We start from the raw sequence: 70,363 nt of genomic DNA on the forward strand, positions 1-70,363 counted from the left end.
GCGGTGCGGGGCTGGGAGTGCGGGAGCCGCGCCGAGGCGCGGGGTGCGGCTGTGAGTGCCGAGGCGGTGCCGGCGGGCGGTGATGTAATGCGAGCTGTGGAGACCGGCCCGGCGGGCGGATCGCGCTGATCCGCGGGCGGCTGCGCCCTCCCTGGGTCCCGCGGTGGGGGCGGTCCCTGAGCGCTCCCCGTGCAGGATGTGTGCGGTGCCGCGGTGTCCCGCAGGTGTGTCCCCGCCGCGGGGCGGTCCCTGAGCAGCTCCCCGTGCAGGATGTGTGCGGTGCCGCGGTGTCCCGCAGGTGTGTCCGTGGTGCGGGGCGGTCCCTGAGCGCTCCCCGTGCGGGATGTGTGCGGTACCGCGGTGTCCCGCAGGTGTGTCCCCGCCGCGGGGCGGTCCCTGAGCGCTCCCCGTGCGGGATGTGTGCGGTGCCGCGGTGTCCCGCAGGTGTGTCCCCGCCGCGGGGCGGTCCCGCGGCGCTGGCGGGCGGCGGGCGGCAGGTGGAGCCCGCGATCCGCCCGTGCCCGCTCCCGCACCGCCCCCCCGCACGTGGCGCGGCCCCGCTGAAAAGCCGCGAGCGGCCCCGCGCCCGGCACTGCCGCCCACAGCGCCCGAGCCGCTCCGATCCCTCCCGCTCCCGCCGCTCTCGCTCCCCCGCCGCCACGGGGCGCGGCATCCGCGCCTCGCCGCCCGCCCCGCCGCCCGCAGCCGCTGAGAACCGGCCCCGCGCATCCCCGCCGCGGGCACCGGCCGCTCGCGGCTGGCGCTGACCTGTTGAAAGAACCGCGCGTGTCTTGGGGATCCTTTGTCTCGAGGCTTCTTTCTATTTTTTTCCCATCTCGACGGGGGAAGTTTGCTCCCCAGACCGTGGCCCGGCTTCCTCCACACCCTTTCCTCCTCGTCTTCCTCCTGTTTTCCAGGATCCGCTGCGCGGGGCCAGAAGCGGTCTCCCCGCGCTGGAGCCGGGGGCACCCGCGGGCTCCGGGCTCGCCCTTTGCCCCGGCGGCGGCGGAGGGGCGGCCCCGGCAGCGCGGGGAGGCTCCGCGGCTGCCCCCGCGCCGCCACCATGGCCAAAGTGGCGGCGGAAAGTTGCGGGTCGGCGCCGGCCGAGGACTTGTCCAAGGTGTCGGACGAGGAGCTGCTCAAGTGGAGCAAGGAGGAGCTGATCCGCAGCCTCCGCCGCGCCGAGGCCGAGAAGATGAGCGCGATGCTGGACCACAGCAACCTCATCCGCGAGGTGAACCGCCGCCTCCAGCTCCACCTCGGCGAGATCCGCGGCTTGAAGGTAGAGCGGGGTGGGCAGGGTGGGACCCCTGAAGTTTGAGCCGTGTCTCTGCGGCCCCCCGCCCGTCCCGCCGGCAGCGGTCTCGTCAGGTGGATGCTCCGGGAGGAGCCGCTCCCGAGAACCGCAGGAAAAGTAGACGAGGGCTGGAGTGAATAGCCTTTGATGCTGCTTAAAAATCGAGTGTCCGGCTAAGAGATGAGCAGCTGTTCGGCAGGATGTGCAGCACAGCTGGGGTGTGCTCTGCCCCAGTGTTCTTTGGTTTGGTACGAGCACTAAAGTCTGGTCACCTCTGTGTTAGACTCCACTGGTTTGGAGTTCAATGATCCTGCCTGAAGTGCACGAGAAATAAGGGTGTGCAGAGCTGTAGATGTTCAAAAGGTTTTTTGTCCCCAGTTTCAGCTGCCTTAGCCTGGCAGGCAGGCAGGCTGCTGGAGGGAGTGGGTCATTTCCAGGATGCAGCGCAGGGGATGGCAGGGGATGGCAAACCCCTGGGCTCCGTTTTGGGGTGATCAGAACCAATCCCTAGTTTGTTGTCTGAAAAAGGCATCTGCTAATGCATCTCTGACTAACCATTTTCAATTGTATCCTTGTGCAGGCTGCACATCACAAGTCAGACCAGGTCTGTAATGGCTTATCCCTTCTAAATTTCACTCCTTGGTTGGGTGAGAAGCTTAGTCCTAATGTCTCCTTCCCACTTCTGAGGATTGGGAAGATAGTGTGACTGCTTACAGAGGATTACCTTGCTTGTGCATTATAGACCTGAAAAGTTACCTTAAAGCTGGCAGGACCACGAACATTTTTCTGTCTTGTTGCTTTTGAGAAAGGACGTTGTTTTTAGGGAATTCTTTCAGTGAGATTGGAGGGAAGGAGAGACAGATGCAGTGTGGGCTTTTGAATTATTACACGGAAGTGCATTAGAAGAGAGTTCTTCACTTGTAGAATGGCTTTAAATGATGGAATTACTGAGAAAGTGTCTTTGATCATAGTGTGGCATAAAATAAACAGCATGTGGGGGAAGACTCTTCCTGTCTCCCAAGTTTTTGTGTTCTGCAGAGTATGGGGGGGTGTGTCTCTTCTCTCTTTTTGACCATCCGTGGTGTCTGGGGGTAAAAAAGACCCATCCCTGATAGTATTTAGTAAGAATAAAGCTTAGGTTTCAAATGTAAGTTCAATTACAACAATAGTGTCTTTCTCCCAGTGCTGTGACATCATATGGATTTCTGCATCCTCCGGATAACTGACCAAACACACCAAGATGTGTAGGAAGTAGTGACACATTCCCCTCTCAATTCTGAACTCCTTAAGTCATGTTTAACTTCCTCCTTTTGTTCAGATGCCCCATCTGGAACTTTTGAACAGAATCTGGGAGAAGGAGGTTGTGAGCCCTGTGCTGGTGTCTGGACATCTCCCTCCTTTGTTGTGTGTGAAATACCAGGTCCCTGAGTCAGAATGCCCAGCTGGAAGGCTGCCTTCTGGCTGAGGAATTCTGCACTTCACAACTTTTTTATTCCACTGTGGGATCACTTCAAATATCTCTCACCAGCAGAGATTTTTAAGGACACCTTGTAGCCTTTTTTTCCATTGTCAAATACGGGTTGAAGTTGGTCAAGTTCAGAGTTATTCTGAGGCAAAGATCAGACAAACCCAGGCATTCCTGCATCCAAATCCAGTGGGGTTACAAAAGCTTCCTTTTCTTTGGAAACAGTGCTAAAATGGTCTTTCCATAAGGCCAAGCCTTTAACAATTGTGGCTAATCTCTCTTTGTGATATCATACATAAGAAGGAATGAATATGGAGCTGGGGGAAAGAGAAATATGGTCACAAGTCCAAACTAGGCGGGTAAAATACTGCAAATGTTTTCTTTGGCATTATTCTGCTACAGTAACACCCTGAACATTTTTCTTCAGAGCATTTGCCTCAGACTGTTCCTCGCTCAGAGAAGGGCATGGAATCATGTACTGCATTTTATTAGGAGGGAAAAATCTATTAAAGCAGATTATTTAATTTCAGAGTGGCTGAAGCAATCCCGATAAAGTGATGTCTGACAAGAGTTTTTAATGCAAATCTGGAACAACATCAAACAACCCCCTTTTTTTTTAAATCTCTAAAATGTTCATCTTTATATGTGACTATGCTTTGGGGAATAGGGAGTCTAGATGCGTAATAATTAATTATTTAAGTGAGAGTACAAGTTCTGATGTACCTTGCAGTTTTATTCAGGTGAATATTTCTCTGGGGAGCGAGATCATCAGGAGAGCACTTACGAGCTTTGCCCGGGTTGGGAGCTAAATTACTCTGATATTTAGCATGAAAATTAATTAAGCACCTGAAACTTTTATGCTGTGTCAGAAGTTAGTCTTTGAACACCTCAGACTAGCTCCAGGTCAGCTTTGGCTGGACAGCAGCTCTGTTTGAAGCACTGTGCTGTTACAATGTGCCAGATCTACACAAGCAATTATTTATGCCTCCCTTGAGTGCCTAAATATGATTTTGTGGCTTGTGTAAGGGTGATTGTATAACACCAACTCCTTTAGACACTTCTCTGCCATGATAATCTTTCTCTTGAAGGATATCAACCAGAAGCTGCAAGAGGATAACCAGGAGCTGAGGGACCTGTGCTGCTTCCTGGACGACGACCGACAGAAGGGCAAGAAGGTGTCCCGGGAGTGGCAGCGGCTGGGCAGGTACAGCGCCAGCGTGATGCACAAAGAGGTGGCCCTGTACCTGCAGAAGCTGAAGGAACTGGAGGTGAGACAGGAAGAAGTGGTCAAGGAGAACCTGGAGCTGAAGGAGCTGTGTGTGCTGCTGGATGAGGAGAAGGGCGGCGGGGCCGGGAGCCGGAGCTCCATCGACAGCCAGCTCAGCCTGTGCCAGCTGACGGCGCCCAGCGCCTACATCCGAGACGTGGGGGACGGCAGCAGCACCTCCAGCACGGGCAGCACAGACAGCCCCGACCACCACAAACACCACCCCAGCACCAGCCCCGAGCACCTGCAGAAGGCTCGGGGGGAAGGCAGCCCCGAGCACCAGAAGCACCGGAGCATCAGCCCCGAGCACCTGCAGAAGCCGCGCGGCTCCGGCAGCCCTGACCACCACCTGAAAGGGCTGAGCCCCGAGCACCACAAAGCCGTGGTCAAAGTCCCCGACCAACAAAAGCACAGCAGCAGCAGCCCAGAAACTATCCCAAAGCACGTGCTGAGTAGTAGCCCCGAACACTTTCCAAAGCAGAGGCCTGGTGGCAGCCCTGAGCACCAAAAGCACAGCGGTGGCAGCCCAGACCACCTCCAGAAGCACACGCCGAGCGGGAGTACAGAACACCTGCACAAGGTGAGGGGCACCAGCCCAGAGCACCTCAAACAGCACTATGGAGGCAGCCCCGAGCACCTCAAACACCTCAGCGGAGGCAGCAGGGAAGGGACCCTCAGGAGACAAGTGACAGAGGACCTGTCCCCTCACCACAGGAGTATTTACAACGGAATGAATGGTGGGTCAATGCTTCTGGTGAAAGCTCTCTTTGAAAATTCCTAAGGTAGTTCCAGTGCTATTTCAGGAGGAGGAGTGATGAAATGTTTCATTTCTTTGATGTGAAAGGAAAGGTAACGAGCCTGGTGTCAGCATTGTTCCTTTAGCAAGTGATTTAATTGGAGTAGCCCTGTTTGTCCATCCAGCACGTGTTGGCTAGATTGAAAAAGTAGGGGAAAAGTGCATTTTGAGTGCTGGTGCAAGACACCGAGGAGCAGCTCCTGGCCCCAGCCCTGCTCTGTGGTTGGTAGATGTAAACTGTTTGTCCCCAGATGGGTTTCTGTTTGCATCAGGGAGGAATTGCATTATGTTCTGTGTCCTGCCTGTATCTGAGTCAGCAGAGTGGAGCTGGATGTCTCCAGTTTCCTTTCCACCTTCCTCTAGCTTTAAAGATTTTAGAATTTCCTGTCTATTGATTGAAGGCTTCTTATATCCTTTTCCATAAGCTTTGGAGAAGACCCCAGGTGAAGAGTAGGGTCAATAGAAATGAATCTGATAGCTCCTAAAGCTTTTCAAAGCCTGGAGTTTGCATATTTTTAACTATAACAAATTAAAAATTAAGGAAGATCTGAAGGGGTTTCTTTGCTGTTGCTATTGCTGCCTTTTAGAAAGTTTTCCAATAAACATGCCAAGCTTTTAAGAGCTGCGTATCCTCACTGATTGGGATTAATTTCTATTCTTAGGATAGTCACAGTGTAAGTATTTTGTTACAAAGTTCACTGCTGTAGAAACAACTCTTTGTAGACTTAGCAGAATTTCTGTAGCCTGCTCCTTTTGTTTCCTCCATATGCTTTGAGCTGTTTCCATGAAGGAAATTAGTGTCCTAGTGGAAAACTCTTCTCCCAGACCCGAAGTGGTAAGTGTAGAGACTTCTCTCTTTGATTTTAAAATGATTAATAAGGTGAGTGCGTGACAAGTATGTGAAGATGTGTAACACAGCAATTGCTGAAGTCGGCCTTACACAACTTCCATTAAATACTGTATTCCTTCTCCATTTTCTGTTTAAAACTGACCTTACTGTAAGCACCAAGTGTGGAACCAGACCTCCTAAAAGCACCACGATGTTCCTCAGTCCATCACTGAGCCAGTAGAAAGGTGATCTAAGGTTTTAAGTGTGTATTTTTCAAACTCACACCCGGGTGAAGATATGGTTTTTCTGTTCCCAGCACGGTGGGTTTTTGGATTTTTCTGTTGTCCAAGTACCTTGTCAAGGCCCATGTTGCCAACAGTGCAGTGAGAGCAGTTGTTACTTTAATCCTGAGCTGACTGGCATCCTTTGTGCAGCATATTTCATCTGTCTACAGTTTGGACTCGGGCCACAAGGTGCTGGAGAGGGCAGCTGCTGCTCTGGGAGGCTGTTTATTGACTTTAATCACAGCTCTGCCTGTCCTACACTTTATATAATCACTTTTACAGCAAGTCCTCTTTGGTTTGACAACTCCTCTCACCAGTACCTTGTCAAACTTCTCTTTTTCCATATTTATACAATCTGATGCAAACTTGAGGTTTAACTCTGGCATTCATCTGACCTTGGTCAGTGGTAAAGCTCTTGACAGCTCTGCTGTGAGGAAGAGGCTTTCAACTTCAGGGAAATACTTGGTCTTCACAGCAAGGCTGAATCCTCCTGGGTGTTTGGGGGTTTGGTTTTGTGGGGAGCAGGTAAAATGGAAATGGACCAAGTGCTGGCCATTAGCACTGGCTATTGCTGTGCAAGTCATGTGTGAATCTTAATTTGCCTGTTCTGTGTCTGCCTGAACCTGCCAGCTGAGTGCAGGGGATGGAAATCCTGATCTTCTGCATCTGTGGTGAGGAGTGGGGAAACTGTGACAACCTGAGTCAGAAAGTGGCCTGGAAACGTGGCCCTCAGCTCTGATGAGAAATACAAAAGGACCATATTTTGGGTTCTTATCCCAAATCACATAGTAAGTATTCAATGTCCCCTTGGACCCTAGTTTGTTTTAAAATGTGGAGTGTATCTAGCCTGGAGATGTTTGACTGCCCATCTGTGTGATGAGTTTGCAGGGCACTTCCAACCTTACTGTGGTAAGGTTGAGGAGTGCTGTGTGAGCAGCAGGAGTGAAGTGTTGGTGACCCTGAGTGACAAACAGCAAACACAAACGCCTTTTGAATAAAAACAACGTATTTTAACTCCGCAACCAGAATTTCCAGACTCGGGACAAGCCTGTCCCACCTCCCTTGGCCTGGGCTGGCTCTCTTGGTGCCCGCAGGGCAGTGCCGGGTTCTGTGGTGCCGTGTCCCCTCTGCCAGGCTCTGCACTGTCCCCAGAGGTGGGGGGGGTGCATTAGGGTGTTGGCAGGTTCCTGACAGCTCCTCAGCTCAGTCCCAGCAGTTGCAGCCCAGCGTTGCAGTGCGTCAGGAACAGGATGTGCAGCTTTGCAGGATGTGCTCATGCATTAATCATTTGGGCCTCATGCATGTTTTAAGCTGTCACGAGGTGTGCGGGAAGTTACCTCAGCTTTTGGTCCACAGGCACAGCTGAAGGAATGAGGGATGAGGTGATAACGTTTCCTTTCATAATTCTGCTCATTTTCCATGCTCAAAGGTTTGATCTTGGGTTTTTTTTCTTGTATGACATGTCAGCTTTCATTTATAAGATTTATAAGGCTTTTAAAAAGTCCTGCTTCATGGTTCTCCTACATATTTTTCTCAGATAGGTGTCCTCAGCCTTTGGAGTGACAGAAAATGGGATGGGAGAGCTAAATTTGATGGCTGTTAATTGAAAACACCTGTATTTAATTTTTAAGGCCTTAACCAAATAAAACACGATAACGATCTTTTGCTGTAATCACACCTAAATGTTCTGGGTAATGAGAGCAGAGATGTTTGGGATAGAAGGATTGCTGAAATTAGAAGGGAAAATGCCAGCAGTAAAAACATTTTGGAGAGAATTTTAATGCGACCTAGAAGACTACATGACAATTTAAGTCTGACAGATATTTGGGGTGTAAGTGCCTCTATGTAAATTGATCTGCTTTCAGCATTTGCAATCCTAGTGCTGTTTTTTCAGCCTAAGCAATTTATTCTCAACTTTCTATTTTAAGAAGTCCTTTGTTTTACTCTGAGCTTTGACTTTTGTGTGAAAGGAAAGTATCCAAAGGGTTTCACATGTGCCTCTTGCTTCCTGCTGAGGCTGTTAATGAAGAGAAGTAAAACTGCTGACTAACACCTCTCATACTGCTGGAGGTGTGAGGGCTCTCACAGAACAAATGCAACATCACCTCTCCTTGAGCAAAGGTGCTTGTAGGCTGAATAGAGACTCAGCCTAAACTTTGGACACTTTCTGTTATAAATGTGCTTCTTAGAAGGAAAACAAAATCAGAAAATGCTGCACTGAGTGAAGAGAGGAAACTGCAGTATGACTTCAGAGAGGAAAACCTCATAACGATGTTACTGAGGCAACTGATATCCTCTGGTGGAAACAGCATTTGCTGCCCAAAGAGGGGGATGATGTCATGTTTCAGTGCAGGTTTGCTCAGTTGTGTTTCTTAAAGTCAAAATGGAGATAATTTCCCTGTCCTTAATAGCAGTGTACAGCAGTTTGTGATCTGCCTTTCCTGGTGGCACCCAGCACTGCACCTCTGGGAGCCTGAGCAGCATTCCTGACTCTTGGGAGCATAAACAAAGGCTGCAGGATCCACTGAGTTCTCCCTTGGCCAGGATGAAGTAACCTACTGTTTATTTCAGATATTTATTTTTTTAAGCGTGGAGCTCTAAACATTTATGTCTCTCAAGTCTTCCCGTTGAATTCCGTAGGTTTTATGCCAAAGTTGTAAATTGGTTTTAGCTCTTCCACACTGTGAGAGAACTGGGGCATGAGATGTGAATACGTGTGGGACTAGAACACTTTGCATTTGTTGCCGAGGAGGAATGTATCGAGTTGTGACCGTTCCTCCACAAACACTGCAAGGCAGAGCTGGTTCCCGTCCTCTGGCTGTAGTGCCACCCCTGGGCTGGAGCCGCTGCACTGATTTTTATTGTGTCTTGTTTATCTCATTGCAAGGCTTTTAAAAAATAATGCCTTTTCTGAGCAGCGAGTGGGCGTTTGTTTTGGTTTGTGCAGGAGACAATAGACGCTCATTTATTTTTCATGGTGGTTGGGTCAAGAGTTGAGCCATTTGCCTTTACCTCAGAGAGCTTATCAGGAGTTTGTGTAGCTACTGTTGTCTTCCTGAAATATGTGGGCAGATGTGGATGTTATTTTATTTTCCTTAGTGCCAGAATGGCGAGTCCTCACATTAAAGCCTTGTCTGAGCCCCTGCTGAGACAGCACCTCCGACCCGAGCTCAGGACCCGGTGTAAGAGTCCTGGTGACTTTGGAGTTACACTGTTATTATTTGGTAATAGTAAATTACGGGTTGGGAAGTATCAGTGATTAAATTGTCAACTTCTCTGAACTCTGGCACCTCTAATGCAGAGTCAGAATACTATAATAACTTTTGGTATGTGCTGCTTGTTGAAGAAATTCAGCCTTGTGCTGTGTATTGTGTGTCAATCAAAGTGTCCTATCCCTTCGGTTCTGTCTGTTAATGGGATCTTTTTTCAGTTTGTGTATTTTGTTATGAAGTTCTCAATGGAGAATTGCTGCAGGCTGTGCAGAGATTGGAGCTGAGCTGGTTGATGGTCAGGGAAGAGCAGCCAGTGTAGTGTGGGGTTCAAATTTGGTGCTGCTCCTCACACACAGAGTTCATGGATGTTGACAGGAGCAAAGGACTGCAGGCATTCCAAATTATAGGGTATTTAGTGAGCTGTAATAAAGCTTTGTGTACACAAGAAAATGACTCTGGCAACGAAAATTCATTGGCTTCTGAGCTAGTAAGTCATGTCTTAATTAGTAAACCAAGGCACAGCTTGTCTTAGGTCATACTGTCGTGTGCACAGATATATAGTTACTGAGAGGGCAGTGAGAATTATCAGCAAGGCAGGATCTGGATATAAATCTTGTCTCTTTGTGCTTCTTGACTGGTTAAAGGGTGGTCTCTGGGAAGGGAATCAGTGGGACTGAAACGCCGAGCCTGGAATTTTGCTTAGTGCAGCAAGCAGGACAATAATGTGTTTCAGAGGAAATGAATTGAGAAGTATAACATGGAGGGCAAAGGACATACAGGAAAGTTTTCTTAAAAGGGTAAACAGCAGTGATACCAGTCTGTGCACGCTGAGTGTTTTTGTAAATGTATTTTTTTAAAGTGCTTTTAATTCTGCAGGCGCAGGGAAGAGTCAGGGCTGTGATGTGAGATGTGTCCCTGAGCATTTGGGACGCAGCAGGGAGGGGTGTGCAAATGTATTGATTGTGAATGGGAAAGCTGCTGTCTGGAGCTGGGCTGTCTCAAAAGATGAACAGTTGTGTGAAGGCTCTGAATAACAAACAGTTCTGCTTGTCAGTTGTGCTAGAAAATTGCTGGCATATTTGCATTGTTTCTGTAACATTCATGGGAGGGGGGGAAGAAACCAGCAGCTTTGGACCCATGTACTTCAGCAAGAACATGTTTCTTCTAGCCTTCAGTTTTTATTTACATGGTTTGTGTGAACTTTAGTGATTTCTAAAAGTCCATACAATAATTTAAGGGGTTATTTAGACTAATCAAACACAGCGTTCAAGCACTGTCAAGAGTAAAAGATGTGTCATAGCTGAAAAAGCCAAGTGAGCCATGTGGCAAACAACACTATTGAATGTCCTCTGAAGGTCTCCATTTCTCCTCAGGGTTACACAAATTATCACAGAGTGTTTATGCCTGTAATATTAAACAGCTCTAATGTGATCAGTAGTGAGATAGCTCCTTCAAATGGTTGACCTCAAAACTCCCTGGCTGTCTCCCACTGCATCTCTAAGTTCCTGTGAGTTGTGAAAACGTCCCTTGATCAGCCCTTGCTGTGGAACACGGACCTGGGACTTGCATTAGGAAAAAAACGCTGTATTTTTTACTAAGGGTACAAGGCTGATTCATCAGACGAGCCTGGAGAAAAGCATTGATTGCTGCCCCACATCCCCTCCTGCTTCCTCAGCCTGCTGCTGTCTTACACTGAACAAACCTTGGGGAGGGCCAGAATCCATCTGGTGGCTTTTGTGGTCTGAAAACATTACTGAGCACATTAAGATGGTCTCTAAAAATAGTGCTGGGTTATGAGAAAGCAAAGGAACACTCCCCTGAAGGTAAATGAACACACCAAACACAAATATAGCAATGCTGGGAGGTAGAACCTGAACGTTCACTCAGATCCCGAGAAGTATTGGAGCTCTTCACCCCTGGTGGCACCGAAACGGGGTGCCCAGACAGAAGCAAGATGCTTGAATATCTGTGCCCCTGCAGTGCTCTGAATGAAGTCACTGTCATTGTTTGAGAATTTTACATAACCTGAAGTTCAATTTTGAATTTTAGGTTTTTTGCGGTGTCACTAAGTCCATAAAGGAAACATGACAACAAAGTATTCCAACAATGTTTTTTTTCCTAACCAGCTCTCCAAGCACCAAGACCAAAGGCTCTTCAGTCTTAACTGAACAGCAGAAGGTGCCAGAATCTATGTCTCCTCTGTAAATGACCTTTTGATTTATTCCTGTTGTTGGATCACCTGGTCTGCGCTCCACTCCGTAATGCTGAATGCTACATTCTCACCACTTACAACCATAGCACGTGCAAATATTTTGGACAACCAGGAGGACAAAAGCATCCTGAACTTTTATTAAAATAAGTGCTACTTCCAGCATGAAGCCACTGGGATTTGTGTTTTTTACCTTCCCCGTGAATGGAATAAACCTGGACGATTTTGTCCCTTTTGAGCGTACTGGAATGTTGTATTCAGCCTGGTAAAAATGAATTGCTGGATTGCCTGGGAGCATGGAAGTGGCTGATCAGACTCTAGGAAGCGTGGATCTCATGGTTTTATCCTGTCAAGTCACTTCATCATCCTGGCTTTGTCCAGAATGGGTTGGACAGCGTTGGCTCCTTGTATTGATCACAGAACTGCAAGTACATCCAGCTGCAGACCCCTGGAATACTGACAAGATGGTTGGGGAAGTCCAGAAAGAGATGTAACACAACAGGGTTTGCTTGTCCCACATTCCTGGTAATTCTACAACAGCCCCAAATCAGCAAAGTGCATTCATTGTACTTAAAGGACAAGTCAAGGCTTATCAACTGGAAACGTGTCCTTCAGGCCCTGAAGCCACGAGTCATTTTCCTGGGCCACATGTCCTACTCCACCTCTCTTGCTCCATGGTGTTTTCACTTGATTTTACTTTTTAACTGACAAACCCAACAGTTGATTCTGGTAGCAGTTTGGAAAATGGAGATTTGAAGGATTAGTGAAGAATGTTTGACTGAGAATTTCTGTTGGTGTTGAGAGCAAAATACCTGTTGAATTTATCTACACGGAAAGTTCTGTAGTTTAAATGTAGCAAACCTTGGCTGTGTCTGCCTTGTGCTTAGTAGGGATGCACTTGGCACATGGATTTTTCAGTCAACTGACGTTAGATATTAGTCCTGCCTGTAGGATTTTTGGATATTCATTGTCCTCATTGCAAGGGAAACGGGATATTGCCTGTGAAGATGCAGTCAGGTGACAGCCTGGGGAGTAAGAGGCTCTGGAAGCTCTTGGGAAAGGATCTATAATGGAAGATGAAGTGACAAGTAGATCTCCACTTCTGGATGAGAAAAATCCAGATAGTGTTTATATTCTGTTTACTAGGAAGTGCTGTTTCCCAGGAAACCAGGAACATTTTAATTGCAAACACTGAGCCTTCCTGGACTGGGTTTTTGCCCCTCAGTGTGGTACTCAGGTGTGAGAGGCTGACAGTGTGGAGGGGTGAGATTTTGGGGGTAGATAAGCCATGGTTTGGTTTCATTGCAGGCAAGTTTGCTAATGCCTGTTCCCATAGGACGGGAGATCTGAGCATCCTCTGCCTCCTCATGGCTCAGGGGGCTCCCTCCCCCTGTGCTGTGGCACCACTGCCGTGGAATCATCTGATCCTGTGTCCTGCATTGTATCAGATCTGGCAGCCAGCACAATAAATGGTCAGTGATACCTGTCTGATGTGTCTGTGGCGTGTTTAAGTTCTGCTGATTTTGTGGACAGAGGGAAAGACTGAAAATCTGTAACATGTTGGTCTTCAGACTAAACCTATTTATGCACCTTCTGGAAACTGCCTTTGCAGCACGGCCCTTCTTTTTGGGCCCAGTCTGTTGGGTCAAAACCTTCGTGCTGCAGAAACTTCTTTCTTTCTGAGTTTCAGTGAGCCCTGTGAGCTTCTGAAAGGTCCAAGGCAAGGCTGTGACCTCAGGGGTGGGGACCGAGGTACCTACAGGAGAGGAGGATGGTGCTGCTTTTCTTTGCTGCCTCGGTTGCCATGGAAAGCAACCAGAAAGTCTTGTCCTTGCTCCAGGTTGTAACGGGGAGGTAACGGAGCCTCCGGGGCTTTGGGATTGGCTGGAGTGACTGTGAGGAGAGAAAGCAGCCCTGACCAGAGGGCCTGGGCTTTTCAGCTGCACGTGGAGTAACTCACAGTGCCTCTGGCCCTGGAGATCTCCCGCGTGTTCCGTGGGATGACATCAACGTGTGGGACATGGACTGACGCGCGTGAACTCTGCCCTGGTGGCCAGGACAAATGTCTTTGTGAAGGCAAGACCTTTGGGGGGTGTGAAGAGCTCTGGATGTGCTGTGGCCCTGAGTAAATGCCTGGGTACTACCTGGAGCTTTTTATCAATAGTTCTGAAAACAGCGTGCCGACAACGCAAATATTGTCATTGTCACCCCGAGTGGGAACAGCTAAACAAATGACAAGACAGGATTCAGCAGCCTCAAATCACTAAACCTTACATGCAGCTTTCCTGAGTGTTTGCTGCTGATTATTCTGTTGCATCATGCCAGTTTTTTAACAGCTTTATTCCTGGGTTAGTCTGTTTTGAGTGTGGTGTAAAAACGGGCTGACGTTACTCACGCCTAGAAAACACCTTTGTGAACAACCAGCTTGATACAAACATTTTCAATGTGTTTCCTTTCAAAATCAACTTTTAAGGCAATGTTTCCTTCCTTCCTGAGTTTCCTGAATTGTGCTAAGCCGACCAGTGGGAAACAAAGCTATTTTTAATTCTCTTTTGTGTGCGTGCTGCAGTCCTATTAGAAGCTGTTAATGTGCCTTTTGCATTTACAGGCGGGCTTGAAAGTGTCCTTGCACAGAAAGCCATGAATCCGCAGCTGAAGTGCTCTGATGGCTTTACTAGAGGAAGCTTTATCTTAATGTCTTGTTTTTACTGTTGCAGAACAGTTGTGTAGCTGGAGCTGTCTTGGGAAATCAGGATGCTGGTAGGACTGAGAGGCATGGGCAGCTATCAGCCGAGGATTCCAGGCTGCCAACTGGTACCATTCAAAGGGGTATTCACCTTTCATCAGAGTAAAATTTAAAACTGAACATTCCAGAGCTTAAAAGCCCGAGAAGGGTGTTTTGGCAGGGTGGTCACTGGCCCTTGGTGTCCATCAGTGGTTGTGAGCACAGTCACTGCAGTTCCAGCAGCTCCTGCCGTGCCAGGCAGCCGGGCTTTAACCAGGCTTTAACCAGGCTTTAACCAGGCTTTAACCAGGCTTTAACCAGGCTTTAACGGCCCTGCTCTGCTCAGATGGGCTCTGAGCACGGCTTAACGGCCCGATCTGAGCCCAGCTTTACAGACACATTAGCACCGGGCCTGCTGTCATTATAAACTAGAGCACACACCAGGTTGTGTGACCTGAGCATGATTTAGCAACCCGTTAGTCTTTTAATTATCTCCTTCCTAATTAGATTGCTGGGATTACTTGGTACTTGAAATAAGTGCATATCTTTAACTTCTCAGGGCAGTAAAGTGGAAAAAATTCATTGCTTTTCATTTTACAGGCATTTTGTCTTTCGGGCTGAAGTGCAGCAACATATGGTGCTACTTCTGAGGTAGCACTTGTCAAAATATCTTTGCTTGTAAAGTTTTCTACAGAGCCATATAATTTTCTCCTGTAAAAGCATTCCTAATGTATTTCACTGATTTTTATAGCTACAGCACAGGACTTGTCACGCTTCTGTCATTGCAAATTTTTAGTGGATGGAGGTCAAGAAATTAAATTGAACCCCAAATAAGAACAATGGGCAACAAGTAGTTAGAAATCTGAAGAAGTAAAGTAAGAGTGATAATTGTGTAAAAAAATAAAAACAGTTTATCAAAACACTTCCCAGGTATTTTGAAAGGGTCAAAGCAGTAGTTTTATTTCAAAGCTGAACTCTTGGGATATCACTGACAGTCAGTGGACATGGAATCCTCTAATGCAGTGTCCAGAACCCTCACGTGGTGGTTGGTCACATCTCTGTTTGTGTGCAGTCTGGTGCTCACAATTCCCAGGTGATGCTGTTCCTCCTGCCCGAGCCATGGGAAGCTGGAGCCATGAGCAGGCACTGAAAATGTAAACCAGCAGCACATTCATCTATATACAATGAGGGGAAACTGGAAACGTGTCTGAGTCTGAAGAGCTGGAAAAGGGAGAGGAGGAGAATAACTGGAATATTCTGTATATTTTTGTCTCCATTGCTGGACTGGTACCCAGTGTGAGAGATGATTAGTGAGAGGCTAATTGGCCTGTTAAATACACTTCTCCAGAAGTGTGGTCCCCTGAAGTGCAGGAGGTTGCCAGGGCAGGGCATGTGCTGGGCATCACCCCCAGGACCTGTCACTGCTCTGAGAAATGCCCTTTCTCAGAAGGGGGATGTTCTTCAGGACTTGCATGTTCCCACCGAGTTCAGGGGCTTCAAGAAGCAGGGTGGGTTTAAGTGGTGTCTTAAAACAGGAGCTGGGGCTTGGAGATGTATTTCAGGGGAGGAGCAAGGAGCTGCCCTGGCAGAGCTCCCTCCCTGGGAGGGACAGAGGGAGCAGCCAGTGCACAATTGCTGGAAGTGGAAGGGAAGGAGAAGGACGGACTGAACAGGATCTGCTTTCTCCTCTCTCCTGCCGTGGGTTCAGAAGCTGACTGGCACCTCTAGGGAAACATCCCTGGGATGTGGAGATGGCTCTCGTGGCTGTGTTTGAGGCTGAGGGACTGGGGTCACACCCAGTGAGCACAGGCAGTAGAGCTGGGCAGAAAAGAGCTTCTGAGGGCCTTGGAGGGAAAGAAAGTAGCTGTGGTTTGACAGTCAGGGTTAATCAAGGAATGAACAGGCTGTAAAGTGAAGGGCTTGGAAAAAAAGTCTGAGGAAGGGAAAATGTCATAATCCAGTTACTCAAAGTTGGATTGTGTTGAATTTGCCCTGCTTTTGAGGAGTATCCCTGCTTCCAGAAGATGGAGGAGTGGGAGAGCAGGATCAGATTGCAGGGCAACCACAGCTCCAGCATCCAAATGTGCAATGGCAGGAAATGCTGTAGGTAGTGACTGCTTGCATGTCACCTCTGTGAGGGTGCAGGGGCTCGAGGGGTTTGTGCCTGACTCTGTAGCTGTTCAGTCAGTGCAGGTATCAGTTGGTGTCCTGCCCACCTCTCTCTGCTCTCAGGTGAAACCAGGACATTTGTCACAGTGTCACCCTTGTGTGGTGCTGATCCTGCCCAGCTCCCAGTGGCTGCTCAGCGTTTTTACTTCTGTAGCACCTCTGAGCTCCCCATGGCTTTTGGTGTCTTGAGCCCTGGAGGGACCTGCTGCCAGTCTTCCCTTGTGATTGGGAATGGAGGTCTGGCAATCCTGAGAGTGGATGGTGTAGAAATCCGAATTTCTCTTTGTATGCCCTCCCCTCCCCTGCAGAGTTTTCTCTAAAGCAGGAGTCTTCCTCTCTGTACTGGAAGGCAGAAGTCTTTTGTTATGAAATATTTAATGTTTCAAACAACTGCTGCCACGACATTGTTCAATAGTCTGTGTTAGTTGTACTCTGCTGCTAAGTCTGAGCTTTCCTATTTAAAAAGGGGAAAGCAAAACATGTTTTCTATGCACTTTATACTAAATTAGTCTTAATGATTTCTGAAAATCGTTACTGCGAGTCCTTTGATTATTGTTGCTGGTGAAAAAGAAATTACATTAAAAACCAGCTAAAACTCTAATGTGAGATTAAAATCCACAGTGCTGGTACTGTTGACCAGAATCCTCGAAAAGGGATCTGGGAGTTCCTCCTGGTTCCTGCTCTTAGTCCCTGTTGGAATGCCAGAGAGCCACCAGGTGAGTGTGGCACAGGAAGTTCCTGGCACGAGGAAGTTCCTACAGGTGCCTGAGCTTCTCAAGCTTAAGAGCTTGAAAAAAAGATCTCAGCTAGGCTGGATGGGGAAAGAGTCTGCTGGCTCACTGTATGTGTGACCATACCTGGCAGCAGTTAATTTAGGGGCCACCTGTCTCGTTTAATTCCAATAGGCACTGTTCACTCAGCTGCACAAATAGGGCTGTCCATCTGCACACCCATTATCAGACCAGATTAATCAAAGGCACTGCATTCACTGCAGTTACAGAGGCTGCCATGCACTGCTTGATAATCATTTAATTATATGTTACATAGACAGAAAGCACCGTATAACTTGCATGTTAACCTGCAATTTTTGCATCAAACATGAGTTTTTGTTTTGTTTTGTTTTTTGTTTCATCATTATCAAGTCATTTGGCTAAATAGCCTTACAAAGGTAGGAGGTTTGAAAGATGTATTGAGGAATTTGTAATGCTTAGTTTTAACCTTAGGACCGTTCCTAACTATAACCTTAAGTGTCTTTAATCTCTCCATTTGTCTAAATGATAATTGTGATAAATTTACCATGAATCAAAGGTACTGTGAGATATTTCATGGTAAGGTGCACCCCCTTCCTTCCATGCTTTTCTACAGAACCCCAGGTTGGATGTGCAGCTGCTTTGGGGAAATTCCAGACCTGTTTCAGAGGGATAGGGCAGTGCAAGGAGGTGCTCAGTGTGGTGATGTAGAGCTTATATTGCAGCTGTACCAACAAGCTCCATCCTCAGATCCACAGGCTGTCTGAGATTCAACAGTAAGAGGGAAAATTGAATTATGACAAGTGTTGCCAATCCATTACTGTACCCAGGGCAGGGAATTAGACCTGCTCTCTGCAATAAATGAGTATCCTGGAAGTCTGAGAGCCGTCCTTGCCATGCTCCAGGCTCTGCCTGCTGCTACAACAGGGTGTGAGCAGCACTTGAGCTGTTCTGTCACAATCCGTGATTCCATTTCTGGAGACTGGAATCATTCTTTGTTTCCTTCTGCCATGGCTTGGGTGACAGTGCAGGGCCAGCAGTGTTTGCCTGCTAAAGAGACACACTGCTCACTGTTCTCCTTGAAAATGCAGATTTTAGCCACTGACACGTTAAAAATCACGATTACTGTGTGATCTTGGCTGCGGTTTGGAGCTTTTTTTTCTCTAAAGGAATTGCATTTCACTGATTTGTAGCAAGACAGAACTAGATGGAGAAGTGGGATGGTTGAAGTTGTGGGGAGGGAGAAGTCCAGGATTGTGCAGCCCTTGGCTGAGGTTCTGCTGTTTTGCATTTATTCCTCTGTTCATCCCAGGAACAGACCTGTTGGAATGGTGAGCCCAGAATCCCGAGGGTAAATCAGCAACACTCTCTGGATTCATTAAGGTACCTTAGCACTGTTCTGGGCCGTAAAGGTCTGACTGAAAAGAGCAGAGACAACTCTTCCCTTAAACCTTTGCTTCCCACCCCAGCTGAAGTGTGAAGGATCAGTGTGTGCAAAGTGAGGGAAGCAGGCGTGGTTGGGACAAAACCTTGGCACAGCTGGCCACAGGTGGAACATCCTTTAGAACATTAACAGGGGAGAAAAGCACTGGCTGGTAAAGAAGGGACAGAGGGACTTGGCAAATGCTTAAATGTCTTTAATTTCTTTTTTGGTGGGGAGGAGAAATGGGTTTGAATGAGGAATTGATCCCACACAGTTTGATCCTCTTGCAGGAGTATTGCCATTGATTTCTGGAGGAGCAGGATGTGGCCACCGTGCTGTGACTGTGCTTTGCTCTTGGTACAGAATAATTCGCTGCCACTCCAAGAGAGCCCCAACCCAAACAAAACCACTCTCTGCAGATGAACAAACCAAACCCACTTGGCTGCACGGTGACTGAATGAAGGTTTTTAATCTCTAATAAGATTGTTCTGGAGCCAGGGAGGCTGAGGGAAGGTTTTCCCTGAAATCCTGCTCCTCAGACTAACTGTGCGCTTGCTGAGCCGCTCCGTAGTCACAACGGTTAATTCATTTTCTAAAGATCACAGACACATGAAACTGAGACTTTTTGATTTATTTTGAGCTCTGAGGAATATAATGTGAAAAGCTATTCAGGTTTTACTGGCTGGCCAGAGCCTGCAGTCAGTTTAATGAGACACAGCTAAATTTACCATGATGAAGTGCTGCTTCGTGCATGAAATAGATGCTGCGGTCCCGTGCTGCTGATTGATGATTTATTACCTTTACAACTCTGGCACCAACGTGCAGGATTAATTTCCAGTGGATTATTCATTGTTTGCACCCCCTGGAATCTTACATGATTGATAAACATAATTTAAAATAAACACGAAAACAAACTAGGAGAGATTTTGAAAGTTGTGCATTTTACAACGCTCCGCTTTACCCCAGGAGATGTTTTAGAAACCTGACGTAGCATCAGTTTGTGCTGGGAAAGATGTTTGTGGCTCCCTTAGTTCTGGTTCCTTGTGAAATTACTGGTTTTATTCTGTAGAGCTCTCAGGGGGTGGATTTGAGCTCGTCCCTCTGTGCCCGGTCCGTGGGTGCCCAGGGCAGTCCCTGGGCTGATCCCAGCTGACAGGCCTCTGTTGGCACCCCGGGCACTGGGAGCCCAGTCATGGAGAAATGCCCACGTCAGGACTTGCACAGCCAGCAGGATTTTCAGCTCTGAGACTTGTGTCTGCTTTTACCCTTTAACTTCTGGGGAGAAAAACCTGTTGGGGCACGGGATTAGCACTGGGAAACGGGGAGGAGGATCCAGCCAGCAGAACATGGAGAGGGGTGATAGAGGCAGAGCAAACCAGCAGGGGTGGGGTGTGGTGTTCTCTGGAGCACAAACACCCCCTGGCACAGTGTTTTGGGGCTTCTTCTGCTGCAATCAAAACTTGGGTGCTGTGTTTCAGGCCCTCAGTTGGCTGTGGCCTCACAGAGATGAGGTGCCTTTGCTTTGTGAGAGGTTGGTTGATAACCCTCCTTTCCCAGGTCCTGGGCAGGGCTCGGCGGTGTCCCAGCTGACACAGGCAGAGACCCGGTCTTTGCTTTAATCTGGATTTATTTAAAAGAAAAGAAGCTGTGCTTTTGCAAGCAAGGGTCTGCTCAGCCTTTGGCCACTGGGCAGGTCAGTCTGGGCCCTCACCTGGGTTTTTAACCCCTGCAAAGAACACGGGTGTGTGAGTGCTGGGAAAACCATCAGCTCTGGAGTCAGGCAGAAACACCGGGGGGAAAGGTTCAAACACTGAGCTGAGATTCTTTCTACTTGTTCTTTGTGGTCCCCAAGACCAAGAGCTTTAAAGTTCTCTGCAGACATTGGTGGTGGGATGTGTTGTCAGTCACTCCTTGTCAGGAGCTACTGTGTGGTGCTGCCGTGTGCTCCAAGCAAACACAGCCCTGTATCCCTGTCTCCTTCCAGTCCTGACCATGATTCCTGTTCTCTCATCACAGCATTTATTACTATTATCATTATTAGTAATTACATTATTATTATTATTATTACTACTACTACATTTATTCTCTTTATCACAACCATCTCTGTGCCCCTTGTCCCTGCCACTCTTCAGTGTTATATTTTCGGAAGATAAAATAGATTTAATTATAAGCAAAAATGCCTGTGGGGGATGGAAACGGTCCAGGACTATGTCAAGAAGAGATCATTCCCATTCTGGGGAAAAACTCCCTTCTCTGACCTCTTTTCTCTCTTGGAAAAGCTGTTTCCCTTATGTTCCTCTGCCCGTCCTCAGAAACTTCAGTGCTAGAGAATTTTAAAATATATAAACCTTTTTTTTTTGCCTTTCATGGGTGGTGAAGTAAATAAGTATCTGCAATCCTGCACACTGAGCAGCAGTGGTGCCTTGGAGCTGCTCAGAACTCATATCTGTGGTACAGAACCAAGCCCTGCAGTGCAACAACCCAGGGACTATTTGCTCGGCTAAAAATCAATCGTGGTGTTTCTTTCTACATCTCCTGTTTTGTTGTCTGTCATCTTGGATTTATCAGAGCGGTCCGTGTCTGGGCTCTCATCCTGATGTGTGGCTGGACTGTCAGATGAACAAGTGTGGATGTGAAGGAGACAGTTTCCTTAAAGGGCTGTTGGCATCTCAGTCTTCCCCCTTGGAAAAATTGTAAGCAGTGGATGCTGTTGATGTTGTGGGAGACAAGGGTTTGTTTTCAAGGACTGTGCTCAGGGTACTCATAGAACAGTGAGTTCAGATTATTGACTTCTGGAATGTGAAGTCATCAAACTCCTGCTGTGGAAAAATCTTTTTGTATTACAGAAATGTATCTTAGGTCAAAAATAGTTTTATTTGCCTTCCCCAGCAGCCAGACCTCTGGGGGCTCTTTGTGTCTCTCCAAAAGGGTCCTCAGGTGGCCGTGCTGGTGCTTGTGGTCCTGTCTGGGCGTCGCAGACAAACCTGGGCAGGGCTGAGACCTGTTTGTTGTTCCTCTGGAACAGCCTTCCCACATCTCCTAGAGCTGTTCTGCCTCATCATTCCATGAACTCTGTGCTCTGCTCAGCCTTGGCTTTGCTCTCAGCAGCAGAATGTGTTTTACTGCTTTATTTTGCAAATACTGCTCCAGTTTCTTCTGTCTCCATGGTGTACTCCTTGCTTTCCTACAACAGAAATAATAAACCCTTTCATTATTATTATTGCTAATTATTGTTATGAATAGCAGGGGGAAAATAGTGTAATCTGGAATCTCATTGCAAATTTAAATATAACAGAGGAGACACTAAAGTTCCTCTCATCCCAAGGCAGAGTTTGGATTCGACGCCTCCCTGGGGATGTGCTGCACTTTGTGTCATGTGCCCATCCTGCACCCTGTGCTTCAGTCCAGCTTCCCCTGGTTGAATGACAAAGGAATGGCCACGACACAGTAAAGCAGGAATGAGTGTCTGTTTTGTACTGGAAATCCCAAACAAACTTGGGCCAACTCCCTGCGTGTGAAGTCGTGTTCCCTGTGCAGCCGCTGAGCTGGCACACGGCGAGGTGGGACTCCTGGTTTGAATGCAGAAGAACAGAAATAAAGCTCTTGTACATGAGGAACCCCCCAGTATTTGCTGAAGGAGTAAGGCAATTGGTTTGATTTTTTGTTGGTTTTTTTTTCCTTGCATATTCTTTCCTTAGAGAAACCAAACCGGGATCCTGTCCCAGAGCTGAGGTTCCGTGGTGGGCAGTGTCAGCAGGAGGGGGAAAAGTCTCTGCAGGGCAGAGGGACAGTGAAAAAGGGCAAGGTACATTTTCTAGGCAGTGTTCCTTACACTTAATGCAGTGAGTGCTGGAAACAATGAGCAGGTTTGGTGTCAGGTTTTGAAGGTGTTGTACCAGAGCCAAGAAAGGGGCAGGAAGCCAGGAAGCACCGGGGTGTGCTGAGGGTGGGTTTTGCTGGTGGAAGACGAACAGGAGCTGTTGGGAAGGTAAAAGAGAGGTTGCAGGACAGTGGAACTCTGAGTTCCTGTCAGGGCTGCTGTGAGCTGTGCTGAGTGTGCAGGAGCTGGGAACATGATGGGTGTCCCAGTGGAGATCAGAGCTCCAGAGTCACTCCCCTGCAGAGCACCAGGCCCAGGGGTCACTCCAGGAGAGATGTTCCATCCCAGAACTCGGGGATGCTGCAGTGTCAGATGCTGAGTGCCACAGCCTGCTCCTGAGCCCTGGAGATGCTCTGGATCTCCTGTCACAAGGCATAGATCAGGAGGGAAGTGTCCAGGAATATGTTGCAGTGCAAGTAAGTCCTGGTGCTGACACTATTTTTGGAATCTTTTCCCTTGCCTCGGCAGTATCTTGATGAAATCAAGAGAGACTGAATAGGTTTAAGGTTTTGGAGAGGGAATAATGATGATGATTTTCTTGAGGCCAGTTCTTCTCCCACAGCCCTTTCTTCACTGCTTTCTCCCATAAGAGGAGGGTCTGACTCAGGAGCTGGCTTAATCTGATTTAGGAACAGCTGGAGAACAGAGATTTTGGGTTTAGTTATTTATACATCTTAATACATCTTGCTGCTTTCACTTTGTCTTTTTTCTTCCTAAAAGAGTTTTCCCAAATGCGAAGACACTGTAATGAGGAGGGAAGAAGGTGATCCCTGGCTCCTTTCTTTTTCCTTTTCTCCTCCTAGAGAAGGACTTTGTGAATGTGAGTCCATGTACCCAGCTCCCTGCAGCCCTGGGGAATGGGAAACAGTTTGTGTGGGTGATCCAAGTCACCAGATAGAAGTGTAAGATTTGAAGGGACAAGATTCCAACCCCAGAGCTAATTAAGGGTGGCACAATGCAAAGGACTTCTGCCTGATGGGGAATTTGGCTTCCATTTTCAGATCTTCAGGGCATTTCAAACATGACATCAAATAATGTCAGCTCTCCTGAAAGCTGCAAAGATTTGGACAGTGGCCACCCCAGTGATGCATAAGTTTTCCTTTTACATCTTCCTTCCATCCCCTGGCTTTACTGCTTAATAAAATAGTCCATTTTACCTGGTGAGCTGAGCCAATATATTTTCTATAATTCATGATACAGACTTGGCTAAAGCTGTGCTGTGGATCTGCTCTCCAGGTGCAGCAGAGCTTTACAAGTAAGATGGATGAAGCCGTGGATGGAGGTTTCTGGGTCCCACCATGCAGCTTCGGGGTTCCAAGCTGAGGGAATCCAGCTCCAGACCACACTTCAGAGGTTCTCTTGTTTAGGAACAAGCAGCTCAGCCGGGATCTTTTTATCCCAGCTTGGAATTCTAGGTGGTTTTCTGGTAAACAGTGTGTCTGCTGGCCTTTGCTGGAGCTGCAGGAGGAGGTGCAGCCTGCAGGCAGAGCTGCAAGGGCAATAAGCTGTGTCTCGCTTTGAGGGGGATCTTCATCAGCTGGTATTTTTTATTGTGCTTTACATTAACACCATTCATTTCCACTTTTGTTACGTGAGGGCTTCGATCTGAAGCTTAGTAGAAGGTGGCAGATTTTCCAGTATTTCCTGGGAGTGAGGAAGGCAAAGGTGATGAGGAGGCCCCAGCAGTGGGTTAAGTGCTGCTCCTCACCTGGAGCCATCCGGAGGGGGCCAAGCAGGTATTTCCTTGGTGCTGCTGGTGTATTTGGGACACTGCAGCTCTATATTTAACTCTGTTCCCTCTGGTGGAAAGCCTCCCATTCTGCCTGCTCGTTTTCCTCAGCCTGCTCCGAGCTCGTGCCCCACGTCCCTGCTCTGTGCCTCGGGACAGCTCCTGCCGTATGTCCGCAGGTTCCCGAGCAAGAAGAACAAAAGGACTTTGAGGCGAGTGATGAGATCAGGCTGACACGGTGCAGGGCTGGAGCTGGAGCTGTGACACTGCTGCTGTGCCTTCCAGTGCCCTTTTACCAGCCAAGAACAACTGCCTTTAAACACAGGGCTGGGACACGAAGGGACAGGGACATTCAGGAGGGAACAGAGGGAGCAGCTGCACGGTCACAGCCGAGCTGGGAGAGAGAGCAGGAGGAAAGCCCCAGGTAAAGGAGGGAGCCAACAAAGGTTTTCCCCAGGGCAGCTCTCAAATATTTGTCCTTCTGTCACTTTTTTAGCAAAAGATTCAAATGTCTTTGGGAGCAAAAACACACTGTGGATGGTGTTTGCTTAGTAAGTGAGTCATGCCTGGGAAAACAAACTCACTCAAGGTGCATTCCATGGTAAAACAAACTTATTCGAGACCAGCTTACTTGAGTATCACAAATTAGACCAATTCCACTAGAATTTGATACCAAGTGATTGTATTGAATCAACCTAAATATGTATGAGTGTGTTTTGTATAAGCTTCATTATTAATAGCATGTGAAGCTCTGGTCATCTCTTTCTTGGGGACAAGAAAAAGAATTAATTGGTGAGGGACAACTGGAAAAGACTTTTTAATCTCTGAGGAGAAGAGGCAGGGGAAAAAGTGCAAATATATAACTGGTAACTGCAGAAGTGGAGTTGTGCACTTAAGGCTGTCTTTACCCTTTTATACTGAAACTTCATTTCATAACCAAGTCCTACTCCATCAATTGTTTGTATTGCTTAGTTTTTAATGGATGGCTTCAAGGCACAGAGATGTGATTTTTTGGAGGGGATCCCTCTGTGAAGAGCCTGCCTGCATTTGCATTGCAGCTGCAGCTCCTGTGCATGGCTTGCCTTAAACTCTGGCAGCGAGCCCACCCTGAGGGTGCTGGGATTTGGAGTCTGTGAGCACTGAACACTTATTTTAGTGCCAGTGGATGGTTGGAATGAGGGAATTTGGAAGTAGGAACTTTGTTTAGGCTGCACATGCAGAGATAACACCACCACAGTTCTCTGTACGTTCTGCATGCACAGCTAAAAAAAATTATTCCCCCTTCCTTTCCTCATGAACTCACCCACTCCTCTTTCCCTCCCCTGGCTACTTAGCAGCTCTGGTTTATTTTATTTACCTTAAAGTGAATAGATTGAAATGAAAAATCAGATTGGAAGGGACTAAGTGAATGCTTTTGCCTTGCAGTTTGCTGCAGGACACAGGTTGGGTCACGTGGAGGAATTTGAATTCTGGAGTAGAAGCGAGTGAAGGTCGGTGGGGGCTGCCATTTGTCATTGAGCTGCAGGTGTAATAAAGCCCAGACAATGGGTGAGGACGTTATCACTCTCAGGGTGATAAAGTCTGCCTGGAAAGAGCTGCTCCAGCCTTTGAAATCACAGAACTGCCCAATTGCAAACAAACCCCACGGAACACTGGGAGTTCTTATGATTTTTATCTCTTTTGTTTTGTGGTGCTCAATATCCTGCCCTTTATTGAACCACCCGAGGGATGGACAGTGAGGATCCAGGACTCCTCTCTGGGGGGGTTTCTCTGGGTGTAGCACAAGCAACTGTCCCCTGTTTGGTGCCCATTAGCTCAGGGGTGTGGGATAAATCTGATTTATCGGAGCACCAGGAGACCCTGCGGAGAGATGAGCGGCGCTTTGGAGTGGATTCTAGGTCACAGGGGGGGTTTTTTGATTTCATTTTATTTTATTTTACTTCTTAAGGTACAAATTTAGAAACTCATTAAAGCTTTGTCCTCGTGGATTAGACATACTTAAAACAACTGCAGGATTTTCTCTGAAGGATATGATAGAATTTGTTGACAAGATTAAGGACAGGCGAGCGGTGTCATCAAAGTCAGTGAGGAGCTTCACTGGTAAAGGGCTTTGGGTCTGGCCTTGAGAACTTCGCAAAAAAAGGAAAAACCAGGTTATTTTACTTCTTTCCTAGGCAATAATTCATTGCTACTTCCTAATAGCAACCATGGGCATTGATGTCCCATGGATTTCTGTGTGGTGGTTTAGAAGACTAATTTTACAAATGGCTGTACAACTACCATCAGGCAAACAGTTGTTATGAGCAGGTACTTTTTGCAGCTTAATTTTGTTTAAGCTTTTTTTTTTTTTTAAATCCAAATATCTGTAAGATTGCAAAATGGAAAAAAAAAATCCATATCTAGCTCAGATTGCTGAGAAATCTTTGGGAAAATTGGTTTAGAAAGCATTTTAAAAAGATGGACACAGCTCTGCAGTGTTGACTGTGTAATTCTAAATATAATTCCAAATCCTATTAGTTCTAAATACAGTTTCATGAAAAGAGAAGGAAGCTCAGGGAGAAATATAACTGCATGGGATAAATGGGTCTCTTAACTACATTCTGCATGGAGCTTCCCTGCCCTGAATTTTTAATCTTCCCTCAAGTGCTAGATCTCTCTTCAGCAGTTTCTTTTTAGAGTAACACCTCAGCCAGGGGAACGTGGGAGTGATAATCTCCAAGTCCCATTTCTGGAGGTTCCCAACTCAAACACTGCTGGGGGAGGTCTCTGCTGTCCTGCTGGGAAGTTTGGCTCTTCCATCACCTGCACTCGGGGCTGTGGCATTTGCACCCAAATTACTGCATCAGCAGCTGCTGCTCTGCGTTTGCAGTGCCCTCGTTTCCCCCATCCCTCTGTAGAAGTTATTTTAGTGGCAGTTATTTGTTAGGGTCATGTAACTGTTACCTTTCCTTGGGGACAAGGAGGTCCCCTGGGTTCTGGGTGAGTTGAAGCTGCTGGTTTCAGACACTGCTGTAAACTCACTACAGACTCTTCTGTGAGAGGAAAAATTGCTGTTTACTACACTGCCAGTTCAGGGCTTTAAAACATGTGTTTGAGGCTATTTTCAGGGAACTCATTGTTTATTTAAGGTACCTGTTAATATCTCCTGAATTATTCAGCTCGTTTAAATTTGCCACAGGACACAGATCCCTTTTCCATGAGAAACCTGGTACTGCAGGGCAAGGGCAAGGCTCAGTCACTTCCTGGCAGGTCTGGATTTAAGGAGCAGAGTCAGGGATTTGAGACACAGGGGAGTCATGGATCTCAGATAACTCTCTCTTCTTGCTCCTTTTGGCTTTTACAACTTGTTGTGGCTTTGATGTGAAATGCCTGCAAACTGCCAAATTTAGTTTTTCCTTGTGGCTTGAGCAGGAGCAGGTTGGCTCTGGGGGCAGAAAAAGGGAGCAGTGGAGAGGTCCTGTGATTTTCTGACACAGAAGCCAGAGAGAAAGTAAGGAACACAAAGCTTTTCCTGCAATTTTAGGGAAAATTGCTTCTCTCCACACCAGCTTGCACTGATGAATTCCAGTACAGAAATCAGGACCAAATTTTCCCTCCAAATCAGGACCAAATGAATGCCCCCGTGCATTAATTATGTTATCCATGCAGCTTCCCATCGTGGCTCTGTAGGATGGGGCTGGGTCATTACAGAAAAGAAATGTCATGGTCATTCCTCCCACAGTGGTCACTGCCTTTGTGACACTGCCAGAAAGAGAAGCCTTTAAAAGGAAATGCCACCAGGGAGGGAAAATGCCAATCAGGGAGTGACTAATCTTTGAAATGAACTCAGTAACCAGGCGTTTTCTCTCTGGAGGTGGGAAGAGGCTCCAGGAGGAATTATGGGCAGTTCCCGTTTCGGAAGGAGCTCTTGGAAGGGTTATGAGTTACTCCTTTAACACAACAGGCCTGGTAGGGGCAGGCTGTGGGGGACAATCACTGAGGTAGGGGCAAGCTGTGGGGGACAATCACTGAAAACACCCCTGGAAAGCCTCTGGACATCAGAGTTTGAAGTTATGGCCAAGTCCAGCCTCATCTTGTGCTGGATTATCCTGGAAAAACAGCACCAAAATGAAACCTTCAGAGTGAAAAGGCATGAAAAGGAGGTCTTGAAAATGGACTTTTGCTACGCTTCTGAAACTTGTCCTCTGACTTTTCCTTGCAACAGGATCTGACTTCACAGGAATGTTATTTTTGTGGTTTTTTTTTTTATTATTTTAAAAAAAATTGTTTTGCTTAAAGAAATCATAATCTTTACTCTTCCTTCACACGGCCCTGACCTGGCTGCCTTTTTCAAAGCATATTTCCCTTCTGTGGGTCCTCCAGCTGCAAAAATAGACCATGTGAATGTCTGCCCCAGGGGCAAAGTGATGCTTCTGGGTGTGAGGTTGAACAATGTGCATATTTATGCAGCTGATAAACATGTCACAGAAAGGAGATGTGTTTGACAAGGAGAGAGGAGCAACGTTTCAAGGCCGTGGAGGCAAATGTCCACTCTCACTGCTTTCCATGGGCTTCCAGGGATTTCTGTTGGCACATCTCTAAGTGCTCACGTTAGTAGTTGTGCTGATGGATGAGATGAAGATCTAAGGGAGTTGCAGTGTAAGGAAAGTGCTTATTTATTAATTCTCAGCCTCAGAAATCATCAGGCAATGAGAGCAGTGAGGCTGGGATAAAATCTGTTGTGAGCCTTAGTGAGAATTTCTTCAAGTGAACCCAGAGTAAAAGCTGAGAGAGGACTGAGGAGTTGTTAATTGCTTGTCTTCATGAAGAGAGAAATCACGTTTAAAATTGTCCATGCATCATTTGTTCTGATGCAGTAAGCAAAAACGATATAAAAGTAATTTTATTGGGGAGAAAAAGTAATTAACCTGTCCTGTTCCCATGAACCAGAGGGAGTTGTGCTGGGGCCAGCAATCCCCCCTCTGCTGATGTGCTGTGGCATTATGGAAACTGCACTCCAGTCACACATTTTCAGTTGAATGTGGCCCGAGCTCGCTGAGGGTGTGAGGATTGTTAAGGGTGACATTTCAAATAAACATGACTTTTGTGCACTCCTGCCACAGAGGAGCTTTAACAAATGAGTGACAGATGGGAAACAACCTCACAGTTAGGAAAGACGGCTTGTAAAATCTGGGTGTTCGAGTGACAACATCCCTAATTTCTCTTAGGCTTGGTTAACTTTTCCATTGTGGTTCATGGGGCCAGGAGGACTTAATTGCAGTGTGAAGTGTGCTCTGTTGGGCTGGGCTTCAGTGGGAAGTGTGCAAGGTCTCTGCAAGTCTGGAGCAGCAAGAGCAGCAGGTGAAAGCCAATTAGTGGTGGAAAGTGTGAGCTGCACAATTAGCAGGTGAAGGCTGGTGCCTGGGAAGTGACTTGGAGCACGATGGGCTGATAACAGTGATATCGAACCCCAGGCTGCGGGAGAAGGGAAGGAGCCCTGCCCTGTGTTTACAGCTGGCTGGGGCACGAGGGGGAGCCCAAATTATCCTTATTTCTGGTCCCATCTTCAGGGGTTTCAATGGGCTGATATGTCAGTTCTGGAAAGGAGGAATCCGGCGCCCCTGGGGTTCCTGTGACCCACCAAGGTCCAGCAGCATCCCCACAGGGAGCAGGGAGTGTGCGGCCTGACCTCTGCTCAGCATGGGGATCACCAGCCCCCAGGAACTTCTGTGTCCATCCCCCCGAACCAGACACACCAGCAGTGCAGACACACGGTGGCTGTCCCTCTCTCTGTGCCCAGCAGCACAGCGAGCCTGCAGTTTGCTGCCCTGGTGCTGCTGTGCCCGGGGCTCCTTCCCCGTGCCCTGGGAGCAGCAGCCTTGCCTTGGCCGGGCTGTGTCCGAGCTCCCGGTGCTCCCGTATCCGTCACCTCCCAAATTCCATGGCCCGTTCTGTGCCCCGTGCAGGGGAAGTGCTCCGGTGGCACTGACCCGGCAGGGGTGGCACTGACCCAGCGGGGGTGGCACTGACCCAGCGGGGGTGGCACTGACCCGGCAGGGGTGGCACTGACCCAGCGGGGGTGGCACTGACCCAGCGGGGGTGGCACTGACCCAGCGGGGGTGGCACGGCAGCCGCTGGCACAGATACGCATCAGCAACGGGAAGTGCAGCTCAAAGTGCCTTTTCTGTTGTGCCAGGCGTTCCCTGGGAATGATGGACCGGCTGCTTATGGAATACAGGGTCTCTAACAGGCTGGGGGGGCAAACAGGGGGTGTGTCTGATGGGGTTAGTGGCACGTTTAACCCAGTGTGAGACACTGCTGAGTCAATAGTCTGGTTTTTTCGGATCAAAGTGACTTTGGCTCGACATGTGATCCGTTCAATGCACTAAATGAACTGTAGGTTGTGTGGGTTTGATCCACTGTTTCAGCAGGGAAAGGAATCTAATTTGGGAAGAGTTGCAATGTGCAGTATAGGACATGATTTTTTACAGCATGTGACGTGAAGTTTCCTCAGATACGATCCCCAAGCAGTAAATAATAACTCGCAAAGACATTTCCCCAGAATATCACCACTTACTACAGAAGCTGAGAAAACTTTGAGTTTCCATCTTATTTTCCAAACCTGAATCCAAAGGACAAACATCTTTTTCCTGTAAAGACATTAATGTGACTCAGCAGGTTTGATTGAATGTTCTTACCACACAAAGATAAAAGACTATGGAAAGAGGTTAAGGGGAGGGCTGAATCTTAGTGGGAAAAGCATCTTGTGACTTCAGGAGCATTTTTAAGGTTGATACTCAAATCCCAAATGTCCTGCATTAGTCCTAGGTCAGTGTGTTACCCTTTGAGCAGTGCTGTGTCTCTGGTTGAGGACTAGGAAAAGTGGTTGGGATGGTAAAGCAGTTGGTGACTGTGGTGAGGTGCACTGTTCCTGGGAAATCCCTGATCACCTGGGAATTATGCACTGAGACAGCTGTTGTTGCAGTACGGCACTTAACAAGGGTGGGGTCGGAAGAGCTTTCAACAAAAACCACTTTTAATGTCTTTATTTTATGGTTCTGAAACATCCTTTGTTGCCAGCTGAGGAAAGAAATGGCTTTGGTGGCCCAGGCAGTGGGTATTTTTTGGGCTCTGACAAGAGCAAAGCAGGAGTTGACACTGAATGGTGAGAACTGCTGAAACAAAATTGGCTCTTGCCAACATTTAACATCTTGATGCTCAAGGGGTTGTAGACTTTCTTTGGAGGTAATGGATGGCAAGGAAAAACCCACCTTCTTTTGCAGGGAATTCTTTGCCACCACATAAGAAACACCGTGTTTGTGTCAAGAACAGGGCAGTAAAGATAAGGTGCTTTTCTGGAAATAAGGTTGTTGATGGTTACTCACTTCCTGTGATTGGACTTTCCCAAAGAAGGTCTGCATTCCTTGGACTTCCACAGTAAGGGATTTGTCTCACTTGTTAGTTCAAACTGGGGTCAAGCTTCCTTTCCCTGACTCTGCCTCCCTCTCCTTCTCTTTTCCCTTCTGAAGGCTTCAGATCCAGGTGTGAGTCTCTCCCATGGTTTGTAACCAGAAGATCTAATCCTTTTGAGACCTGACCCTTGAATCTCAGAGTCTGGGACAGAGCAGTAGTTTGTGCTTAACACCAGTGTCAGGATTTTTACCAGACCATCAAATGTCCTTGGTGAGGGCAGCAATCAGCCAGCAAACCTGGAAGTTAACACGACTTCCCAGCTTCCTTGGATCATCGGCTAAAGGAAGGGCTTGATTAAGAGCAGGAAAAGCCCGTGGCTTTCTCTGGAGCTGCCACAGCAGCACTTTCCTTGCTGCCCTGCCAGTGTAAATTGTCCCTGCTGCTGACTGTGGAGCCAGGCCCTGGGTCAGCACACAACAAATGCTCTCAGCAGAACTCAGCCAGCCGTGGCAGCTGCCTCTGCAAGCATTCCCTTAACACGGGAAACCTGGGAATGTCGGGAGTCTTTGGACAAGCAGGTGGAGACCGAGATGGAAAAACTCACTGCTGCTTCCCAGCCTTGGATGTGGGTTAGAGATGTGTTAAAAGCCTTTGTCTCTTCTGCCTTTTTGTAAGAGTGGGACAAAAAAAAAGGTACAAACAAACCAAACCAGCACTGGGTGGTGAGTGCTGAAGGAAAGGTTGTTCCACCTGCCCAAGAAAGAGCAGGATGGCCGTGCCCTGCCAGCGGCTGGCACGGAGGTGTGGAGCACTCAGGGGCTGCCCTGCCCCACAGTCCTGCTGGAAATGTGTTTATGCTGCAGGAAAGGAAAGCTTATAATTTTCCTGAGCTCCTGGCACGTTCCCAGGAAGACGTTGTTTTGTGTGTCAGCTCCTCCTGGAGTCGGTGTGTCGTAATCCCTGTGCTGGAAGAATGGCAGGAAAGGACATTCCTGTCAGTCTCCACTCCCCTGCTCTGGGATTTTTCTGTGAGTCTGCCTTGGGACTGGGAGTTTGTGTGGAGTTTGTGAGCAGCAGGAGCTGAGGGCAGGTCTCTGGCACACTCGGGTGAGACCAGGAATGGTTGTTTCCATCTGGGAAATACCAAACAGAAAATCCTGAGCTGGAAAGGACTCGCTTTGTGTCAGATTCAGGGACTGCTCACACCTGTGTCACGACAAATCCTGGTGCCACAGTGGCAGTTCCATCCCTGTGCAGAGCAGGTGGATGCAGGAAGTGTCAGGGGATGTTCTCCAGGGGAGGTTTTCCAGCTGGGGCCGATGGGTTTCCTTCTGCTGCGGTGTCAGTAACGCAGGTCTGCTCCTGCTGCTTCCTCAGGGAAAGCAGGGCTGTCCTGAGGAATGGCAGGCAGGAAGGCAGAGGGATTGGGGCTGGTTGTCAGGCTTCACAAAGCACACAAAATATGTAACCCTCCTGCAATAAGTTATTCCTACGGATCATGTGCAAAGTCACACGAAAAATCTCGTTCATAAACTTAATTTTGGCCCAGTTGTGTTTTTTGCCAAATTTTTCTGCAGAGGAAAAAGCCCACAGACTTCTTTTGACCGTATCCACTTCCAGCGGCGAGGAGGAAACCAGGCATTCCTGGAATTATTATCAGAATTCCTTTGTCTCAGCGGGGCAGGAAGCCAGGCTGCATTGTTTCAATAGCATTTTTCTAGCCTTAAACCTGCCAGGCTGTCTATATGTCTCAATTTTCTCCCGAAATTTGGGGAAGCTGTGTGCATTTTGTTACAGCAGCTGCCCTGGCAGCTCATTTATACACTGATTTTACCTTCCTTGCCCTCAGCACTGGAGTGTGTGAGCTCATCCCTGTGTAATGAAATAGCAGGTAGGCTGCTTTGGGTTGTCTGTTTAACGTGACTTGCTGTGGTCATACATATATAATATAATCTGATTTGTAATCCTCCCTGACTGTGTAACTTGCAGTTTTCCCTCAGTTTGGAGTTACAGTCACGTCTGTCTTTTATTGCCTAGAACTCTGGGAATAATTAGGGCTTTTTATCCTCATTCTAGAAAGTCTCGGGAGATCCAGCCCTACTGCAGCTGCTGGGAGAGCGAAGTGTCAGTGTTTGCTCTTTTTCTAGAATTTATTCTGTTTCAGATTCATTGTTGGTGTTAATCAGCCCTGAGAGCTGTGCCTGTGCTGCTCAGGGAGTGCCTGGATCTGCCTGCTGAGGGGGCACGGGTGTTTGTCCCTGTAATCCCATACAGGAGCTTCCCAGTGGCCAGACCGAAATCCTGGGAACAGGAGGGCAGGGAGTGAGTGGAAAGCTCTCCCCTCACATGCACATGTCCACACAAACGTGAGTTTTGGGTCTGACTCATTTCTCTGCGTGTGCTGGGTGACCCAAGAGGGACCTGATGCTGGAGGGGCAATCAGTGCCCCTCGGGAGGTGTCAGCCCCTCTCCCTGTGCCCAGGGCAGGGTCAGTCCTGGACTGCTCTGTGCAAACCTCAGTGAAGGGCAGCACAGCTGCCAACAGCCTGTGTGCCCCAAGCCCTCAGCTGTTTGTGTGTTTAGGGAGAGGACATGCAGGAATTGCTTTGCCATCAGCGAGGGAGCAGGAGGTGAACAGAGACCGTGGTGGAAGGGTCTGTTTGGTTCTCGGGTGCACATCAGCAGCTGGGACAGCTCTGGCTTGGGCTGCTCCCTGTGTCTGCTGAGCTCTGTCTGCCTGTCAAAGGCCCTGGAACACAGCAGTGTATCCCTGAAAACGGGCACAGGGGACTGGAAAACTTGAGGAATTGTTGCAACTGCCTATTTACCATTTGCAGGTTCTGGAGCACTCCCTGCTTTTGGCTGATTCCGTCCCCGGGGGGTTAAATGGTGCCTCAAACATAACAAGGAGATGCAAATGATGCAGGGGCATCATTCCCTGTGTTTGAGACAGAGGGAGACCTGTGGATTCAGGAATGGCTGTGCTGGGTCGTGTTGGCCACAGGGATGTGGAAACCATTCCACATTGAAGTCCTTGAGTTAGGGCTGCTTAGAGAGAGAGCTGTGTCTTTCTCCTAAATGTTTGGGAAGGTTAGTACAGCAAAGACACTCCATTAACCTCTTCAATTAGGAATGTGTTCCCATCACATTAAATCCTAAGGGAGCTGCCACATCTGCTGTCCCAGCATCTGCTCAACCTCTGTGGGCTCACTGGAGGAATCTTTGGTGCTGACCAGGAAATGGGCAGTTGGGTGTTGAATGTGCTGACCTGGGAAATCTCAGCTGGTTTTGGTTCCAAAGGCATTGCAGATCCGTGATCAGCAGACAGGGAAAGGGAACACAAGAGGCTCAGCCACCATTGGCCATGTCTGGGAGGTAAATGGTTATAAATCATTAATTCTGTACATTTATGGCAGGTAAATACATCTAGTGCAGCCCATATACATGTGCTGGGGTTTGTTATCTGTGTTCGAGGTCACTTTTAAGTTATTAGTGTCTTAATCAGCATCATGTTAATGTATCACTGCAATAACTGTGCAAAGGGACTCAGACACTGTCTGTGTGGTGCATTTGGCTTCCTCTGAAGCCCCGACAAAACACAGGTTCCCATGTTTTGTGCCTCTCCCAAGTGTTGTTCTGAGTCAGTCAATGATGAGGGTTTGTGTCTGTGTGTTTTCCCAAAATCAGCCCCAGCCTCGGGTTGGTTGTAAGGCCCAGCAGTGTAGGATGCAGCCGTAGGAATCTCAGGGAAAAATGCGGGTTTAGGGTGGAGTGAGTGTCTCACTGTGTGAACAGGGAAACGTGTCCCCTTTGGAGCCGTGAGGGAGCAGCCCAGCTCTCCTGCTGGCACACAGGCTGTGTCAGTACCTGCACGGTGACAGCCTTACACTGGTGCACTTTTGGCTCAAACACCGTGTTGTTTGAACACTTCTTTTCATTCTCCCTTCCCCAGTCAGCCCAAAAAGCCCTTGCAGAGGGGTTGGGGGCTGTTCCCACAGCCTTTCCCTGTGCTGTTGTGCAGCTGCCAGCTGAAATGGAGAGCTCATTTCTCCTCGGAACGAGGTTCTGTGCTGAGGCTGCTGGTGCAGGAGTTTTACCAAATGCTCGTGTCTCCTGCCCTAATTGCGAGCAGGCTCAGCAGGGAGAGGCGGGGGCTGTCACACGGGGGCTCTTTAATGGGCTGTGGGAAGCAAGAGGGTGGTTTCAGTCTCCAGGACGTGTTTAATCTTGTAACATCTCTTACTGCGTTTAATAGCCTGGCCTAATCTTAATCACTCTGTGTAGAGAAATTAATCCAGACCCCTCTTTTGTCCTGATAATGTTAAATCTGCACTGCCTTTGCCCAGGTTGGCCTGTCTTCCTCTGGCACTTGCCCAGCCTCTGCTCCTGCCTGGTCCTGGGAATGCTCCCATGGCTCCTCACAGAGAGGGATAATGGGATAAATCTCTCCCTCAGAGACCTACTGGTTTTAGTAGTTTTCCCTGCTGTGTTTCCCTGTAATATCCATCCTCTAATAAGACACTCAGGATTTTGGGGAGGATATTCTCCCACCTCTTTCCAGGGTTTAAGAGTGAGTGTGACAGACTCCTGACCCCCTCAGCAGCTTTTCCTGCACCCTGAGGCAGCAGAGTGTCACAGATAATGGCTGAATTAACCCCTGCTGTCTCCTTGGGCTGTTGTTATGGGATGCTGTTCCCCTGGAGGCTGGGTGTGCTGGCATTGCTCTGCACATGGGAGGTGCTGTGGCCACGGGGCCACAGCTCCGGGTCCTTCCCAGCCCTTGCCTTGCCATCCAAACTTCCCCCCCATCAAACCAGCACAGGAACTGTTGGTTTCACTCCCAGGAGGAGGAGGGAGAGGCTGGGTTGGCTGTTCCTCGCCGTACTCCTGTGGTTATTGATCTCTGGGGGAGTTCCGGCATTTGTTTTGCAGGTGGAGCAAAGAGAAGTTGTTCAGTGGTTCGATGGTTGGGTGCTGTGAGAGCTGCTATTTCTGTGCTCTCGGGAGCACCCTCTGGGTGTGGGACTGAGTCACACAAACAGCAGCCCATGAAAGGGGAGTTGCAGGTTGGGCAGCTGCCTCCCAGAGAGGCAGGAGATGAGCATTGCAGTGATCCATGAGTTTGGAGCAGTTCTGAGTTGCTGGAGGTGAACTACAGTTCCATGTGAAAGAAGGGTCGCTGTGAGCATCTGTGGGGAGTCGTGAGGTTCAGGAGGGACCTTTAGTGCACATATTTGGCACCTCAGTCAGTTTGAGCCTCTGCTTTTTGCACAAATATTGCTGTTGCTGGGAAGCTTTATATTTTCATTTATAGGTGGGTTTTTGTCCAATTTCTACTGCAAATGGTTGTTTAAAAGGGGTACAGCACTACTGGGAGAAGCTGGAGGGAGCTCTGTAGTGTCACAGTGCAGGAGGGCACAGAACACCCCTCTCCCCTTGTGCTGTGTTTCCAGTCCAGGGGGCTGTTCCTGCCCTGGGGACACTCCTAATGAGCAAAGGACAGTGTGGTGGCACGGGGACAAACCCCAGCAGTTGAGTAAATGGAGCCCACAGAGATTTTCCCAATCATAAACCACGTGAATCAATACCAGACCAAGCTGGCAGCCAGTGGGAAAGGCTTCAGCAAGAGCATAATGGGTTTGATTTTCTCTGTTTCCATCAATACCGTGGCAAATGCATTTAGCAGGGGCTGAAGGGGAGCTAATGGGACATCAAACAGCCCAGCAAGGAGAGCTTTGTCACCTCCAGCACCACAACAGCCCAACAACCCAGGGTGAGGGTTAGAGCAGAGCATCAGTGTGGCAGTGCCAGCCAGCTGTTTGCAGGACTGTGACCTCAGCTGACACCAGCAGCCTTTGGAGGTGCCCCTCTATCAAACCCTTTCTGCTCTATGAGACTTCTTTAAACCTTTTTTCTAAAAGTTTTTTATTTTTTCCAAATGAATTCAACTGGAAAGTTTGTTGCACCCTAAAGCTAAATGTGCAACAAACCCTCCAGCCTAAATCAGTGCTGTTCTGAAGTGGACTCCACACTGTGTTTGTAGTAGGCTGTGTCACAGGCAGCACTGGGGTGCCCTCAGGTGTGCCCTGGGTAGCTCAGGAGCAGTGAGAGCCCTTTGCCTTCCCTTTGCCTGCATTCAGTTCTGACACACTCACTGAACAAGCTCAGCTTAGTTCATTATATTTTTAATTAAAGTCAGGAAGTGCTGGATCTGTAATCCCAAGGAATCTCAGTTTGGGATTGGAGGATTTCAAACAACAGCACTGTTGAGGATTGCAACCACTGTGGTGTTTGCTGCCCCAAAACTTCCTGAGAATATGTGCCTTGGTCGTAAGCAGCTCCTAAATATTCTGGTGAGCTTAATAAAACCTCGCCTTGGGCAAACCTCTCTCTTTCTACATGATAGCACTAATCCTAATGTGGCTGCACTTTAATAAGGAGTTCTCCAGCACTTCTTCAGCAGGGCTGTTATGTAAGATGTGCAACCCTAACGGGAAATTACAGAAGACAGGGCTAAAAATGACCTTTGGAGGTCGCCTGATCCTGCCAAGGGGAGCTGGGACGCTGCCAGAGCCAAGGCTGGTTGGTGCAGGGGGTGGCAATGGGTGTCCACACAAACCCAGCAGGGCCAGGTTGGGTTGTTCATGTTCAAACAAGGCAGCTGGAAGGGCATGGATGGCTGGGATAACATGTTCCAGCCATGAATGCTAATACTGAGGTAATTAAATCAGCTGCCTGGGAATGACAGGGCAGGGAGATGGTTTGTGTGGCACTGGATCTGCTAGTTAGCATGGAGAGCCTTTCCTGAACATATGGAGCTGTCAGGGAATTCTGGGAGGCTTTAAAACAGCCCTTGCACAGCCTTGGTTTTCATCTGCCATTCATGGAAGGTTTATTTGGTTTTCATTGTGGGGTGCTGGGTGTGGATTTGAATGACCAAAATCTGATGTAATCTATATTAAATTTAATAATAATAATACAATTATTAAATTCCTGCCAACACAGTGCAGAAAGAGCAGCATGACCAATGGCTCTCTCTGCTGGAGCTGATATACCTGAACCAAACCTTCATTGCCACACATCAAAGTATCCCTACACACAACACCCTCAATTTTTTGCTGAGGTGAATCGTTGGCAGTTCCCCTCCTTTACAGCCTCAGTGTTTAAAATGTGCAGCTTGGGCTGTGCCAGCTCTCCAGATCCTGGAGACCTCCCTCAGGAACACGAACACCCAACAGAGCTGAGCTGGTGGCAGCAGAAAGTGCTGCTGTTCATGAAATCCAGGTGAATTTTGCATTATCCTGGCATCCTGTTTTCCCATTTTCTGGCCTTGAGATGCAAGGACTGGCTGGTGCTGCTTCTGGCCAGGTGTTGGATCTCCTGCTCTTTCTTTCCCCCAAATACTACTCTGGGCATTAGGTAAAATCCCTTCCTCCTTTCACACTGGGCTCGGTATCGAGCTCATCTGAACAGGCAGAAGGGGAGGTTGAACCCTGAAGTTTTTTCTTTCTGTGGAGTTCTCTTCCAGGTGCTTTGCAGGGATCTCCCAGGTGGGCAGAGAACCTCAGAGTTTAGGTTCTTCAATGCAACTCCCAATGCAGGGAGTTGCAACCCTCCAAAGAAAGTATTAAACCATCAGAATGTAACATGACATCCTCGAGCATTCTGAAACAGCAGAGGATAATCTGGCTTAAAGGACATGATGAATTCCTTGGTAGACTGGGATCAGGCTCAGGCTCAGTCACACAAAACCGGGTAAAGCCAATGCACAAATGTGCCTTTGGCAGCAACACAAGTGTCTGATAACGTCTGACATAACCCCAAAATATCTGCAAGCTTCAAGAGCGGGGATGTCAAAGGGAACAGAGATCAGCTACGTAAATATTGATGTTCCCTTACGACATGTTGGAGTGATGGATGTGGAGACGGGGGATTGTCACTGCATTTCCCTAAAAGCAAGATATTTGATATTTCTGTGTCTCCAATACTTTCTCTCCCTGTCTCCAGGCTGATTAAGAATAGATGGATCATATAGGTCTTCTCATAAATACTTTTAGATGCAACTTTTGGTTTGGTTGGGTTTTTTAAGGTTTGGTGCCAGTGTTTCACTTTGTGTGTTTTCAATTCCTCCATCTCTTATGTCCTTGGCTGACTTCTCTGCTCATTTTCCCCTCTAAGCTTGTGGCATCACAGCATAAATATATTAACAGATCCTGAAATATATATATGTGTCTAGTCTATGCGTCAGGAAGACTCACATAAGTTAGGATTTGCTTGCTCAACCCTTTGGTAGATGGCCTAATTTCCCCTTTTAATCAGATTACAGGAGGAGCTTTAAAGAACTGTTTCACACTTCAGGAGGGTTAACCAAAGGCTCAGCTGGTGGGAGCTGGCACTGGGAGGTTGGGGAATGAGGCAGAGCTGGGTGGTTTGGAGCAACAGAGAGCCCAGCTCTGGGCTCCCAGTGCAGAAATAAAAGTAAGAGACAGATTTTGCCAAGAGGTGCCTCATCTGAGGAGCTGAGAAATGGGAAACCAGAAAACTAGAAAAGATAAAGAGTTGAAGAGAGTCTAGGAGGGAGTTTTCATGGAGTGGGCTCAGTGGGAACTGGGCTGGAGCATGAAGTCTGAGCCCGAGCTCACCTGGCTGTGCACTGGTGACCACGGAATTTAGAGCTGGCAGTGCCAGCCGAAGTGCTGGGCCAGCCCCTCGGAAAAGATGGGTCCTCAGGAACCATGCCGTGTGGGAACCAGCAGGGAGGAGAGGAGGATGTGCTGGGAGCTGCTGCTCCTGCTAACCAGCGAGCTGAGAGGGAGCTCCTGCCCGGAGTGCCTGTGCTGGGAAGGCGCTGATGTGCTGGGAGGGGCCCTGTCGTGTGCAGTTAATTGAATAAGCTGTTCCTCTCCCAAGTGCTCATCCGAGCCGGGCTCAGGGCTCTCCAGAGATGCCCCATCACCAGCTAGGAAAGGCCTGATGCAGCAGAGCGAGCAGAACCTCACTTCACCTCCTTCCCTCTAATTGCACAGGCTATTTTTGATCCAGGGCCGGGCTGGGCTTTAATCAGCTCTGACAAATGACTGTGTGTTATCTCCATGTTGTGTAAATTCCCATGCATATTTTACCTTCTGCAGTCTCTAAGAGCAGTAAGTGACACCTTGATCCCCATCTCCTTTGTTTTACGGGCAGGCTGGAGTAGTGATGAGATAGCACAGGAAACTCGTGCCCAAATTCATCTGCCAGTCTAAACCAGTGAGCAGCTCTGGTGTCAGTGCAGCTTTGCAGGGCTGTATCAGCTGGCACTGCTGCCCCCATACCCATGGATTCCAGACCAGTAATTATAACTGTGCTAATTATGTGGCAGGATGAGCTCAAATGTGTGACAGGAACTGACATCTCCGAGAAAGTTGAGTGGATCACTGAGTCAGGAGTGAGAGCATGGTGGGATTCCACACACGAGCGAGAGGCACAGCACTTTTCCTGCACTGAGAAAGTACCTTTTTTCCTTAGAAGATATGTTTTTTCTTACCCCTGAGTGCTGTGTTCCCAGACACTCATCTCTCTCAGACACAGGACTTTAACAGCAGAATTTCTGAGTGACCTCAGAAATGTGTGATGGTGAAGCTCTCGGGTGCTTTCAGGGGTGGATCAGGGATCTCTTCTTACAGCAAGTTCTTGGGAGCAGCCTGGGAGTGACTCCTGTTGTTCACGGCCAAGCAAAGGCTGGCCCTGTGTGGGTCCAGGAGCTGCTGGTGAACAGAGCTGGGCTTTGCTCTGTGTCCAAGCTCCCAGATCACAGCAGGGCAGAGGGAGCATGTCCCTGCCTGTGTGGGGACAGCAGGACAGCAGGTGTGCCCTGAGGAGGGCGTGCTGTGCCCCAGGGTGTCAGCGTGGTGACTGTCAGCCACGCTCCTGGCCCCCGGGCCCTGGGGACACACAGCTGGCTGCCAGCCCCCAGGGACACACAGCTGGCTGCCAGCCCTGGGGACACACACAGCTGGCTGCCAGCCCCCAGGGACACACAGCTGGCTGCCAGCCCCCAGGGACACACAGCTGGCTGCCAGCCCCCAGGGACACACAGCTGGCTGCCAGCCCCCAGGGACACACAGCTGGCTGCCAGCCCCGCTCTGGCTGTGCCAGCCTGTCGTGGCAGAGCTGGGGTGCAGCCTGTGTGCTGCCCAGCTGCCCTGCAGGGCTGTGTGTGCCCCCAGGCGCTGTGTGAGGGGCCCTCTGGCTGTGACCCCTCCAGAAGGACAGCTTTCAGGGTGACTTGGGATAATGCATTATCCTTGGGGAGCGTTGCCAACATGCAGTCCAAGCTCGCAGAGCTCAGGGGGTGGGTTGGAAGGACTCAGGGCTGTGTTGCTTTGTCCAAGTGCAGCAGTTCAGAATGACAAGCAGCGAGGAGCTCACTAATTCCAGCATCAGCACTGTTTGTGCTGCCCTGAGAGGAGCAGAGCAGGGTGTTCCCTGGACACTGGAGAGGGGCAGTCTGCTGTGAGTGCAGTCAGGATGTGGCCCAGGCTGTGGCACCAGTGAACACAAGCAGATCTCTGTGGATAATACGAGTCTTTTTTTCTGTTTTGATTTTTTAGAATCAACCTTGTCCTATGTTAGGCAGCTGGAGGCCAGAGTAAGACAGCTGGAGGAGGAAAATCGCATGCTGCCCCAGGTGGGTGACTTCTGCTGTGGGATCAGGAGCTGGCAGGGAGAGAGCCCTGCTCCAGTCCCTGTGCCGGGGAGAGGATCAGGATTCCTTGGCATCCCCACCTCTAAACTCTCAGATAACAAGGCCCCTCGTTCATTTTGCTCCTGTGTGAGTGGGGGATTGATTTAAGGCCATGACAATGCTTTCTGTAATTTTTTTTCCTTTGCAGGAGTTATTACCTTGCTAGAAAAACTCCCTGGAGGCCCCTGCTTATAATTAATTAACTGGCAGGTTGAAAATCACACTGAACTGACCCTTTGCACTCTGGTTTTACCCCAAGAGCTTCTTGTTAAAATATCAGCTACTTTGGATAGTTAACCAAAATATTTGGCTCTAAAAATGCAAATGCTATAAGTAATAATAGCTGTGTTATATTATTTTTAATCCTTTGAGGGATATATTAGAAACGTAAATGCAAGACTGAAATTAAATTAAATAAATAAGCAAATATGAAGTTAAAGGGTTTTTCAAATATGGTTTTAAAAAAAAAATTAGTAGTTCATTAAAAATGAGTGGAAGACACTTGTAACTTTTCAGATCTGCACATACTTACTAGAACATATTTCTCTTATATTTCATTAAATAAGCCTTAGAAAAATCCATAACTCCATAAAATCCATGACAGTTGGAAGGGCCTCTGCAGCTCTTTGCTGGGTGACCTTGAGCAGTTCACTTCTCTCTACCCTAATTTTTGGATCTGGAAAAGAGGGACAGCAAGAAATGTCTGTCCATTAACATGTGAACAGTCTTCAGTAGGAAAGACAAAGGTTGATCCTCGGTGACAAAGAATATTCTTTTCTCTTCAAGAATGTTTTTCAAGGCAAATGTTTTGTCTTGGGCCTGGAATGACACCAGGGGATAAATTGTGCAGAACATTCCTGGTGTGCAAACCCCTTGGAAGTGGCTGTGTGTTCTGTGTTTGTTTGTCTGGGTCGGAGGTGCTCAGGTGGAACCCCACAAAATGCATTCCCAGATCCTACTGAAGGCTGGAACACCCACACTGTGGGCACGGAGTTCAGTGAAAATGCCTTGGCTGGGGAGCCAAAACCAGAAAGTAGTGCTTGGGAGAAGTCATTGGAACAAAAATGTGCTGCTGGTGAGGTTTGAAAGGCAGAGTCAGGTGGGCAAAGTGCTCCTGGGTTTGAAGGACCCAGCTCGGAGCTGGGCTCGTGAGGGGTTTGGCTGCACAGGAATCTGGGGCAGAGCCCTGAAAAATCTCCTGGTGTCTCTGGATACTTCATTCTAAGAAATAAGGAGTGATGAGGGTTCACATTTCCTGGCATAGCTTACCTTTCCTCCGAAGAAAGGGATGGCTCTGGGGAGAGGAAGGAAATGCAGCTTATTCCGACTTCGCATCCGATCCCCTGGACGTTCCCTTTGCCCGAGTTAGTTCTGGGGGTTGTTGTTCCTGTGAGTACCACCCTGAACGTGCTCTCAGTGCTGATCAGGCCCTGCCCCAAAGACAAGGATGCACGATGGGAATGCATCAGCTCCTGGCACTGGTTCCATTCCATACAATGGGAGAAATGGGAATTTGTTGGGCGTGAAGCCAAACCAAGTGCTCCTGACAAATGAACTGCAAAGCTACAATGAGCTCCACAAGTGGGGAAGGTTTCTGGTGCAGCCCTTGCTCAGTTCCAGTGCTGTGCCTTCCAATGTCAGCAGGGCCTCAGTGATTGAGGCCTTTGGCCTTTTGCCTTTTGCACAGCCCCTCTTTGGCGGGGGCTGGAGCACTGGGAGGGGTTGGGAATTGCAGGATTGCCCTTGGTAGGAGAGAGGTGACGACTCACTCCTGTGACACCTCTGCTCAGTCTGCACTGAAGAGCCCTGGCCTTGGCCCAGGCTTTTTCCTCTCCTCCTGCCACACTTTCCTTCTTTTCCCTCTCTGCTTTCAATATCCTTTCTTTTCCTCCTCTTCTGCTTTCTGTCTCTCATGAAAATGCACTGACACATTTGCTGACACCTCTTCAGGCAGATCTCTCCCTTCCTCTGTCACTTAGGAGTGGTCCTTTCCCAATTTCTTTTGCTGTGCTTATCTCTCTCCATATGTATTAATTCGGGTTTTTTTTCTTTCCAAAACCCCACAGACCTCTAATGTAAAGGTTTTATTAATATTTAGTGGCAAGAACATTTCCAGAGAAAATGGTTTCACGTGCTGCCCTCCCTGTTCCAGTGGAATCTGAGTTGTAGCTCACTCTGCTGTACCCAAGGGCTGCTTTGTCAGGGGAATTGCAGAACCACCACTGAGTCAATATTTTAGTTTGATCAGGTAATAGGAAAGGCATAAAAACGGGACTATCCACTGGAGCCTGTTACTGTCTCCCTGTGCTGCACAGCTGTGGCTCAGGGCAGAGGGGTGGCTCTAAGGAGGAGCCATGGACGGGGTGTGGGTTTACCGTGTTCCTGAGAGCTGCTCTTTTGTTGTTGTGGATTGAGTTTTGCAGCTAACATTCAACAAATATGTGGTGTGAGCAATGCTCCAGCCAGGGATGGGCTGTGGGCTCTGGCTGACCCTCAAAGCCTCCCTGCTGCTGCACCTTGTCCCAGCAGAACCCAGAGCCCATGTGTGCCATGATGAGCACACTCAGCAATAACTCAGCAAACAGGCAGGGACCCAGCCATGGATTTGGATCCCATTGACACTCCCTGGGCTGTGACAGACCTGCTGTGTCAGGGAGTGACCTCAGCTGGTGAGCACAGGGCTGTCCTCCCAGCCCTGCCGGGGGTGTGACTGCTGGCCCTGGTGGGGCCGGGGAAGCCAGCTCAGGGACTGGCAGCCACACCTCAGCTGGAGATAACCTGGAATTTTTGTAGGAGCAGTGTTTCAGGGCTATGGAAATGTGGACATCTGTCATACAGCGACAGTGAATGCATTTGCAAAGAGAAACTTGGCAAGTCACCCAATTCAAATTGCTTCGCTTGGTATTTGTTTCAGGGGAGGAGGGAGCAGGAGGCAGGGATGGAGAACTGACAGACATTCCCCCTTCCAACTCTTTGTCCTTGTAATTCAGCTTCCCCCCTCAGTGATGGGAAGGGAAGGGAAGCACTGCCAGGGTGCTGCAGACAAGCTGCCAGTGGAGGCTGGAATCAGGGAGCTGAGCTCCTGCTCCCACAGCCCAGGCCCAAAGCCATGAGGCTGAACCAGAGCCCTTTGCTCCCTCTCTGCTGCCTTTGTTCCCTGTTCTTTCCTTTCCACGTCTTTTGGTCCTTTTCCATCTGCTTTTGTCGTCCCTCTTTCATTTGCACTGTTGCTTCAGGCACTCTTTTGGCGTTTTGCATCCTTGCTCTCAGTTTCCAGGCCTGGAATGTTTACCTGGGAAATGGCAGGTGTAACACTTAGGCACACACTGCTTTATTTCTAAGCTGTTCCAACCCTTTCCATTTCCTTCTTTCTTCCCCCTTCATTGGATTATCATGTTTTTTTTCAACCCATTCCCAAATATTTCAAAAACCTTTTGCTGAGATCTGTGTTTTTTATTTTCCCTCTGTATGACGTGGTTTTAATTATAAATCTAATTAGAAGATGGGAACTGTTTGGTTAGTGGGGTTTTTTTTGTAAAATCTGTGTCACTCACAGCCCAACACTGCTTGTCTCCTCCCTTCCGCAGAATAGGGAATCCTCCAACCAAAATGTAATTAAAACACATTGAACAAACTCATGTTTCCTAATCATGTCATCAAATATTTGCTGAAAGAGAGTAAAGTAAGAGCATCCACCCACCCAGTTCTCTCATGTGCTCTCATCCTCAGTTTGAATTAAAAGGTCATTAACAGAGGACTTCAGTTCCCAGCAGCCGAGGCTCTCACAGTCTTTGTTCCAGGGTGTCCATCGTAGTTGGCAAAAGCTCATGGGTTTGATGTTACCAAGGTACAAATTCAAGCAAAACCTGGTGTACAGAGAGTTGCAGTGCAGGGAGTACAGATATTTTTTGTTCCAAAAGTCTGGAGTTGCTTTGCACTCCTGATTTTCTAGCAGACTCCACCAGATCTGACAGATTTAAAATGCTGGTGGTCTTTGTGTGGCCTCCACAGTTCGGAGCTGTCACAGCCCAGGACCTTTTTCTCTTCCATATTTGTTATCAAAGGAGGTTTCTGGAGGGAATTCCCTGCTGGCACTGGCTGTCTCTGAGGGTGTGCAGCCACCAATGGCTTTGGCCACTCAGCAATCTGAGCGTGCCTCAAACCCGCTCTGAGGGCGTGTGGATTTTGGCAGCAGTGTCCTAGAGGGGTTTCTCCTGAGCTCTTTGAGAACAGGTGAAAAGCTACAGCATTTGAAAATTGTGTATTTTAATTGACAGGAGCATTCCCTAAGAGAATTGTTGCTGTTCTTTAAGTGCATTATTAATCCAGCAGAGCAGTTACCGCTTTCTGCTTTTCCTCTCTCCTGCCGGTTGGAAACAAGCTGACAAACACAGCCTGTGTTTGCTTGGAGCTTTACAGGGAAATTGAGGGCTGAGGAAATCAGAAAAACGCTTTGAAAATCAGGTAGTGATTGAGCTGGCGTGGCAGTTACCCAGCAGGAAGGATGTACTTCCCAGGAAACCACTTGCCTGTGGGATAAGAGACTGCTGGAGAACGAGGTCCTGTGTGTTTGCTGAGGGTGAGTGAACAGAGGAAAACCCTGTTCTCTTGGAAGCTTTGGTGGGGTGACTGAGTGTCCTCAGGGCAGGCATGGGCTGTGTTTTCCCCTCCTTGGCTCTCCCCCATTTCCTCCGGAGGGGCTGGAAGACACAATCCCCCTGGCTTGGGTTGGCACTACAGTGGTTTTCATTCAGGACTGTCCTTACCAACAATGCAGATGGAAAAAATGAAGTTTTCTACTGGCTTAAGTAGCAAAGCTCCTGGTTAATTCTTTCCCTGTTCCACACAGGAGTCTTTATTCTACCCGTGCCCAGGACACAGTGCAGGGTTTGCCTCTGGCACTGGGGCAAAATGGCCTGAGCAGCCTCAACATTTTGCACTCAGTGTGAGTGGGATGGTGAATTCCCATTCCTCTGGGCTTTTCGGGAGGTGAGATTACAGGGTCGAGTCAGGTGTCCTGTGCTTTCCATTCCCTGGAGTCTGTATTAGTGTTAGATTTGGTGTAGATTTACTCCTGACAGAAAATGATGTGCACAGCCAGTGATCTCACTCTTATCCCGCTGGGAAGCCATGCCCAGGGTGTGCTGTGGGTTTTACCTGCTCCCTGCAGAGGTGTGATCTGCACAGAGGACACATCAGACAACACCAAACTGTGCTGGACCTCGGGCACCAGGGCTGGGCAGGGCAGCAGGGAAGGGTGGCTGCAGAGGAGAAGCAAAAAGGTCAGTTATTTCTCAGGTGCAGGTGTCGTGCAGTGCTGTTTGTTCCCAGTTCCTCAGGATGGTTACAGCTCACACAGATTCCAGCAGTGTGGAGCCCTGTCTGGTTTGGTTCCACTTCCACAGCTTTGTTCCTGGATATTAAAGGAAAAGCTCTGTCACAGGGGACACCTCCCTCCAGTGGCTGAGTGCAGGGGCTGTGTGTGGAGCCAGGGAAGAGGAGGGAGGGAGCAGCATCTCTCATCCCCCAAGGCCCCTTGGGCAAAGTGCCTTTTCCTCCTGTTTGGCTTCCCTGCCTCAGGAGCTCATCAGGAGTGCTGGGCTGTCTCCAGCCCCACAGGGCCCACCTCCAGGCTGGTTCCATCCCCATCATCTGCTGCAATAATCTTCCCCCAAAGAAGCAGAAGCTGTGCTGCCTCAGTGGAGCAGCCTCACCTGAGATGAGAAGCCCCTGAGCCTGAGATGGGCCTTCAGGGCTGCAAAATCTGCCTTATTTTTAAAGAAAAGCTCGTGTCCCTTATCGAGGACAGAAGGAGAAGGATGTCCACGGGGGAAATACTAATTTTCAATCTCCTCCCAACATGTGCTGAGAACACTGACTGCTTGAAGCAGTGTGTTCACAAGTGTTTCATTCTCATGAAGGGAGGCAGAAATGTGCTGCATATGGCACAGAGGAGCTGTGGAGGACACACAGTGCCTGGAGCAGGGCTTGAACTCCGGGAACAGCGCCATTCGCAGGAGGTTTGGAGTTCCTTGTGTTCAGGAGGCTTTACATGTACACTCTGTGCTCATTTTCTCAGCCTCTTAATGGCAATATTTCTGTTTTACTGTTCCAAACTGACCAAAACCTTTGCTGGTGCTGCAGTTAGTAAAGAAACAGGATCCTCTGACTTATAAACCCCCAAAGCTGACTGAGTGAATTTATCCTAACCCAGCACTGCTCCAATCTGCTTTATTGCCCCTTCTCCTTCCTCCTTCATTTCCTTTCCCAAAGTACAGCATTAAGTCTGGCCAGTCTCTAACAGATCTATAAATCCTTCCCCAAGTAAAATAAGTCCTAAACCCCCTTCCATACATCACAACAAATTGATCATAGTCACTGCTGGGGAGAGTTGCAGGATAATGCAGTGAGATCCATTAGTGCCCACCAGTGTGGATTCCATGGATCCATTGCTTGGCAGGAGGCCGGTGCTGGACGACCGGTCTGTGTGTGAAATGAGCTTTCAGATTCAGGCATAAAGTCCCTTTTCTGTGGGTTTGGCATATGCAGCATTCTGTTTATTTGTTATTGATTGACTGGTTGGTTTGGGGGGTTTGTTTGAATGTACGAGGCTCAGTCCTGCGGGGGATTGTGGGGGTCGAGTGGGTGTGCTGGGTGACTGGGAGGGTTCTCTCTGCCCTTTGGCACTGCTGGGAGCCTTGCAAAGGCCTGGGCATATCCCCACAGCACTGGAAGTTTGCTTTGGGCTGTGTTATTGCCCGTTCCTTTGCAGGCAGCCTGGGTCTGTGAAGCTCAGCCTCGTGTTGTCGCCCTGTGCCCTTTCTCTCCCACACCCACCTTCATCTCTCCTATTGTTTAGATTAGAGACACCCCCAAAACCACTGCAATGTTCTGTGTGCTTGCTCAGTGGGACAAAGGAGTGCACATCAGGGCACTGACTCTGAGCAGAGGCTGTTCCACTGTCGTTATTTCTCCTTCAGAAATGCATTTCCCACTCATCTCAGCAGGGATTACCGCTGTGTTACTTCTTAATGTCTCCTATGGTGTTTCTTACTCTCTAAGAAAGGAACTTCCCATCTCTCAGTCTTTGAAGTGTTTTACTTCTTTATATTTCTCATTTGTTTTTAAGCAAAATTCTGCCTGAAGGCTGAGGGTGAGGAGCAGGGCAGGCTGGCAGCACCTGGGGAGCATCCACAGGGATCCCATGGCTACCCATGGGAGTGCAGCAGGGGTATTTTTAGCACTCTCTGAAGCTTTCTCAGGTTACCTCAGCACTGCAGTTGCTCCGGGAGATGCTTCACACCCTGCAAAGCTTGAGGAGACTGAGCTGGAACAGTTCAGGTAGCTCACATTTGTCTGGCAGTGTCCTGAAAAACCCTTCCAGGTTGTCACTGAGGTTGTCACTGCTGGGGACAAATGGGCATCTGGTGCTGTGGGGAAATGGTCTGAGCAGCCTTAACGTTCTGCAGTCAGTGTGAGGTGCTAAACTTCCTCTCCCCTGGGCAAAGGCAAAGGGGGGCGTGCCCTGGCACCCGGAGCTGTTTCCTTCCCTGGCCAGCTGTGGCTGAGCTGGGCTTGCAAACCTTGCAGCAATGTTCAAAAATGAGAGTTTTGCTGAAGGAACAACCGCCAGAATTATTGGGATAAAATTAGACATCCTCCAAACCTTCCTCTGGGGTTGAAATCATCTCTCTAAACTTTGCAGCGCTTTTCGTGAGAGATTTTGATTTTGAGATGAGAAATTTTGTTGCCACGTGCTGACCTTCCAGGGGGACACCCCGGAGGGCCAGAGTGACGCTCACGTGGACCTTGGTTGCCGTGGCACAGACAGAGGGGGACTCGGGAGCACCACACGCCCTCAGTGCTGCTCAGCCCTTGAGAAGAGAGCAGTGAATAAGTGGCGTGTTTGACTCAGCGACGAGCGTGCTGTGTATTAAAGAGTGTTTGCTCTCTTGCCAAGGAGCCCGGTAGGATGCCCGGCGGGGCGGAGGGGCGGCCCTGCCCTGCCCAGCCAGCCAGCGTGGGGGGACACGGCCCGGCCTCTGCGCAGCCTGACTCAGTGGTAAATGCTCTGAAGGTAACGCTGCTCCGCTGCCGGCCCTGCCGCGCATCCTGTCTGTCCCTCAGCTCCTGTCCTGTCGTCCTGCCGACATCCCCGTGGGACCACCGGGATGTTCCTGTCATCAGTGGGCTTGTTTCTGTCTGTCACCCATCGTATCTGTGGCCTGTGTGTGTCCTGGGCAGGGGTCTGGCCCTGGCGGGGGTGATGCTGCTCACCGCGTTACTCACGCCCGTAGTGTTCATTTGGAGCTGAACGTGGTGTGTTGCTGAACAAGGAGGTGTTTCTGCTTCCTGGAGGATCCATGTTTGTGCTCAGGTGGGATACAGTGGATTCCTGCAGAGGGAAATACTCTAATGCAAAGATAAAGCTGAGGCACACGGTATGTTCATGTTAAAAATAGCAGGGCCTTGGGCTGAAGACCACGGTCCCAAGGTCAGTGCTGACGCTGCTTTGGGAGCAGATGTGCTGTACCCTGGAGCCAGGGCTGGACTGCAGAGGCCTGTGTGACACTGATACACAGCCAGTGACACGAGGAATCGAAGGGGTAGAGTTGCAAGTTCTCCCTTCTGTCAGCAGCGAAACTGTTGCAATTAAAGAAACTTAGAAGGTGTTACAAGATTGAAAGGTTGTGGGGCCATGGGAGTCAGCAGGTGGCTGAGCTCGCTGCTCGGGCATCAGGGGTGTCCGTGTTCCTCTGGAGGGGATAAAAACTGAGGGAGAGCTGAGCAGGGACTGCATATTCCTCTCTCCTGTTGTGGCTCAGACGTGGTGGATTTGGTGCTTTGTGCCCCTCTTCTCTCCTGTGCTTCACTCGTCAGCTGAACTGCCTCAGTATCCAGCTGGATAAGCAGGTGTTCCTCCCCACATGTACAGGTGTTACAGGGACACTTGGAGGGGGCAGGTTTGCCCTCCTCCAGGGGAGGATTGGAAGGGACTTGTGTAGGTATTTGCTGTGGTTTTGAGCTTTGTGGAGATGCACAGTAAGAGCTCAGTAGTGCTGTGGGTTTGCCTGGACCCCCAAGCTTCTGTGACATTGCCTTCTCCTCCGTGAAGCTCCAAGACATGGGTTTGTTCAAGTGAACTGTGCACAAATCCCAGCCACCACATCCTTCCTGTGACACAAACCCGGGCACAGCACTGCAGCACAGCCTGTGTTCCTGGCATCCAAAGGGGAGAGGCATCCAGGAGAGCTCCAGCCCCTCTTCCCACAGTGGCAGGTCCCCTCTGGGGTGGCCTCCCCAGCCCTGTCCCTGTCAGGAGCACTGGCCATGAGAGCTCTGGTCTTGTCCTCCTGCGACATTCCCAGCTCCAGGAGTGCCTGGCTCAGCAGTGCTCTGAGCCCTCTGTGCATCTTCCATACATCCCACCTGCTGCTGCCCAGAAAATAAAGCTATGCCAGGTAATTTTGTCAAGAGATCGTGGGTAATTTTGGAAAAAAGCCTTTTGTAGTTCTCTTAAAATACCCCCTGGCAAAGGGACAACCTCCTTGTTGGTGCAACCCACTCCCCCCAGCAGGAAATCTCGAGAGCAGGAGTGTGTTTGAAAGGGGCAGATCCATTAGGGAACAGAGGGAGGGAATTGCTAAAAATGCTGCTGTTGTTTTCCTAAGTGATGAGGAGACTTTAAAAAAACATTATGAAATTTAAAAAGATTGGCTGGGAATCTCCCACTGTTGGAGAAAGTGGGAACAGGAGCAGAGCTTTGCCATGCAGTGGGTCTGATAAGGCTCTCCCAGGACCTGCTCCCTCAGGCAGGGTGGCTGGAAGGAGAACTTGCCGGGTCCTTGGCAATCCTCCCCGCCCTGCCAGTGGCTGTGGGATTATTCCTGGAGTGCAGGTGGCATCCCTGGGGACCTGTAAGTGGTTATTTCACACGGCAGGATGTGTTTGATTCCTTTTGGAAGTTGTATCTGGCCAAACTTCCTGCTTGTGACGTTCCAGACCAGGGTTTGTATGAGTGGAACAGCGATTGTTACCTGGTCTGTAGGTCTGTAAGTCTGACTACTTATATACTGTACTCACACTACTGGTCTTATTGTGGCTGCCAAAAAAAATGTAAATGAAATTCCCTTCTTTTTAAACGTCCCCATGGCTTGGAAGCTCAGGAAAACATCAATCACCGGGCTGTTAAAGGCTCTCTTACCACCATCTTAGTGAGACAGAGAAAGCTGAGGCTGGAGAAATGTGCAGTAAGAGTTTAAGGTGTTTATATTCCATATTGAGCCTGGAAACACCTGAAGATGCAAAGTATTTTTTGTTCAAATGCCGACAATGTGCCCTTGAAGATTTTCTATGGAAATTAAGGCAATTACTGTTTCTGTAATGCAATTACTGTTTTATTAGGAGCACTATAACGTTAACATGTTGGTTAGTATTGATCAGAAAAATCTATGTGGGATAATATATTGGGGGTAAAGTACTGTGTGACCTGAATTTATCCTTCCTAAGAATAAAATCTGACAAGAGTGATGAAGCCTGGCAGCCTCAGTTTCCCCAGCTGAGCAATGGCTCTGATGACTTCTCCTGCCTCAGGTATTCCTTTGCCATTTATGGCTAAAAAAGCAGTTTCTAGCTCATACATATTTCATGGTAATCCGTAGAAGTCCTTGTGGTGTAAGTAATGCCACTTCTAAATGCTAAATTTGACATTATCACTTCATTTTTGTAACTCTCAAATACGTACTCGTGTCCTGCCTCGTCCCTTTGTTCCCAGCCATTCAAAGCTCTGCTGCTGCCACTGAAACGCTCCCTGTCCCTCTGACTTTTACAATCTCTGTCTGATTTCACTGTTGAGACATTATTATACTTTTAAAGCAGTTGGGTATTTCCTTTCTGGTTTTGCTTTCCCTTTTACCCGTCTAGTCCAGGTTAAAAGCACAGTGGATTTGGGATAAACCGATTACAATGTTTATTATAATCTTGTCTTTTGCATTCTCACTGCAGTTCCTGCCAGGCTGTAACTCACTGTTTGTCTGCAGCCTCGTGCACTGTGGGTGTTTCACGGGAAACATTTGCCATGGCATCATTTTCCCTGTGAAAACAGGGGAATGATGACAGTTTAGGGCTCCCTAATTTCGGTGCACAGTTTGGATTGGTGCCAAGATGCAATTTGGTACCCAAATAATGACATAATGCAAACTGCCAAGGTGGATGTGTAACTCACCTTGTAGGAACTTTGTGGTGTTCTGTGACCATGTTGGTGTTTTACTGAGATAACAGAGGCAGGAATTCTCTCCTCAGGACGTGCATGTGCAGTTGGTATTGTATTTGGGAATGGTGTTATTTGGGAACATTCTTGCTCTGTATTTATATACTTGCATTGTCTTAGGAGGATGTAGCAACACGTGGCAGCAAGTTTAGAGGTAGTTTGTCGTGTATTAGTGAGCATGGAGGTAATTCCACAGCACAGGAATGTCTCCATTAAGTCTGGAGGGGTGTTCTTCATAATTGGGAATGTCTGGATTAAGTCTGGAGGGGTGTTCTTCATGATTTTCCTCAGGCTACTGGTAAGTTTAGTTTGCAGCACCCTCACTTGGGCTGGGAGCTGCAGGGAGGGTGGGATATTCCAGTTGGGATCGGGGGTGTAGCTGGGCAGGAGGGCTGAAATTCCTGCTGAAATTCTGAGTGAAATTTTGTACCCCCCCTTGTCACTCGTCACCTCTCTGGGGCCCTTGCATGTGTCTGTCCCTTGCTGCCACTCAGGGGTCACTTGTTCAGCTGGAAAGAAAGGAAGTGTCACCTTCCAGTTTATTCCTGGGTCAGCAATAGCTGCTTGGTAAATATTGTCTCAATATTTATTGCCCAGGGAAGTTGTTGAAGGGCACGTGTAGGCACAGTGTGCCTTCCCACAGGAGCTCTTGTGTTTGGTACCAGCTGTTGGACAGAATTGCCAGATCCAGCCCTGGCTGTGCCCAGACACCCAGTGTGGGAGGTGTCACGGAGCCCCCACTTCCCAGGCTTTGCCCTCTGCAGTGTCTCACACACAGCAAACACACCCAAAACACACACGTGGATTTCTGGGATGTGACTTGGGATTCCAGGCTGCAGGATCCTGCTCTGTGGAAAGCTTGCAGGCTTTGGGTTATGCCCATCCATTGGAATTAAAGACAGTTCCCTTTAAAGGACCATTATTTGTGGCCTTGTACAGTAGGACTGTAGCCCTGTTCCTTCCAATCTGGGAGTATTTCTGGTTTTCATGCCTATGCTCAGGTTTTCTGCAGCAAAGGCTCACAGGAACTGGGTTGTTTTCCCACCAATTGCACAGAATCACAGCAGGACCTTGAGGTTGTTCTACCTTTGCTCATCAGCTGGAGGAACCACCTTTTCAGGATGTCAGCTTCCCAGGATCCAGCTGCTTTGGCTTTGTTCATCTCCAGCTAATGCAGCGTCTGTTCACTGCTGGACTTTAGGCACAGGTAAAACAGTAAATGATGACAATGGAAACCAGTTTTACCTTTCCTGACAGTCACATTGCTGTTGGCCCAGAGGGTGATGGGTGGTTTAGTAGCAGTTACACTTTAGCTGGTTGGGAGTTGATTATTATTAACCAGAAATACTCTGAAATTGCAGTACACAGTTTGGATGGTGGAATCACCATTCTTGTCTCTCGAGAGTCCTGGTGACACACCACCAGCTACTGCTCTCCCACTTACAGTGCATCAGTCTTCCTATAAATCATTATAAAACACTTCCTTACATTTTTGGGAGTGTCACTTCTCTGCCTTTTTAATTCCAGTGTTGTAACAGATGATGTTAAGCACAGTATAGCACAGTGACTACATGCACAATTCCTCGGACCTCACGGAAGAACTAGGGAAATAAACACTTCTGGTGCCTTGCTTGGTTGTAAGAGAACAAGTAAATCCCTTGACAAAGAGGAGAACTGCTCTGTGCTTGTTAAACTGGAAATGTTTAGACACCTCTGGACTGATCTTTGTGCAGGAGATGTGGTTGGGGAAATAGCTGAGTTTCAGCTGAGGCCTTCAAACACCCTCAGTCTTGTGTCTGAAGCACGTGCTGGCCCATCTGTGTCCGTTTTTAATCATTTCTACCCAGCAGCATGTGCTTTCTGTGTTCAGAAGGAATGCTGTACCCCCTGAGGAACATCCTGTGCTCCTGTCGTGTGTCCCTCCCCTGTGCTGCATGTCCCGGAGCTGTGGCATTCCAGCTGCATGTCCGTGTGAACACCGGCGCACCTCGACCGGGGATAACGATCTCTTTCCATCCCTCCCTTTAGGTTGTGTGGAGGAAACTTGGAGATGCTGCAGGGTCGTGCCCTGGAATTAGGCAACACTTGTCAGGAAATCAGTATAAAGGACCCATGTAATGGCCTCTCTGAAGAGCGAGAGTTCGACGTGCCCACGAGAGGGAAGGAACTGGCTGTCCCCCCATCCCCGCTGACGGCGGGGGGTCTGGATGCGCTGCACGAGCCTCGGCTGGACACCAGAGCTGCTGCCCGGGGGGCTGTCCGTGCCGGCAGCGTCCCCTCCTGCTGTTCCAATCGCCTGCCTAGTGACACGCTGCACCCTCACTGCAACACACCACCCTTAGGAGCACTGAGGTATCGCCATCCCAACTCCACAGATACTTGGGATTCTGCAGGAGCTGCGCGAAATAAGTTTTCTTTTGGTTAGTTACAGCGAGTCTCTAATAGGCCTGAACGAGTTTCCTGCTGGATTTGAGAGGGGTTTTTCCACCAGACTGGAGAGACGTGGATAAACTGTGCCTTTGGTCTCCGCAGTTCTGAGAAAGTCGCTTCTTAGTAACTCCCCCTTCAGTCTGTAAAGGACCCGTTAATGGTGCTTAGGCAATTCCCAGGTGATTTCTTTGCTTTGGTAGAATAACCTGCCTTTGGAGGTGCTAAAAGACCATAAAGTCCTAACCAGCCAGTAGTGTAGCATAACTACAGTCCTTGTAGTGATCCACAATTTCTTTCTAAAGGAAAGTCAAGGTAGCTTTCTCTTGATGCACATCTTCTGAAGAGGTGTAGGGTGTTGGCAGCCCTTTAGTGAACAGAATACTTAGGCATCACTATCACAGGTCTCAGATCAGAATCTCCATCAGAATTTCTTTTGGAAAGTATTTTCCAATTGTCAGGATGCTAATTTCTAACTGTTTAATTTAGAGACATGCTGGTTTATTTAACAAGAGCCTATAAGGATCTAAAAGATTGCACTGCATTATTAAAAAAAGCTTTCCTTGCCACCGTAGAGTTCTTTCAAAGAAAAAGGGTTTTATTATCCTCAGAGCATGTCTTTCATTATTAGGAGGCAGAAAGCTCTTGTTCAGATTGCCTGAGATGTGACCAGACGGCGCCCTAGATGTGCTTAGTTTATTTTTATCTCTGTGTATGACACTAGTCGTGTGTATTGAATTACAACATAGGTATTTTGTGTATATCTAAGAGCAATGATAGTTTCATGTATGAATGTGCAACAGGCTTGTGACTGAATGGCTGTTGCTTAACTTTTTACCATAGCTGAGCGTCAAAAAGAGACTAATAAAAAATAATAATAATAAAAAAAAGGAAAAAAAATAGGAATGCAACAATTCCTGGGTTTCTGGTTTGTTCTCGGTTGCGAAGATTTGAGCCGAAGCGAGAAGCTCTGTTTTCTCTGGGCTTGGACATCCTGTACCCGTGGGCTGTTTGCTGTGAATGTAGCTCGGTTGCTGTACAATCTTTTGTCATATAGCTGATGTAAATCTGCTACCTGTCTTCAGCCAAACTGTGTTAATTTGCAGCAGTAATTCTGTTGGGTTTTGTTGTTATTTCCACTTGGTACCATTGGATGTAAGGCCTCTGATCCAGCGTTGCTTTCTCGGGCAAAGCTCCCATTCACTCCTTCTCCTTGAGTTGGGAATGCAGAATCCAGCCTTCTGTTTGAGACATGGCACTCCTGCGTGATTTCTGACATAGAACCCAGCCCAGGCAGCTCTGGGTTCTCTTCCCACGTTGTTTTCTCCCACTGCACAGTTCGGTTGCAATTGTTGTATTCCTATCTCTGTGTGTATGAACAGCTGTGACACCTGTACTTGTGCCTGCAGGGGCTACTCGAGGGACACTGGTCTTTTGACACTTCACTTGTGTAAATTTTGATACTGTATTAAAACTATTTTTTTACAGTTCTGCATACGATGGGGTATCAAGTATCTGTGTTCATCTTAGCAATGGTAATAAATTATAGAATCCCACCCTTGTTTGCTCTCCTTTCCTGACCAAAGCTGCGAGGGGCAGTTTGCCTTGAAGGAGCTGTTGGAAGTGTTTCCTGCCTGGATGAGAAATTAGCTGGATGTCTTGCATTTTTCTTCCTTTTCTTGCCAGGTGTCTTAAAAAAAAAATAAATCCCAGAGCTATGAACTTGGTTCTTTGTTTTATGCTAACGAGGAGCTGCTGTGGGCTGTGCCATGGGGCAGTGACCAGGTGCAGGCTGTTGAGCCCAAGTGGAAGTTGGTAAGTTGTGATGGAGTTGCAGACTCAGGACACCTGTGCTGGCTCCTCCTTCCTCCCAGAGCAGCTTTGAGGTGAGGACAGAGCAACATGGAGCTCCTGGAGTCCTTCTGCTCAGGTAAGAGCTGCTGGTGTGTTGGTGGGACAGGGGGAGGCTGGTTGTGTCCCACTGTCCCCACTACATCTCTGCTCCCTCCTCCCTCCATGGGCTGTGTGGGTCAGAAGTTTTCTGCAGAGCAGAAATTTTCTAACAAAAAAAAAGAAAAAAGATCTTTAGTATCTTGAAGCTGATAAATCCTGTGGTGGCCCCTAAAAATGCAGCCTACTAAGAGCAGAGGGCAGGCAGTGTGTGGAGAAGGGGGTCAGTGCTCTGAGGGATCCTGGAACCTGCTGGAATGTCTCTGAGCTAATGAATAAAAATCTCTGTAGCAGTTAGAGACCTTCATCCCATCTGCCTTGTTCCCTGCACACATGGTTAAGCCTTTTTCAGTGAAATGTGATTGCACCAGACCTCGTGGGCTCCTTGTGCAGTTGTTTTAGCATAATTCTGCTTCAGCTGAAAATGTGCACGTGTTCCAGGGCCATTCCCGAGCTCTGAGCTGAGCCTGAATGAGCTGTAAAATTCACTATGGAGTGAATTTTAAATAGCACTGGTGTAGTGGATGTGGGGAGTGGATTTTATGTTCTGCACTGCAGAGAAGCTGCTTTGCTGAAGGGTTAGAAGGTAAAGAATGGCACTTTGTTTTCAGCAAGTGACTGGTCTCAGTGGAGCCTGTTCCCCAAAGGCTGCAGTTGATGGACATGTTTATGAATGTGGCACGAAGCCAGTGTGCCCTTTCTAATGTTCTGAGCACCCAACCCTGCTCTCCTTTGTGCTGCCCCAACCTCTCCATCACCAAATGCCCCTCAGGGTCTCTGTGCTGCCTCCCCAACAAATACCACCCTTGCCAGGGCACTGGTTTGTTTAAGTCTTTAAATGTCTTTGAAATAAGTCCCATGGTGGTGTGAATTCTTTCTACTGATCTCACCAGTTTGAAGCAGAAGTGGCTCAGCCATTTTTTCCCTCACTTTTGGGTGGAAAAAAGTCTTGATGTGATGACTCTTTTTTTTTTTTTTTTTTTTTTTTTTTTTTTTTTTTTTGAGTTCCTACAGAGTGTCCCAGGAAATGCAGCTACTGGGGGTATAAATGCCAAACCCTCCTTATATCTCCACACTTGTGTTTTCCAGGCTCAGGTGAACCACGTGCCCAGGGACCTCACCCCAAGGCAGCACCCACGGCAGCTCTGCTCGTCCAAAATCCTGCAGGTAAGAACAGCTGACTCAGTGGCAGCTCTGCCTGGATTGAGTAAAGAGAGGTTCTGCATTCATTAATCAACCAGCAAACAGGCAGTGCAAAAATGGTGATGTGAATGAAAATCAGCTTTTAAAATAGTCTTGCTTGAATAAAAATATGACCATGTTTTAGAAGCTTAAGAGATAACCAGAGATTTATGGACAAGAGACATAAATCTGACTTGAACTGAGACAGCTCAGACACTTCCATGCTTATAATTAGAAAATTGAGAAATATTGATGAGAATGATGAAAAAAAGTAAAAGCGTAGCATGTTGTGCTGTTGATGTGAGGGCTTTGCTGGCTCTGGGGAGCTCCAGCCTTGCCCAAGCATTAGTGTTCTCCTCATGCTGTGTGTGGCTGGTGGGGAAGGACCCCAGGGACTGCATCGTGTGCTTCTGTCTGAAACAGTTTCCCAAACACCTGGTTCACGAAGAAGTGCCAAAATAATAATAGTGAATTATTTAATATGTTTGTTAGAACATGATAATTACTCTCCCCTGGAATAAGAACTTGTTATAATGATCTCTTCAAAGCAGTGGCTGTGGCCCTCGAGTTCGAGGTTTCCTTGGTTTTGGTTTTTTTTTTTTTCCTCACTACTGTGAATAGGTTGAAGTAAATTTAGGTGGCCTTTCAAAACAGGACCTGGTTTGTTGTCAGAGTGGTGGGGACTGGCCAGGTCATCAGTCAGGGGCATGGGGCTGTTGAGCTGCTCTGTTTTTACAGGCATTAGACTTTGAAAGAGAGGAAATAATCTATAAATATGATATTTCCCTCCCCTGCTGAAGGGGAAGTGTCCACACACTGCTGTGTGTGCCCATTAGAGAGGCCCAGAGCCCACCCTGCTCAACCCTGGGAATCCCAGGAAAAGCACACGATGAAACGGAAATGTTTCCATGGGAACTGTTCTTCTACTCCTGCTATTAAGACAGCCCTATAACACAAATGATACCAGGCCCCCATTTCTGCACCAAACTACAAACAGGGAACGCTACAAAGGGAGCTGGTAAAGAGCAGGAGTGTAAATCAACCAAACTGCTAAATTAGGGACGTGCCTGCCTCTCCATGAAAAAGCCCAAGCAGATAAACAAAGCCCTTGGGGGAGTTAAAAAAAAAGAAAATATCATTTTAATTATAGCACATCCAGCCAACATAAACCCCATGGATTGTGTGAAATCAGGTTTGTTCTTCTGATCAGCAGCAGGAAACCCTGTAGCAGATCAAATGTGTTCTGGGAGGCCAACTTGCTAATTGCTGCTCCTCGCTGAGCCAAAGCAAGCTATTTAGACAAAGGAGAGAATTCACTTCTTATTTAGTATTAATTATGAAATAGCATGTCTGGATGGGCTTCACAATAACACTACATTTCCTGGGGGGGAAAAAATGTAGTTCTAATCCTGTGAAATAAGTGGAGAATTAACCTGTTGCTTCAGGCAGGAGTCCCAACATGTGCTTGCAGTTAGGTGCAAGATGAGTGAGGTCTTGATTGTTCAACCACAGCAAATTATGAAACCCATTTTAAAGCCTTCTTTATGAGCAGTTTTGTATGTTCTGACCTTACACTGAGGTTAAAACAGTGTGACTTTTTTTTTTTGTCAAGACTTTCTCACTTCCCCTTGGCTTTTATTTTTAAAGCCTGTTATGGCCACTTTGCAGCATCTCATTGTCTTCTCTCTAAAGATTCTGGAGTATTTGGGGGCTTGGATTTGTTGCTGGGACAGTCTCACTTTGTGTTGAGTGGAGGTTTTGGTTTTGTGGAGTTTTGTAGGGGTTGGATGAAGAGAAGGAGTAGGAATCGGCTGGGGGTCAAGGCTGCTTCCTACCACGATGTAGCAGGTCCTAGGATTGCTCTGGTTTATCTTCCTTTCACATGCAGCTTAGAACATGCACAGCTGCCAGAACTGCTCTGGGAGGCCCTTGCGCTGAGCGCTGCCATCGCCAAACACAAATCTTCCACAGCAGGGGAAGGAATGTGCTCTCCAGAGGAGCAAAATGCCACAAATAGCGTGAGGGCCTCTAAATCACAGCCTTTGTGGTTCGGTTTCTGCCTTGCTGAACCACAGTGCCCTCTGCCCCTGCTTGGCTGCCTCCCAGCAGTGCCATCCGTCAGCTCCCTGCCACGGTGTCACCCCTCTGTGCCCGGGCACTGGCACTGCCCTCAGCCTGGAACTGAGAGCACCAGGTCTCTAGGGCTGCAAGGAGACCATATGTTAGGTCTCCTTGCAAGGAGACCTTGTTAGATGCCTTGTTATATGCAAGGAGACCATGTTAGATGCCTTTTCATGCTGAAATCACTTTTTAATGAAAGCACATCATAGCCACTGAACCTTTCATAAACGTGCACGAATTGAGAGCTGGATCTATGCACATCTTCATTGTGGAAAACTTTTCCTTATATCTGCCCAGGATTTCCCATTTGTGTGTCATCTTTGCACTGGGCACCTCTGGGGGGAGAGAGGCACGTGCCTTGTGCTCTTGTCTCTGGCCATGCTGGTGGTCTCCATGGACTCATTCCTGTATGTCCATGTCCATGTCCATCTGGGGAGCCCAAAACAGGACCCAGTGCTCCAGATGCATCACCAGAGGGGAAGGATCGCCTCCCTCAGCCCTGGTTTATAAGCCCTGTAATGCTGTAGTTACAAAGGTAGTGCTGGGCCCCTGGCAGAATGGAAACTACAGGAATGCTCATATAGAGTATCCATAATCCATATGTGCTTTTGTTAAGTAATGACTTTACTGCGCCCAGCAAAAATGTTTCTGTGAGCGCCGATGGAAAGCTGAGCTGGATGGGAAGGCAGGTGTGTGCCAGCAGCAGGCAATAAATGTGCTGCTCTGAGGGCATTTTGGAGACATTTCCAGATTAAAGAATGAGTGGTTGGTTAAAAAAAATACAAATAAGTGAAAAATAGACTACTTGAGGCTCTTGGAGCTGCTTCCCTCGGCCCTTTGAAGCTCTGCCTTTCCTCGGAGGATAGTTCCTGTGACCGTGGACTTGGCTTTTTCCCTGCTAATATCCGTACTTTAGCAGGAAAAAAGAACAGTGGAGAGAAGAGGCACTTGATAACAGTCAGACAGCGATCAGTGCCCAGACTAGTGCTGATAAGGTTTTATCTTTGATCTTGACGAGTTAATTGATGCTCAGTGGTGCTCAGGTCTCAGCTGGAAACGTCCTGGCCCGGTTAAGGAAGGGAGCGAGGGCTTGGTCCTGCCGTGTCTCTGTCCCAGGACCCGCTTCCCGAGGGCCAGTGAAGGGCTGCGGGTGCAGATGAGGTTTATGGGGGGCTGAGGGGGTGCTTCTCTCCCCTCCGCTCTCCGGGGGCCGTGTCTCGGTGTTTGTTCACACGATGCGGCCGGGATGGCAGGAACGGGAGCTGCTCCCCCCTGCCCCTCACGGATGCCACATCTCCCCGCAGAGCCCCCTCACAGCCCTATCTCCCACTTAGAGACCCCTCACAGCCCCCCATCTCCCTTCACAGCTCCCTCACAGCCCCCCATTTTAACTAGCAACCCCCTCAGCCCCATCTCCCCCTCAGAGCTGCCTCATAGTCCCCATTTTCCCCTCACAGCCTCCATCTCCTCTCACAGCCTCCCATCTCCCCTCATACCCTCTGTCTTCCCTCACAACCCCCCATTTTCTTTCACAGCCCCCTCAACAGTCCCCCACCTCCTCCTCGGAGCCCCCTCACAGCCCCTATCTACCCTCACAGCTCCCTCACAGCCCCCCATTTTCTCTTGCAGCCCCCTCACAGCCTCCATCTCCCCTCACACCCTCTATCTTCCCTCGCAGTACCCCATTTTCCCTCACAGCCCACTCATAGTCTCCCATTTCCCCTCACAGCATCTCACACCCTCTATCTTCCCTCACACCCCTCATTTTCCCTCGCAGCCCCCCATCTCCCCTCACAGCCCTTATCTACCCTCACAGCCCCTTCACACCCCCCCATTTTCCCTCGCAGCCCTCTCACAGCCTCCATCTCCCCTCACAGCATCTCATAGCCCTCCATCTCCCCTCACACCCTCTATCTTCCCTCGCAGTACCCCATTTTCCCTCACAGCCCACTCACAGTCTCCCATTTCCCCTCACGGCCCCTCACACCCCCCATTTTCCCTCACAGCCCCCCCTCTCCACCCACAGTCCCCCATTTTCCCTCGCAGTCCCCCATGTCCCCTCACAGCCTCCATCTGCCCTCACGACCCCTCACCCCCCCCATTTTCCCTTGCAGCCCCCTCACAGTCCCCCATTTCCCCTCACAGCCTCCATCTGCCCTCATGGCCCCTCACAGCCCCCTCACAGCCCCCCATTTCCCCTCACAACCCTCATCTCCATTCACAGCCCCCTCACAGCGCCGCTGGGACCTGGACCCCCACCCGCAGTGCAGGTACTTGTTATAGATATGGAAAATGCTGGGCTGGGAGGGGGGGAAAAATGGGCTGAATTTAGAGATTTCCAGTCATTTGTGTCACAGAGGGAGAAAACTTTTCTTGGGCTGAATGGCATCTACATAAATAATGTGTGCCTCCACTTGTGGTTAACTGTGTGTCAGCAGCTGTTGGTGTCAGAGACTGAGGAAAACTCTCTGAATGCACAGTATAAAAACCGTGTTCTAAATCATATTTGCTGCATTTTAGTTTTATGTCATCATAGAAACTATATAAACAGCCAAGTCCATAAATCTAAGCAATTGCAAGAGGGGAAGATATTTAGTCTAATTACCTCATACTATTTGTTTGGATGGCGAGGAAATATTAGGCAGACTTTTTGTTTTTTCTTCCCTAGGAGTAATTAAATATGTTCCCTAAAATGTTTCTGGCTAAACTGCCTATTAACCACATTTGTAATTCCTATTTCACACATTATTAGTCTCAGAATTCCAGTGGCCTGGACAAGAGGAGCTGAAATTATTAAATTAAGGGATGATATTAGAAGAGAGCTGTGTAACTGGTCCAAAGTAATTCTCTGCTCAGATATGACCTCTAGGTTTTCATTTTTTACAGAGAAATAAAGATGGCCAAAGGGCAGGAAAAATATGACTGCAGTGCTAGAGTCTCAGCCAGACTGTAACTGCACACAAAGCCAGTTTTTTATTCTGCTTTCAATTACTTGAGCAATCTGTACAATATTACAACCCACCAGAAAATTAATGCTGGTTTACCAGATATTTACTTAAAAGAAAGGACCCAAATCCCTTCATGTTTCTATTGCTGCTTTACAGTTGCTGATCTGTTACCTGGGATTTCCTGGGTATAAATGACTGGAAAATTACCTCAAAATGATGCATTTTCTATTCTTGTTTTGATGTGTCTGTTGTGATTTCCTGAGGAGTAGGTAAATTACATGGAGATTGTCAAATGTAATAATTAAATTGGTTTAAAAATCAATTTCACCTTGCAAGTTGGTAGAGATAGGTGACTCTGTATGGGGTTTACTCCAGGTTTGTGGAGCCCGGGGTTAAAACCACACTTAGTTTATTTGGTCTGAGCTTAGTGTTCATGTTAGTACAGGGTGTTATTTTTTTTTGGTACTCCTGGAAGGCATCTGGGAGTGCTTGATGGCCTTTCCTTGGGAACACTGCTCAGAAAAACTTGGCTGTTTGATCTCTGCTCCTGAGGGAGGGTCCCTCCAATCTGCTTCTGACATCAGCCCTAGTCCTTCAAATAATTTTAGAAAAGAAAGACAGATCCCAACCACCTTTTATTATTAACACATTTTCCCTCTATTTTAAAAATTCCAACAGGAGCCTGTTTGGTTTTTTTTGTTTAAGTCAATGCAAAATACTTATTTACACAAAGAAATGCCTTTATCTGTTTGGGAGACAGGTTTGGTTTACACGTGTTACTGCTGTGCACAGGAACATTTGCTGCTGATCAGAGGGGTTTGCAAAGCAGATTTCTTCCCTTTGCCTTCTGGTTTCTCTTCCTGACTTGGGTTTTCCAGGTGCAGAATGGTCTTCACTGAGAGAAAAGACTATCTGTGTTTTGTTGATGCTCAGAGGGATAAAACTTTGTGGATGAGGACTGATTTCAGTCCCTCTCCTTTCCTGCCTTGATGCTGGAGTTGGTTTTGTGGCTGTGCCAAGTGAGTTGGCAGAGGCTGCTGGGCCTTGCAAAATCCTGCTGGGCTGTGGCTGGAGCGGCTCCCCACTCCTTTTATCCCGTAGGAGTATGTTTGTTTTGTGTGGGAATACCAGTCTGTCAGAGAAACAGCGTTTATCCTGCAGACAGTGACAGTAAACGTTGCCTTGCTCTAAGTCCAGGATTCCACTTCCCAGCCTCTGCTGTTGCCGTGCCTTGAAGCAAAGCTGAGGGATGGAGGGAAATAATGCACAAAGGAGAAGTCTCTGAACATCTTTGCTAATGCCACCGTAGTGGGTGCTGTGAACCTCCCTGGGATGTATTGCAGGGGTGGTTTTGCTCACTCTGTGCAGTGCAGGTCTCTAAATCTGAATATGATCCTTGTGGGTCCCTTCCAACTCAGGATGTTCTGTGATATATATATATATGTGTGTGTGTGTCTCCTTCCTGGCCACGGAGCTTGTAGCAACCAAAAGAGGTTTCCCTCAAAATTTAGCAATGCCCATTCGCTGGCAGGGGAGTGAATGACTGAAGTGTGACACCTTAGTAATGGCATCTGGGAGATTTGGTATTGGGCCAGCTCACGGCTCTGAAACGTGAAGTGCCAGAGCAAAAATGACATTTTCTGTGGTTTTTCAGTGTCTAATTATTTGCTTTGTGAATGGGAGAGCTGCTGTTTCTGGGCTGTAAACCTGGCCTAATTCTCTGCCCCCCCATTCTTGAACAGCAACGCCTCTTCTGAAGGCTGGGAGGAGCAGCCAGGCATTGTGCAGAAGCAAGGAGGCCCCTGCCTGGGGCTTATTGCTCCAGCAGGACTGCACATGGCACATGGCAAAGTTCCTTCATGACTGATATGCTTTAAAAGCACCTCTGTTGTAATTTTAAAGAGTGTTGATTCTTGTCTGATGGTTTGTGCAGTATATCAATTGTTTGCCTAAATAGATTTTTTACGTGCTCCAGGACTTGCTATGAATTTTATCCTGGCTGACCTTAATAAATTATGTGAGACCAGAATAAAGAGGAAAGTCCAAACTTGAACCAAAGCACAAAGGAATCCTTTGTGGAGTGTGGAACTTCTTTTGGGTTTCCTCTGTAATGAATGCACAATATTTTTCTCCATTGCTAGTTTTTGGTTGTGGAAGTGAAAATATAGAGGCTGGTGATCCAAGACCGTAGAAATGAGAGGATACTAGTACATAAATCCATTTGTACTAAAATATTGCACTTGTCCAGAAGATAAGTGTGTTAGTAGTGGTAGGAGAGTGATGGTTTGCTCTCAGCCCTCATAGCTGATCCCATGCAGAGCATTCCCTGTGGACTGAGGGCTCAGTAGATCCTCTCAGCCATCCTGGCGTAGCAGGAATCAAGGTTTTGTGTTTCACAAATCGAGGTTTTGTGTTTTGATCCACTCAGTGGATCAAAAGAGAGGCCAAAAAGCAGAATTTATGATTAATTTGCTGTGTGTGGAATTATTACTCTGCAAATCTGCATGGCTTAGCCCACTTCAGGGTTATATGGTCTTGCAGAGACTAATGGTAGTTGCCTGCTTGCTCCGGAGGAGCTGGTATGTTTTAAAAAAATCTGTATTAGAAATTGGAAGAATTTTCAAGAGCCTTGGGGCCCACGGAGAAAGAAGTTTTAAGTTTTCATGTCTGTGCTCTCTGTTTAAGTGGTTGTCAGCATGCTTGACCGTAAAGTGAATATTGCTGAACAGGTCAGACTTTTAAAAGTGAGTTTGATATTGTTGCGAGGCAAGAAATAACCAACGGGCGGGTTTTCCTGCAGTCAGTCTTGCGTGGCCATTTAGAGCTGATGATGCAGCCACAGGTTGTTAAACAATTTTAAGCAGGCCCATTTCAAACCGTGTAAAACTAACGTTTAATGAAGCGAAACGCAGATCAATGGGAAATTTTGTGCACTGGCTCAGCTGTATTGATTGCAAGGTTCAAAGAGTTTCGGTGTGGACCTATTAAACATCTATAATGTTCGGGTTGGAACGGTGCTTGGCAAATGCTAACAAGGCTGAAAATAACTCCTGCTTTCAAATGATGTGCTGCTTTTCAGTCAGCAGGGAGCGGTTGGTCACACAGGAGATGCTCCTGGGATCAGGTGTCAGAACTCTCCCTGGGCCCTTGCATTGTTCCCCAGGGTGATTTTGCCCGTTCCACACGGACAGGCATTTGTAAAAGGGCTAAACCTGGTGTGTGACAGTTCTTAGCCCGTGAGCAGTTGTCCCTCCTGCAGCATGTGCCTTGCGGCTCATTGCACAGACGCACAAGGCAAGGACCTGCTGGAGGCTGTGTCTGCCACAGCGGCTCTTTGGTCGAGCAGAGTGTTGATTTAGCTGTACTTGGCCTTGGCACACTAAAAGCTGGATCCTGGCTCCAGCCTGGCCCCCTGCTGAGAGGCCTGTAATTTGTAACCACTCAAGGATGCCGGCGGCTCTTCCTGCGCTCCGCAGATCTATCCCGTACTCGGCAGCCTCAGCCCAGTCGTGCCCCCTCCTGCCCGGCAGCGGGCTGGGAATGGGAAGATGTATGATCGGGCAGCGCTGCAAAAATAAAATCAATACAGATCAACCGAAGGGTTTTAATCTTGCCTTGTAATAACTCCTTATCTCTCCATCCCCCATATTCATTGCAAATGTGGTGTCATTGAGCACTGCTGGCTTGCAAATCAAAATGTTCCCGGTTCAATGTCGTGGGTATAAATACGGACACAAACATCAGAAATGCACCCCTTGCTGTGAGAATGGCGGGGTGTGTGTATGGAAACAAACCCAGGCAGCTTTTCTGGCGAGTGCAGCAGGGATTTCCTTAGGGAAATAAGAGCCTGGGTGCTGTGTTTGACCCCGGCAGTTCCTGCTCCCGGTAACTGGTCTGGTGACAGTGGCACACTTAACACCTGGGCAGGAAGGGTTCCTCTTCTGTAAAACAGCAGCTCCCTCTCCTGCATACATCCTGACAACAGCAATTAGAAACATAGCAGCACACCAGGGAACTGCTAAATATAGCATGGCCTGAAGGGATAAGCTTATGTCTCCTGGATTTTTTGTGCTGTGATTCCCCATCCCTATCCACCTTATGGATGATGCAGGAGAATTTAAAGGTCAGGCAAGCAAACTAACTCAGGAGGAGGAAGAGGGATTCCTACCTCTGCCAGAGCAGCATAAAGAATAGAGTAAGGAAAGTCCATAGGGAAATAAAGGACTATTAATTCAAAACGAGTTTTTACTAGTCTGTGGTAGATAAAGCTGCTGTCAGTTCTGGCATAAGGAGGAGGAAGCAGTGCTGAACTTTGTGGTGGCTTGAGCACAGCGGGATGTTGGCCTTGCACTGGGAGCTCAGACCTGAGAAGCTTTAGTGAAGTCCAGCCCTTGCCTGGCTGGGCCCACAGTGCTGCCAGATATTTTAGCTCCTGTGCAAGAAATCCTACCTTTAGGAAATTCTTTCCCTTCAGGAAACACACAGAGAGGGAGAACTTTAATTCTCGAATGTCTTAATTCAGGATGAGATGATGTCACTGCTGCAATAACTCAAATTCTGCTTGTGCCTAATACATTATTTATTTTAGGGATGCTGAATGAAAGAGCTCCCTCGCTCTCTGTGGTGCACAGGAGTCTAGGGATGGTTTGGTGCTTGGTTTAGCAGCTCACACTTCTAAAGACTTGACATCTTGTTTGTGTTACCTAAATAGACATATGCTGTTTCTGGGAGCTGTTGCTGGTCTTGGGCTTTTATGACAGTCTTTATAGACAGCTTTGTTTTCTAGCATGGGAGAGGTCACAGCGTTTTGCCAACTCAGAATACCTGACACTGACAGGAGGAAGCAAATTTCATTAAATAAAAAAAGGGATCAGCACTGTACAGGCTGATTATTTATAAATAGTGCCGCCAGTCAATACCTGATGGTTTATTGGACTTAATGAAACTCCTGGTAGCCAAATGTGTATTTTAAGAAGGCGTTTGACCTTGGGCATCTCTCCTGCTGGGGGAGGCTGTCTGCTGCATCAGTGGTTCAAAATCGATAACCTCCAGCACTGTCCTGTTGAGAGCTCTTGTTTTTAAGGGTGATATTGTAAAATGTGACAATATTCTGCTGACGAATGACTCGAGACTGATATCCCTGAGGGGAAGGGTGGGCAGGGTTATGTGGTGACTAAAAATGCACCTATAACGAATGAGGAAAAAAACTGCTGGGGATGCCATTTTATCCATTTGGCTCTTGGATCTGCTGCCCTTGTGTCAACCTTTACCAACACTGTCCGGGGGCGCCTGAGTGAAACCTGTTCGTTGTGTTCCTCACGAGTTTCATGAGGTTTAGGGCTGTGAAATTCATTCTCTGTTACTCTCCTGCTTTTAATCACGGTAGCAGGGCGACACCCCGGTGTGCAGAAATTATTCTTGTCTTGTGCACAAAATCAAGGTTGTAGCCCAAAAATCAGCACTCGAGTCTCAATTTGAGGGCTGGCTGGACGTTTTAGGCTGTTGCCTGTAGATAGATCAAGGGTGAACAGTGTAAACTGAATATAAAATAGTTTGAGACATCTACTTACGCCAAACATAACTTGCATTGTAAAATCCATAGCCTTTCACAAGGATAATACTGTTATTTCCTTGTAAACATTCCTATCATGGCTCCAAACCTCTGTCTGTGGAAATGCTCCTCTGTCTTTCCCTTGACACAGACTGACAGTAAGAGAAGCAATAAATGCAAGTGTACAAATAGATGTGTAATTGCAAATTTCCACAATAACTTTTTTAATATCGTCTTTTAAATGCTTTATGTACTAGAGGGCTCAGCGGGGTCTCTTCATAATATACAGTGTGATTAATTCAAATGAGAAAAAACAGTCATGCAGACAGGCTTTGCAGCTAATGAGCAGGATGCATAAAATATGCCCTGCCTCACTGAGGTATTATTGTCATCTGACATTTTTGGAAACTCCCATGGAATTTATTTTGCATTAGCTTCTGGTAGTGCTGATGGAGTCAGTGAGTTATTGCCTCGTTGTCTTGAGACTTGAACTAATCCTCCGTGCGGGTTTTCGGAAGTTTCTTTTTGAGTTGAGCACATTATTGAGAGAAGTGCACATAGGAAAGGTTATCCCAGCAGCGTAGGCAGTAGAGACACATCACTGTGCGTTAAGACAGCAGACCTGTAAATCCCATTTTTTGCACTCAGAAGTTTGTTGCCTGTTTTAAATCCCGGGCCTTGACAAAGGGGGCTGGTTACCTGACTTGAGAGAACCTCATTGAAACCCTGCTAGATGGTGAGCGAGAGGGACTTCCTGGTTATC

General features: G+C 48.2%; 1 protein-coding gene across 5 annotated transcripts; it reads left to right on the plus strand.

Annotated features, from left to right (window-relative positions):
- The first annotated feature begins 959 nt into the window (after nucleotides 1-959).
- On the plus strand, nucleotides 960-57,404 carry CCDC85A (coiled-coil domain containing 85A). Of its 5 annotated transcripts, XM_027728169.2 has the most exons (5): nucleotides 960-1,282; nucleotides 3,851-4,766; nucleotides 42,019-42,095; nucleotides 50,113-50,229; nucleotides 55,450-57,404. In XM_027728169.2, the coding sequence occupies exons 1-5, from the start codon at nucleotides 1,064-1,066 to the stop codon at nucleotides 55,537-55,539; spliced, it is 1,419 nt and encodes a 472-aa protein (XP_027583970.1). In that variant the 5' UTR covers nucleotides 960-1,063; the 3' UTR covers nucleotides 55,540-57,404. The 5 variants fall into 5 exon arrangements, with proteins under 5 accessions (XP_027583970.1, XP_027583971.1, XP_027583973.1 ...); XM_027728170.2 differs by lacking the exon at nucleotides 50,113-50,229; XM_027728172.2 differs by lacking the exons at nucleotides 42,019-42,095; nucleotides 50,113-50,229.
- Nucleotides 57,405-70,363: the final 12,959 nt, after the last annotated feature.

Source organism: Pipra filicauda, unplaced genomic scaffold (genome assembly GCF_003945595.2).
Source record: "Pipra filicauda isolate LSUMZ 115617 unplaced genomic scaffold, ASM394559v2 scaffold118_size2161507_pilon, whole genome shotgun sequence".
NCBI lineage: Eukaryota > Metazoa > Chordata > Aves > Passeriformes > Pipridae > Pipra > Pipra filicauda.

Coding starts and splice junctions, on each gene's coding strand:
- CCDC85A (XM_027728169.2), top strand. CDS start 1,064: ATGGCCAAAGTGGCGGCGGAAAGTTGCGGGTCGGCGCCGGCCGAGGAC. Junction 4,767..42,018: donor TATTTACAACGGAATGAATG/GTGGGTCAATGC, acceptor TTGATTTTTTAG/AATCAACCTTGTCCTATGTT. Junction 42,096..50,112: donor AAAATCGCATGCTGCCCCAG/GTGGGTGACTTC, acceptor TCTCTTGCCAAG/GAGCCCGGTAGGATGCCCGG.